The sequence below is a fragment of the Crassostrea angulata genome, chromosome 6, assembly GCF_025612915.1.
Source record: "Crassostrea angulata isolate pt1a10 chromosome 6, ASM2561291v2, whole genome shotgun sequence".
NCBI lineage: Eukaryota > Metazoa > Mollusca > Bivalvia > Ostreida > Ostreidae > Magallana > Magallana angulata.
This window is the reverse complement of record NC_069116.1, coordinates 60,427,385-60,499,473: the sequence shown is the minus strand read 5'-3', so window position 1 is coordinate 60,499,473 and position 72,089 is coordinate 60,427,385. Positions and strand designations below refer to the sequence as shown.

Below are 72,089 nucleotides of genomic sequence, written 5' to 3'. Positions count from 1 at the left end.
ATTGTTCGATATATTTCTAAATACAATTTGATGAATAATGGGCTGACCTTATTAAACGTAATATTCATTACTTCTCGTTAATGAAATTTACCTAAAGTATGAAGAATAATGAAAGATGGGTATACCCGATAACTGATATAAACACACTAATTAAAAAGTTGTTATAATTCTAAATTAAACATGTATTCCCCAACAAGATAGATGTATATAAGTACGAATAGATTATTGGTTTTTAAATCAATACTCAGTAAGCATAGACTAGAATTTAATGTTTCTAATCACTAATCAAATTTGAATCTATGAAACAAAAATGATTTCAAAATATTGAGAATACTCCTTTGAATAGGATAAACTAAAAACGTTTACAGTTGTAGCTTGTCCTTGTGTATGGTTCTTTGTGTTTGTTCTTTACGCATATTACTTACATCTTAACAACAGGTATACATTCTCATTTTCATTATTTTACTCATAGTATCTTTACAAAACCGTATGGAAGCTGCATGTATTTTGAATGTTTATGATCTCGCATTTACATATAATCAGTTTTTGTTTTGTTAAAATATTACTTAAAAATATGTTTTAGAAGCGTGCAGATTGTGCATCAATTTTAGATCTAGCGACAAGCGTTTGTCAAGATTCTTGAAGATTCTAAAATTTCACATGCACATCTCCTTGAATTTTTGGAAAACAAATTCATGAATCTTATAAATTCAAGGATGAAGTGATCAATTGCGTTCATATTTAACACCGATCGTAATTCTTTTAAAATAGGTATGGTTTACATATACTATCAATGATCTTCGTGCATATGCATATGTATTGTTTATTTGTACTCATTTAACTTAATTGATCTTTAATTACTTGAATTCATGATAGTTTTGTTTCATCATATTTAAGATGTATGTATATCAAGGGATGTTTTTTTTATTTCGAAGTTGTCGACTTGCAATACAAAAGCGTTGTTTTAGCAGATTTACAACAGTGTGCATTATTTACCAATTTGACTAGCTTGCATTTGTCATACTTAATAGATAACCAATTATTGTATACACCCCACCCCAATAACCTAAAGCAGAAAGGGAAAAAAGTATAACTCAAATGCACTTGTTCAAACCGCAAAGATGCAAAATGCCTTATGGGGGGGGGGATGCATTTTCCATTAAACTTTTAAAAACCTTTTATTTATAAAAATTTCTTTTATATTCTTATTTTAATCAAGATACTGTATACAGGGTTATTTTCGTCCCGTGTAATTTCCGCCCCTCTACACTTGCAAATAGTTTCGCTATGTCGCGAATTCGCTCAGTCACAGTTGTTATTTAAGTTATTTAAAATTATAGAGATTGAAAATCAACAAGTCTTAAATTCGCCCGCTGAAAACGAGGGTGAAATGATTGAAAATTAAACGGGGGCGAATTATTCCCTGTATATAGTATATATAACTTTAACACCCCCCCCCCCCCCCCGAAAAAAACCCAAAACAAAACAATCAATCTCAATCGATTAAACCAAAAACAGAAATGGGAGTTGGGGAGATCCCGGCCTCAAATGTTGATAATTCCTGTCTTGTTAATTGTTGAAAATATCTTTCAATACTATTATTATTTGAATTGCAGAAAATCAAGACGTGTTTCTATGTCATTGTCTACATTCTTTCAATATCGGAACAGAGAATGGAACTTTTCTTCCTTCTGTAGACGTGGACAAGGTTCATGTCATGTTATTTATACAGTAGATATTTTCGATTTTAGTTGGTTGCTGTTAAACTCATGGTCATTTTATTTTCTATAAATAATATAGTGAATTGATAAAAAAGAATCAAGCTTTATCCCAGTATTTGAAAGTGTTTAAATATCTATATGAAGCATACTTATCATTCTGCAGACGTATGCGGGCATATCTACTGTACTCTGTCCCTGTATTCTATAAATATTTGAAGTTTACACGAACATTGAAGTTAAATGCTACGTATTGTTTCGTTCAATTAATATTTACGATTGTGCCTCAATATCATCTACAATGCATTTAATTGTCACATATTTGGTTTTTCTTAAACCTCTTATATAATATGCCGCTTTCATATCAACTGTTTTTTTCTCTAAAAGGACTAAGTGCGGTTTTATGCAATTTTTGCCCCCCCAAAATCAAAGTTTCAGAGAGAGCTTTAAAATAAGATGAAAGATAGTTAAAATCATATTGGAAATAAAGGTGTGAAAGGTTATCACCACAGTGACGTCATAATGTAGAAATGACGTAATGAATATTGCATTATTTTGATAAATTGATGTTTTGTAGCAAAATATGGGTGTTTTCCGATGGTTTTTCGACTGGGAAACATCAAGCGCAGGCTTGCTCAAGTACCATTTTTTAGTATGATATGTATAACTATCTGAAGAAAAACATATGTTAAAATCGCACTTGAGCAGACCTGCGCTCTATATTTCCGAATGCAAAATATAGAGCAAAAATGAGAATATCTTCATTTGTTTGCAAATGTGCGGGAATTAGGTCATTAAAGTGACGTCATAGATAAACAGCGAGTGAGCAATGATGACTAAAATCAAGATTAAAGTTATAGGCATCCTCTTTACAATGATTTGTGAAGATTTCATTTTCATACGATACTATTTAAAAATTGGTTGAAATCGGGGGCAGATATTTGACCATACCGCACAGAGTCCTTTCATTATGTTAAGAAGTGTATAAGCATTTGTTCTACTTTCATTAATATAAAATGTTATGAACAACTTGAACTATGCACATTCAGTGGTAAAGTATAACATGCGTACTTTCAAGTACATGCACTATGAGTTGGAAAATTGATCCACCACATATAATCAAAGCCTCAAAGCAAAACAAAAGACGATTTGCGCATGCTTAGTACTCAGCGGAGATGTCTTAGTTCTTCGACATTTAAACCCTAACTTACACCTCTTTCAGAAACGCAACTTATACCCGACTAAATATTGGCGTAACTTTGTTAGTCGGACTAACTTAGGCCCAAATTTACGCCTTTTTGAGAAATGGGCCCCTGTGGCTTATTCCAAATGTGGCCTAACGAAAGATGTGTACATAAGCGATCAAGATGAAGGATTTAATTTATATTTTAGTCTTTTTATTAGAATTATTTTTTTGTGTGCCTTTGCTATTGTATTATCAATATATGCTGTCCATCTGAGATTTTCGGAAAAAGTTAATCCTAAGTGTTTATGGCTTAACACGTACTCAATGTTACAATTTTGAAAATTTAGAGATGGATATTTAAAAACATTTCTGTGTTAAAATACATAGCTTTTGTTTTTGTACAAAGCTATGTTATATTCATAAATGAATATCGGAATAAGGATGCTTCTAGTATCATCTGATATAAGAATTATAATTAGGACATGAAAAACGTGATTCTAATTTGTAAACAAACTGTTTTTCCATCGTGTTTTCATTGCTAGGTTTTCACTCACTCATGCGCAGTGGCGTTATAATTGAATGGCGGACCACATTAATATTCATCAGACGTGTTGCAAAGTTTAGAGACAATTTACTAAAGACAGAACATGTTTTATGGGCCAAGATTTTGTGAAACGTATAATTAATAGACGCATGATGTTTATTTTTACTCAAACTCATGAAAATTTTTTACTCAAAACACGCCACAAATACCTTTAAGATATTTAGTTTACAGAAATTTTGAATTATCTAGAAAGAAAGAAATGTGCGAGTATTACAGTTATTCCATACTGTTATGAATGGACCAGTGTGGAATGTAGATTTTTCTGTCACAAATCTTCTTATAGTGTCTGTTTCTTTATTGTCAATATCCATCCACTAATATAAAGAAAGGGCGCCATTCATTTATAACGCCACTGCAAATGAGTGCGGGAAAACCTAGCAATGAAAACACGATGGAAAAACAGTTTGTTTACAAATTAGAATCACGTTTTTCATGTCTTAATCATAATTCTTATATCAGATGATACTCTAAGCATCGTTATTCCGATATTCATTTATGACTATAACATAACTTTGTACATAAACAAAAGCTATGTATTTTAACACGTTTTGTTTAGAAAATGTTTGCGTTATTTGATTAAAATAAAAATAAAAAAGTAAAATAAAAATATAACATCATTAAACAAACTATCAAACAAATGAAAACGACCCCTCCCCCCCCCCCCCCAAAAAAAAACAAAAAACAAAAACAAAACAAAAACCCACCCTACCCCTTAAGAATCCATTAAAAAACTTTTTTAAAAAATCAATCACCAAAAATCAACTTTTCTCAACAAATTTGAAGCAACCGACCATCAACTTTTCCGTTATGAAAAAGTTTGTTCAAAAGCAACTTCTTAGACATTTCTGACAATAATTGCGTTATTTGATTAAAATAAAAAAAAAGTAAAATAAAAATATAACACCATTAAACAAACTATCAAACAAAAGAAAACGACCACCCCCCCCAAAAAAAAAAAAAAAAAAAACCAAAAAAAAAACCACCAAAAACCCACCCTCCCCTTAAGAATCCATTAAAAAACTTTAAAAAAAAAATCAATCACCAAAAATCAACTTCTCTCAACAAATTTGAAGCAACCGACCATCAATTTTTCCGTTATGAAAAACTTTGTTCAATAGCGATTTCTCAGACATTTCTCACAAGCAAAAAATGAGACATATTTATTGAAAGACCCGAGAGATTGCGATTGATAAACTTATACTTTGGTTTCGTAGGCTTAAACATTTTTCTAAACACCAGTTCCAAAACCTAAACTACTGATTGTAAGCAAATTAAATGTATTAACTTGGGAATATTATCGAATTAAATGAAAAATTTGAAAGATGGATCGAATACAACTTTTTTTATATATTCTTGGAGACCCTGTAATGTATTGTCCTTTACAAATATTTAGATTATTAAGAAAGTAATAATGAAGTTCGAATATTGAAATCAAAAGTACATGACAGTTTTCTCATTTCAAACTTTGGACCGTATGCTTTAATATGAATATCTTATTTATTGCAGTTCGGCCACGTGTTTTAATATCTGAAAGAGATAAGATAAAAATATGTTATAAAATATAAATTCTACTAGTATTACTATCTTTATATAATGAATTTCGTTGTTTATGTTATACTAGAAATGCCTGCGAAATTTCACACTTTGTCAAATCCATTGTAGCATATGACACAAGCGTAAGCAGTGAACACATAAACACCAGATTGAGTACGTTATGATATAGGGTTAAAGATTTTGTATCCTGACGCTGTCATTCTTGATATACATCCACTTTTTATCATAACTAGTATATGACTTCAGTGACGGATTTGAGAACTCATTTTAGTCACGCTACTCGTAGTTAATTGTGACTATTAAACTGCCTTTGAGTACATTCTTAATAAAATAGCTAGTGTTTAAACGACTCTTCAATGTCTATTATAATACAAGCTGGCCCGGTTATCTTTGTACAATTAAATTTTCCCATACAAAATCTCAAGAAACCAGGAGCTACAGGGGATTTGCCCCTGGCTCCCACCAAGGCAAAATGAATGACCCACTTGGGCCGCTTTGACGCCCCAGAACTTGTGCCTTTAACGTCAAATCCTTGATCTGACTCTGGAATTAACTTATACCTAATGTATAATGATAATAATGGATAAATGTGATACTGTACAGTAAATGTTTTGGCACATGGTCACGTGGGTGTCAATAATCATTTACAATGAACAAATTGGACAAAAACAAATTTAAAAAGCGCTCAAAGATAGTCAGGAAACGCCGCATGTCAAGATGAGGCTACTGTGCATCACAGAAAACGTAGTACAAATGCAGAAAAAAATCAATTCCGTGTCAATAACAAGACGTGCACACACACGTCAGTCTTGTAAGAGGTCACGTAATGTGTCTCCAGATTCAAAGAGAACTACAGAATCCTCTACACATACAGGCAATAGACAAAGTTAAAGTAGGTTTAAAAAAGAAGAAGATTAAACAGGTTTTATAAATATTTCAGACAAAGTAGGCTCATAGTAGTTATGAAAACGCGTCGTTGGTTCGATGAATAAAGCATTTACAACATTTCACTTCTAGGACTGGTCGATCAGATTCCTGATAAGTGTTACTATTTCGATACTTCTCTTGATAAACATTTCGTTGAAACAGGAAGAAAGCTTTCAAAATGTATCAGTCAAACACATCTTTTGAACCCGGACGAAAACTACCCTAAAAACAACCCAGAGGAAAACCCAATTATTCACACTTTATTTGGTTGCTTGTTTTCACTGAAGAGCTTTAGCACGTGCTTCAAAAACTCTGCAGGTGCAATTTAAAGTAGTCCGAGTATTGCACTACGTCATAATACGGATTTTACAATATTGGTTCGACTTTTACAAAGCGTTTTTGATACCCGGTATTGATTTTGCTCTACATCGCTGTTGTAAACAATGGCAATAATAAGCAATTAGACCTGTATCTATGTATTCTATGAGAGATAAAAATAATTAATGTTGAGAAACTCGATTCCGTTTAAGTAAAATGAAAAACAAAGTTTCTGATTAACCAGGATCTCAGGTATGCTTATATCTTCTTTGTTTTGCCCCTCCCCCCCCCCCCCCGAATTTTTATTTTTCTTTTACTAAAACCGGTTTAAATTTAGAGACAGAAGCTATTTCGAATTCATTCAATCGTCAATTAATTAATGTTTAAATGATATCTAACATTGTTGACAGATCTAGGCAGAAAACTGTAGCAAAATGTGATTTTTACGGATTTTTTCGTCATGGTCTACTTGGTTTAGAGCTTATAGCGTGAAAAGTAATCCGTCAACATAAAATTTATTTTACCAAATCTTTTTTCTAAGATGTCAATCTATAGAATAAACACCATGAATTTAAGTTTGAGTCCATAAAATAGTAAAAAAAATTACCAAACGCGATACTAGCATTGCATTTTTTGTATTCTATTTTGATACATCAGGTCCATAAAGCGTACTTACTTACAAAAATTTGCGCAATTTTATTGATGAGATATGGCTCAAATATATATTTATACTCTATTTTGTATGTTCAGTTCTAATTTTCCCAAAATTGGTAATTATTTTTAGGAAAAACGGACGTCTGGCAAATTTAATAATTGTCAATAATTTTTGCAAGGGGGTACACCCGTCTGAGAGGTGATAACAAACAAACTAGCATGTAAACATACATATTTTCTTTTGTATATGTATTGCTAGAATGTATATTTATCATATAAAAATTCTGCAGACGAAATTTAATTCGAAGAAACCTAATTTCAAATGTCAATTTAAAATTTGTCAAAACACATCGTGTAAGGTTATATTCATAGCAAGCGTAAAATATTTTCTTAAAAAGGCTCGATGGTCACCAAGTTCTCCCGCAGACCGTCCTTAGAAATTAACGAGGCCGAGTACAGATCGAGTACGCACGCTTTCTTGCAGCATTTCTTTTGTATTGTGACGTTATCTTTTTGCTTGGTTGACGCCATGGCGTGATAGTTCCAACTGCATATATTCAGCAAAATTTGTTGAAAATAGCTCATTTGATGGGTAAAATTGATATTATACCGAGCGCAGCGAGAGGCGGGCGAAGCCTGCCTCGCGAAGCGAGGATTAATAACACGTATATATAAGAAAATCAGTGAAAAATGAAAGTTGAATCAGGGGTACTAAGGCCAAAAAAAATTTCTTCCAGCCCTGGGCGCCGCCATATTGGCAGCCATTTTGTTTTTAAAAAGTTAGTTCGATCATTTATTGACTGGTACTTATCGATGTTTATTGCCCCTGAACTCGATTAAATAAGTTCCAGTGTTTCAATAGAAGGTAATTTGAATTAAAAGAAATTAAAAAGGAAACCACATAAGTTTCAGAAGTGCTTCAATCAAGAAACACGACTTGTTCTATGTATGTATTATCAAATTATCAGATGGAAAATAAAAACATACACGCCAAGGAACTGATCTTTTAGATTCTAAATAAAGTATTCAATTTTATTACATTGACATTCATATGAATTAAATTGATGAACAATGAAAGAAAAAATTTAAAAAAATTCGGAATCACGTAACTCTCTTTGGCTATTTCCGAAGACAAAACTTGAACGTTTTACGTCTGAAATATGACGTCATAATGTAGACTGAGCACGCGACGTTTCGTTTAACTTTGACGAATGATTTGAGTAGGCAACCATACCGGCGGATCCTACTCTGTGCGTTTTAAATAGATTTTATTATACAAAAATCAAACTACACTGTGTTAAATCTGCGCTCGGTCCAACGGTCACACCGTCTACATATTATTGTGGAATAAACATAAATGTCTCGAAGTATAAGCTATATTTGTGCTCGGTCGAAAATTTGAAGAGGGTTCAGCAAGCCTGCCCTCTGTCACGTTTTCGTAACCCGCTTAAATATAGATTAATTCCATTATTTCAAGACAGTAACCATGTATTTTATATTAATAGTTTTAAAAAATGTAAAAAATGTGCAAAATTGATACATTTTAAGCAAAATCCCATAGTTAAAAATAAACAAACTTTGAGATGACCCCTTAAACCAAAGGTGTGGTAAATGTCTTATTTTTTATATTAAAAAACTAATTATGTATCAGTAGAAATTCATGTGAAAAATTTCATTAAAAAATCTAGGGAAGAACAAATTAGACCCGGCCTCGTTAAGATGTTAAGATGTTATTTTAGACATAAAAAGACATTTATTAATTTCTTATATCTTTATATAGAGCTCTTCTTTCCAAATATTAAGTCTACTAACAACGACCTGTCACCACGTAACACAATCCTCTTAGTGAGAAAATAAGTATGGTGGCATAGATCTGCCACCACTTGTCAGATAATTATTTCGACTTGTTAAATCTTGATGTCGACTTGTCAGATAATTATGTTCACCTGTCAGTTCTTTAAGTCGACTTGTTACTTATTCACGTGTTTAAGAATTCAAGATTTTAACCTTTCCACGCCCAATTTGTGCCATCCATTTGAAATAATTTTTTCTGACAAGTCGACATAAGTATCTGACAAGTCGACATAATCATCTTTTAAGTCGATATAATTATTTGACAAGTCGACATAATTATTTGACAAGAGAACATAACATCTGACAAGTCAACATCATTATGACAAGTCGACTTACAATATGAATGATAATTTTCTTTAAACTAGTGGCCAAATTATTTTTTCTGTCAGATACTTATGTTAACTTGTCAGATCCTTATGTCGACTTGACAGATAATTATGTTAACTTGTCAGATCTTTATGTCGACCTGTCAAACAATTATGTTAACTTATAAGATCTTTATGTCGACTTGTCAGATATTATGATGACAAGTTGATGGCAGTTAGTGGCACTAACACGCTTTAACAACAAAAATTGAGTTTCTAGTAAATGTGGTTATTTTCTGACAAGTCAACATAAAGATCTGACAAGTTGACATAAATATCTGACAAGTCGACATAATCATCTGACAAGTCGACATAACTATCTGACAAGTGGTGGCAGATCTATGCCACCATAAATAAGATTACACGGTTTTCATTTACCCCCCCCCCTCCCACCAAAAAAAGAACCACCCCAAAAACTAATGCTCATTCTGCGTGAGGACTACTTTTGAGTTTTATATATCAATTTATTGCTAACCTGTATTCTTACAAGCATAAAATATTTTCTTAAAATGCTCGATGGTTACCAAATTCTCCCGCAAACCGTCCTTAAAATTTACGATATGTTTTTTTCAATTTAAAAAAAACAAAACCCAAAACTCATGTTCATTCGTCTGCGTGCGGACTACTTTTGTATTTTGAATATCAATATATAGCTAACCTGCATTCCATTCTTACAAAAAGAAACCTAATTACAATGACTTTTAATATAAAGCAATGTAGCCCCCCCCCCCCCCAAAAAAAAAAAAATAAAAAAAACAAACAAAACAAAAACAAAACAAAACAAAAAAACCTTCCACTAAAATAAAAACAAGAAACAAACATTTTTTTCCCATACTAGTCTTGCCCAGAAGAAATGTAAATTTTGTTTAATATTCAATTGAAAGTGAGAATCAAATATCAGAGATATATCATCTTACAAGCTAGTCTTAGCATACTTTAAAATAGGTATCAATAAAGTCAATGTTACAAAATTAAAAAAAATATAAAATACGATTACTGGACAAATGTTTTAAAAATTTGACCCTAATTGGTCCGTAAAAGCAGGTTATAGGGTCTTATATATTAAAATGAAAAATAGATTTTAAAAATATGGAAAAAAGGTGCATGGGGCAAGCAGACATAAGTTTCCAAAAAGTTGCAAATGCAGAAGTGAAGGAGTGATCCACTCCCGCAACACTTTTTGCACAATTCATAGATGAGTGACAATAATCATTTGCATTTCCTACCTGAACTCACATGAGGCAGTAGCTGTGTAGGACATAAATTATTCTAGCTGCAAATGCTGGTACGAACTTATGAATATAAATGATCTTTATTGATATTTTTAGTAAACTACTGTAGATTCCTAATTAAACGCGAGAAATAATTATCCGCGCATACAGGTTAGCAATAAATTGATATATAAAACTCAAAAGTAGTCCTCACGCAGAATGAGCATGAGTTTTTGGGGTGGTTCTTTTTTTGGTGGGAGGGGGGGGGGGTAAATGAAAACCGTGTAATCTTATTTATGGTGGCATAGATCTGCCACCACTTGTCAGATAGTTATGTCGACTTGTCAGATGATTATGTCGACTTGTCAGATATTTATGTCAACTTGTCAGATCTTTATGTTGACTTGTCAGAAAATAACCACATTTACTAGAAACTCAATTTTTGTTGTTAAAGCGTGTTAGTGCCACTAACTGCCATCAACTTGTCATCATAATATCTGACAAGTCGACATAAAGATCTTATAAGTTAACATAATTGTTTGACAGGTCGACATAAAGATCTGACAAGTTAACATAATTATCTGTCAAGTCGACATAAGGATCTGACAAGTTAACATAAGTATCTGACAGAAAAAATAATTTGGCCACTAGTTTAAAGAAAATTATCATTCATATTGTAAGTCGACTTGTCATAATGATGTTGACTTGTCAGATGTTATGTTGTCTTGTCAAATAATTATGTCGACTTGTCAAATAATTATATCGACTTAAAAGATGATTATGTCGACTTGTCAGATCCTTATGTCGACTTGTCAGAAAAAATTATTTCAAATGGATGGCACAAATTGGGCGTGGAAAGGTTAAAATCTTGAATTCTTAAACACGTGAATAAGTAACAAGTCGACTTAAAGAACTGACAGGTGAACATTATTATCTGACAAGTCGACATCAAGATCTAACAAGTCGACATAATTATCTGACAAGTGGTGGCAGATCTATGCCACCATACTTATTTTCTCACTAAGAGGATTGTGTTACGTGGTGACAGGTCGTTGTTAGTAGACTTAATATTTGGAAAGAAGAGCTCTATATAAAGATATAAGAAATAAATAAATGTCTTTTTATGTCTAAAATAACATCTTAACATCTTAACGAGGCCGGGTCTAATTTGTTCTTCCCTAGATTTTTTAATGAAATTTTTCACATGAATTTCTACTGATACATAATTAGTTTTTTAATATAAAAAATAAGACATTTACCACACCTTTGGTTTAAGGGGTCATCTCAAAGTTTGTTTATTTTTAACTATGGGATTTTGCTTAAAATGTATCAATTTTGCACATTTTTTACATTTTTTAAAACTATTAATATAAAATACATGGTTACTGTCTTGAAATAATGGAATTAATCTATATTTAAGCGGGTTACGAAAACGTGACAGAGGGCAGGCTTGCTGAACCCTCTTCAAATTTTCGACCGAGCACAAATATAGCTTATACTTCGAGACATTTATGTTTATTCCACAATAATATGTAGACGGTGTGACCGTTGGACCGAGCGCAGATTTAACACAGTGTAGTTTGATTTTTGTATAATAAAATCTATTTAAAACGCACAGAGTAGGATCCGCCGGTATGGTTGCCTACTCAAATCATTCGTCAAAGTTAAACGAAACGTCGCGTGCTCAGTCTACATTATGACGTCATATTTCAGACGTAAAACGTTCAAGTTTTGTCTTCGGAAATAGCCAAAGAGAGTTACGTGATTCCGAATTTTTTTAAATTTTTTCTTTCATTGTTCATCAATTTAATTCATATGAATGTCAATGTAATAAAATTGAATACTTTATTTAGAATCTAAAAGATCAGTTCCTTGGCGTGTATGTTTTTATTTTCCATCTGATAATTTGATAATACATACATAGAACAAGTCGTGTTTCTTGATTGAAGCACTTCTGAAACTTATGTGGTTTCCTTTTTAATTTCTTTTAATTCAAATTACCTTCTATTGAAACACTGGAACTTATTTAATCGAGTTCAGGGGCAATAAACATCGATAAGTACCAGTCAATAAATGATCGAACTAACTTTTTAAAAACAAAATGGCTGCCAATATGGCGGCGCCCAGGGCTGGAAGAAATTTTTTTTGGCCTTAGTACCCCTGATTCAACTTTCATTTTTCACTGATTTTCTTATATATACGTGTTATTAATCCTCGCTTCGCGAGGCAGGCTTCGCCCGCCTCTCGCTGCGCTCGGTATAATATCAATTTTACCCATCAAATGAGCTATTTTCAACAAATTTTGCTGAATATATGCAGTTGGAACTATCACGCCATGGCGTCAACCAAGCAAAAAGATAACGTCACAATACAAAAGAAATGCTGCAAGAAAGCGTGCGTACTCGATCTGTACTCGGCCTCGTTAATTTCTAAGGACGGTCTGCGGGAGAACTTGGTGACCATCGAGCCTTTTTAAGAAAATATTTTACGCTTGCTATGAATATAACCTTACACGATGTGTTTTGACAAATTTTAAATTGACATTTGAAATTAGGTTTCTTCGAATTAAATTTCGTCTGCAGAATTTTTATATGATAAATATACATTCTAGCAATACATATACAAAAGAAAATATGTATGTTTACATGCTAGTTTGTTTGTTATCACCTCTCAGACGGGTGTACCCCCTTGCAAAAATTATTGACAATTATTAAATTTGCCAGACGTCCGTTTTTCCTAAAAATAATTACCAATTTTGGGAAAATTAGAACTGAACATACAAAATAGAGTATAAATATATATTTGAGCCATATCTCATCAATAAAATTGCGCAAATTTTTGTAAGTAAGTACGCTTTATGGACCTGATGTATCAAAATAGAATACAAAAAATGCAATGCTAGTATCGCGTTTGGTAATTTTTTTTACTATTTTATGGACTCAAACTTAAATTCATGGTGTTTATTCTATAGATTGACATCTTAGAAAAAAGATTTGGTAAAATAAATTTTATGTTGACGGATTACTTTTCACGCTATAAGCTCTAAACCAAGTAGACCATGACGAAAAAATCCGTAAAAATCACATTTTGCTACAGTTTTCTGCCTAGATCTGTCAACAATGTTAGATATCATTTAAACATTAATTAATTGACGATTGAATGAATTCGAAATAGCTTCTGTCTCTAAATTTAAACCGGTTTTAGTAAAAGAAAAATAAAAATTCGGGGGGGGGGGGAGGGGCAAAACAAAGAAGATATAAGCATACCTGAGATCCTGGTTAATCAGAAACTTTGTTTTTCATTTTACTTAAACGGAATCGAGTTTCTCAACATTAATTATTTTTATCTCTCATAGAATACATAGATACAGGTCTAATTGCTTATTATTGCCATTGTTTACAACAGCGATGTAGAGCAAAATCAATACCGGGTATCAAAAACGCTTTGTAAAAGTCGAACCAATATTGTAAAATCCGTATTATGACGTAGTGCAATACTCGGACTACTTTAAATTGCACCTGCAGAGTTTTTGAAGCACGTGCTAAAGCTCTTCAGTGAAAACAAGCAACCAAATAAAGTGTGAATAATTGGGTTTTCCTCTGGGTTGTTTTTAGGGTAGTTTTCGTCCGGGTTCAAAAGATGTGTTTGACTGATACATTTTGAAAGCTTTCTTCCTGTTTCAACGAAATGTTTATCAAGAGAAGTATCGAAATAGTAACACTTATCAGGAATCTGATCGACCAGTCCTAGAAGTGAAATGTTGTAAATGCTTTATTCATCGAACCAACGACGCGTTTTCATAACTACTATGAGCCTACTTTGTCTGAAATATTTATAAAACCTGTTTAATCTTCTTCTTTTTTAAACCTACTTTAACTTTGTCTATTGCCTGTATGTGTAGAGGATTCTGTAGTTCTCTTTGAATCTGGAGACACATTACGTGACCTCTTACAAGACTGACGTGTGTGTGCACGTCTTGTTATTGACACGGAATTGATTTTTTTCTGCATTTGTACTACGTTTTCTGTGATGCACAGTAGCCTCATCTTGACATGCGGCGTTTCCTGACTATCTTTGAGCGCTTTTTAAATTTGTTTTTGTCCAATTTGTTCATTGTAATTGATTATTGACACCCACGTGACCATGTGCCAAAACATTTACTGTACAGTATCACATTTATCCATTATTATCATTATACATTAGGTATAAGTTAATTCCAGAGTCAGATCAAGGATTTGACGTTAAAGGCACAAGTTGTAATCATGGGATCTGGGGCGTCAAAGCGGCCCAAGTGGGTCATTCATTTTGCCTTGGTGGGAGCCAGGGGCAAACCCCCTGTAGCTCCTGGTTTCTTGAGATTTTGTATGGGAAAATTTAATTGTACAAAGATAACCGGGCCAGCTTGTATTATAATAGACATTGAAGAGTCGTTTAAACACTAGCTATTTTATTAAGAATGTACTCAAAGGCAGTTTAATAGTCACAATTAACTACGAGTAGCGTGACTAAAATGAGTTCTCAAATCCGTCACTGAAGTCATATACTAGTTATGATAAAAAGTGGATGTATATCAAGAATGACAGCGTCAGGATACAAAATCTTTAACCCTATATCATAACGTACTCAATCTGGTGTTTATGTGTTCACTGCTTACGCTTGTGTCATATGCTACAATGGATTTGACAAAGTGTGAAATTTCGCAGACATTTCTAGTATAACATAAACAACGAAATTCATTATATAAAGATAGTAATACTAGTAGAATTTATATTTTATAACATATTTTTATCTTATCTCTTTCAGATATTAAAACACGTGGCCGAACTGCAATAAATAAGATATTCATATTAAAGCATACGGTCCAAAGTTTGAAATGAGAAAACTGTCATGTACTTTTGATTTCAATATTCGAACTTCATTATTACTTTCTTAATAATCTAAATATTTGTAAAGGACAATACATTACAGGGTCTCCAAGAATATATAAAAAAAGTTGTATTCGATCCATCTTTCAAATTTTTCATTTAATTCGATAATATTCCCAAGTTAATACATTTAATTTGCTTACAATCAGTAGTTTAGGTTTTGGAACTGGTGTTTAGAAAAATGTTTAAACCTACGAAACCAAAGTATAAGTTTATCAATCGCAATCTCTCGGGTCTTTCAATAAATATGTCTCATTTTTTGCTTGTGAGAAATGTCTGAGAAATCGCTATTGAACAAAGTTTTTCATAACGGAAAAATTGATGGTCGGTTGCTTCAAATTTGTTGAGAGAAGTTGATTTTTGGTGATTGATTTTTTTTAAAGTTTTTTAATGGATTCTTAAGGGGAGGGTGGGTTTTTGGTGGTTTTTTTTTTGGTTTTTTTTTTTTTTTTTGGGGGGGGGTGGTCGTTTTCTTTTGTTTGATAGTTTGTTTAATGGTGTTATATTTTTATTTTACTTTTTTTTTTATTTTAATCAAATAACGCAATTATTGTCAGAAATGTCTAAGAAGTTGCTTTTGAACAAACTTTTTCATAACGGAAAAGTTGATGGTCGGTTGCTTCAAATTTGTTGAGAAAAGTTGATTTTTGGTGATTGATTTTTTAAAAAAGTTTTTTAATGGATTCTTAAGGGGTAGGGTGGGTTTTTGTTTTGTTTTTGTTTTTTGTTTTTTTTTGGGGGGGAGGGGTCGTTTTCATTTGTTTGATAGTTTGTTTAATGATGTTATATTTTTATTTTACTTTTTTATTTTTATTTTAATCAAATAACGCAAACATTTTCTAAACAAAACGTGTTAAAATACATAGCTTTTGTTTATGTACAAAGTTATGTTATAGTCATAAATGAATATCGGAATAATGATGCTTAGAGTATCATCTGATATAAGAATTATGATTAAGACATGAAAAACGTGATTCTAATTTGTAAACAAACTGTTTTTCCATCGTGTTTTCATTGCTAGGTTTTCCCGCACTCATTTGCAGTGGCGTTATAAATGAATGGCGCCCTTTCTTTATATTAGTGGATGGATATTGACAATAAAGAAACAGACACTATAAGAAGATTTGTGACAGAAAAATCTACATTCCACACTGGTCCATTCATAACAGTATGGAATAACTGTAATACTCGCACATTTCTTTCTTTCTAGATAATTCAAAATTTCTGTAAACTAAATATCTTACAGGTATTTGTGGCGTGTTTTGAGTAAAAAATTTTCATGAGTTTGAGTAAAAATAAACATCATGCGTCTATTAATTATACGTTTCACAAAATCTTGGCCCATAAAACATGTTCTGTCTTTAGTAAATTGTCTCTAAACTTTGCAACACGTCTGATGAATATTAATGTGGTCCGCCATTCAATTATAACGCCACTGCGCATGAGTGAGTGAAAACCTAGCAATGAAAACACGATGGAAAAACAGTTTGTTTACAAATTAGAATCACGTTTTTCATGTCCTAATTATAATTCTTATATCAGATGATACTAGAAGCATCCTTATTCCGATATTCATTTATGAATATAACATAGCTTTGTACAAAAACAAAAGCTATGTATTTTAACACAGAAATGTTTTTAAATATCCATCTCTAAATTTTCAAAATTGTAACATTGAGTACGTGTTAAGCCATAAACACTTAGGATTAACTTTTCCGAAAATCTCAGATGGACAGCATATATTGATAATACAATAACAAAGGCACACAAAAAAATAATTCTAATAAAAAGACTAAAATATAAATTAAATCCTTCATCTTGATCGCTTATGTACACATCTTTCGTTAGGCCACATTTGGAATAAGCCACAGGGGCCCGTTTCTCAAAAAGGCGTAAATTTGGGCCTAAGTTAGTCCGACTAACAAAGTTACGCCAGTATTTAGTCGGGTATAAGTTGCGTTTCTGAAAGAGGTGTAAGTTAGGGTTTAAATGTCGAAGAACTAAGACATCTCCGCTGAGTACTAAGCATGCGCAAATCGTCTTTTGTTTTGCTTTGAGGCTTTGATTATATGTGGTGGATCAATTTTCCAACTCATAGTGCATGTACTTGAAAGTACGCATGTTATACTTTACCACTGAATGTGCATAGTTCAAGTTGTTCATAACATTTTATATTAATGAAAGTAGAACAAATGCTTATACACTTCTTAACATAATGAAAGGACTCTGTGCGGTATGGTCAAATATCTGCCCCCGATTTCAACCAATTTTTAAATAGTATCGTATGAAAATGAAATCTTCACAAATCATTGTAAAGAGGATGCCTATAACTTTAATCTTGATTTTAGTCATCATTGCTCACTCGCTGTTTATCTATGACGTCACTTTAATGACCTAATTCCCGCACATTTGCAAACAAATGAAGATATTCTCATTTTTGCTCTATATTTTGCATTCGGAAATATAGAGCGCAGGTCTGCTCAAGTGCGATTTTAACATATGTTTTTCTTCAGATAGTTATACATATCATGCTAAAAAATGGTACTTGAGCAAGCCTGCGCTTGATGTTTCCCAGTCGAAAAACCATCGGAAAACACCCATATTTTGCTACAAAACATCAATTTATCAAAATAATGCAATATTCATTACGTCATTTCTACATTATGACGTCACTGTGGTGATAACCTTTCACACCTTTATTTCCAATATGATTTTAACTATCTTTCATCTTATTTTAAAGCTCTCTCTGAAACTTTGATTTTGGGGGGCAAAAATTGCATAAAACCGCACTTAGTCCTTTTAGAGAAAAAAACAGTTGATATGAAAGCGGCATATTATATAAGAGGTTTTAGAAAAACCAAATATGTGACAATTAAATGCATTGTAGATGATATTGAGGCACAATCGTATATATTAATTGAACGAAACAATACGTAGCATTTAACTTCAATGTTCGTGTAAACTTCAAATATTTATAGAATACAGGGACAGAGTACAGTAGATATGCCCGCATACGTCTGCAGAATGATAAGTATGCTTCATATAGATATTTAAACACTTTCAAATACTGGGATAAAGCTTGATTCTTTTTTATCAATTCACTATATTATTTATAGAAAATAAAATGACCATGAGTTTAACAGCAACCAACTAAAATCGAAAATATCTACTGTATAAATAACATGACATGAACCTTGTCCACGTCTACAGAAGGAAGAAAAGTTCCATTCTCTGTTCCGATATTGAAAGAATGTAGACAATGACATAGAAACACGTCTTGATTTTCTGCAATTCAAATGATAATAGTATTGAAAGATATTTTCAACAATTAACAAGACAGGAATTATCAACATTTGAGGCCGGGATCTCCCCAACTCCCATTTCTGTTTTTGGTTTAATCGATTGAGATTGATTGTTTTGTTTTGGGTTTTTTTCGGGGGGGGGGGGGTGTTAAAGTTATATATACTATATACAGGGAATAATTCGCCCCCGTTTAATTTTCAATCATTTCACCCTCGTTTTCAGCGGGCGAATTTAAGACTTGTTGATTTTCAATCTCTATAATTTTAAATAACTTAAATAACAACTGTGACTGAGCGAATTCGCGACATAGCGAAACTATTTGCAAGTGTAGAGGGGCGGAAATTACACGGGACGAAAATAACCCTGTATACAGTATCTTGATTAAAATAAGAATATAAAAGAAATTTTTATAAATAAAAGGTTTTTAAAAGTTTAATGGAAAATGCATCCCCCCCATTAGGCATTTTGCATCTTTGCGGTTTGAACAAGTGCATTTGAGTTTTACTTTTTTCCCTTTCTGCTTTAGGTTATTGGGGTGGGGTGTATACAATAATTGGTTATCTATTAAGTATGACAAATGCAAGCTAGTCAAATTGGTAAATAATGCACACTGTTGTAAATCTGCTAAAACAACGCTTTTGTATTGCAAGTCGACAACTTCGAAATAAAAAAAACATCCCTTGATATACATACATCTTAAATATGATGAAACAAAACTATCATGAATTCAAGTAATTAAAGATCAATTAAGTTAAATGAGTACAAATAAACAATACATATGCATATGCACGAAGATCATTGATAGTATATGTAAACCATACCTATTTTAAAAGAATTACGATCGGTGTTAAATATGAACGCAATTGATCACTTCATCCTTAAATTTATGAGATTCATGAATTTGTTTTCCAAAAATTCAAGGAGATGTGCATGTGAAATTTTAGAATCTTCAAGAATCTTGACAAACGCTTGTCAATAGATCTAAAATTGATGCACAATCTGCACGCTTCTAAAACATATTTTTAAGTAATATTTTAACAAAACAAAAACTGATTATATGTAAATGCGAGTTCATAAACATTCAAAATACATGCAGCTTCCATACGGTTTTGTAAAGATACTATGAGTAAAATAATGAAAATGAGAATGTATACCTGTTGTTAAGATGTAAGTAATATGCGTAAAGAACAAACACAAAGAACCATACACAAGGACAAGCTACAACTGTAAACGTTTTTAGTTTATCCTATTCAAAGGAGTATTCTCAATATTTTGAAATCATTTTTGTTTCATAGATTCAAATTTGATTAGTGATTAGAAACATTAAATTCTAGTCTATGCTTACTGAGTATTGATTTAAAAACCAATAATCTATTCGTACTTATATACATCTATCTTGTTGGGGAATACATGTTTAATTTAGAATTATAACAACTTTTTAATTAGTGTGTTTATATCAGTTATCGGGTATACCCATCTTTCATTATTCTTCATACTTTAGGTAAATTTCATTAACGAGAAGTAATGAATATTACGTTTAATAAGGTCAGCCCATTATTCATCAAATTGTATTTAGAAATATATCGAACAATATATGTATTTTTTAAGTTATACGTATACGTATATATATGTACAAATATTCAATAAATGTGAATGTTTTCCTTAATAATACGAAAAATAACCAAAAAATAAAATTGATAATCTATGTTTATTTTGCCTTAGAAACAAAACACTCGCCATTTTTGTGCACAGACTAAGGACTTACGCCTACCCATTAGCAGACGTAGATTTAAACCCAAATTTAGTCCCGACTAAGTTTCCGCCTTTTTGTGAAACGCAACTTAGTCTGGTTTTGAGGTTTAGTCCCTGATTTAGTCCGGACTAAGTTTACGCCTGGACGTAGGCCCTTTTGAGAAACGGGCCCCAGAAGTTTGGGGAGGACGTTCTCTTGCAGACACAGAAAAGCTTGAACAAATACAACTAACTGCTGCTATAATAATTGTTACTGGTTTATCAATTTTTGCTTCCAGAGACTCGCTCTACTTAGAAACAGGTTGGGGTTAAATTGAAAATCGTGTAATCTTATTATCTTACTAAGAGGATTGTGTCACCGTGGTCGTTGTTAATAGACTATATCAGTTTTCTTGGAAAGAAGACCTCTATATAAAGACATAAGATGACAATTTAAAATATTTAAAACTTTTTGTAATAAATGTCATTCTATGTTTATAATAACATATCGTTAATTTTAAGGACGGTATGCGGGAGAACTTGGTGACCCTCGAGCCTTTTTAAGTAAATATTTTACGCTTGCTATGAATATAACCTTACACGATGTGTTTTGACAAATTTGAAATTGACATTTGAAATTAGGTTTCTTCGAATTAAATTTCGTCTGCAGAGTTTTTGAAGCACGTGCTAAAGCTCTTCAGTGAAAACAAGTATCCAAATAAAGTGTGAATAATTGGGTTTTCCTCTGGGTTGTTTTAAGGGTAGTTTTCGTCCGGGTTAATATAAGTGTTCAAAAGATGCGTTTGACTGATACATTTTGAAAGCTTTCTTCCTGTTTCAACGAAATGTTTATCAAGAGAAGTATCAAAATAGTAACACTTATATGGAATCTGATCAACCGATCCTAGAAGTGAAATGTTGTACATGCTTTATTCATCGAACCAACGACGCGTTTTCATAACTACTATGAGCCTACTTTGTCTGAAATATTTATAAAAACCTGTTTAATCTTTTTTTTAACCTACTTTAACTTTGTCTATTGCCTATATGTGTAGAGGATTCTGTAGTTCTCTGAAAATCTGGAGACACACATCACGTGACATCTTACAAGACTGACGTGTGTAAACTCGTCTTGCTATTGACATGGAAGTGATTTTCTACGTTTCTGTGATGCACGGAAGCCTCTACTTGACATGCGGCGTTTCCTGACTATCTTTGAGCGCTTTTTAAAATTGTTTGTCTAATTTGTTCATTGTAATCGATTATTGACACCCACGTGATCATGTGCCAAAACATTTACTGTACAGTAACACATTTATCCATTATTATAAACATTAGGTATAAGTTAATTCTAGAGTCAGATCCAGGATTTGACGTTAAAGGCACAAGTTGCACGCAGGAGATCTGGGGCGTCAAAGCGGCCAAAGTGGGTCAATAGCCTTGGTGGGGGCCAGGGGCAAACCCCCTGAAGCTCCCGGTTTCTTGAGATTCTGTATGGGAAAACTAAATCAAATTGTACAAAGATAACCAGGCCAGCTTGTATTATAATAGACATGGAAGGGTCGTTTAAACACTAGCTAGTTTATTTAGCATGCACTCAAAGGCAGTTTAATAGTCACAAAGTAGCGTGACTAAAATAAGTTCGCAAATCTGTCACTGAAGTCATATACTAGTTATGATAAAATGTGGATGTATATTAAGAATGACAGCGTCAGGATACAAAATCTTTAACCCTATATTATTACGTACTCAGTCTCGTGTTTATGTGTCCACTGCTTACACTTGTGTCATATGCTACAATGGATTTATACGATGGATTGTGGCCCCATCCTACCCCGGGGGTCATGATTTTCACAACTTTGAATCTACACTACCTGAGGATGCTTCCACACAAGTGTCAGCTTTCCTGACCGATTAGTTTCTGAGAAGAAGATTTTTAAAGATTTACTTTATATATTCATATGTTAAACTTCGACCCCCCAATTGTGGCCCCACCCTACCTCCGTGGGGTCATGATTTTCACAACTTTGAATCTACACTACCTGATGATGCTTTCACACAAGTTTCAGCTTTCCTGGCTGATTAGTTTCTGAGAAGAAGATATTTAAAGATTTACTCTATATATCCATTTGTTAAACTTCGAACCCCATTGTGGCCCCAACCTCAGGTTAAGTTTACAATACAATAAGTTGTTAAAGTTGATTTCAGGAAGAACAGACTTTGAAAATTTTCTTAATAAATATTGACAAATTTTTACTTTTTTAATCTTTAGTTTTTACGATATGTGTACAAACATAGAATTGTGAGCAAATCTCTGTATCTTGCTTATAATTCGAAGCTTAACACTCAAATATGGTTAGTAAATAGAAATTGTAAACAATTAAACACAAGAAACATGCACTACATGTAAAACAAATATTCAGTACCCCTACATCAGATTTTGCATAATTTGCGCAGGTTAACAGTTCACTGTCAACGCATTTAAATATTTAGCCTCAATTTACTTCACAAATCGGCACCAAAATATTTTGCATGTTTCAAAATTCCCTTCATACGCGAACTGTTGCACAACAAGCAAATCCATCATAGTCAGATCGACCCTTTTTCGTATAATGTCATGGCTGCTTTAAACAAAGAACCTCGTTTTAGAAGTATGGAATACGAGTCTTGGTAAAATGGGTATGCAAACCCAATCTCTACCCAGAGTTATCGTTCCTGCTTCGCTCCACTTATGCCTCTGTTAACGTCTAAAAAGTAGTGCCACGAAAACATTGGTAATGGAGTATTACTCCGAGAAATAGTTCTTTGTTTGTTACCGTGATTTACCAATAAAAATCTTTTTATTTCAATATTTTTAGCGAGGCTTTAACATCGAAATGTAGACTGAATACATATAAAACTATAATTTATAATATCATGATTGAGAATGGGTTTTGCCAAGATTCTTGGCATTTAGACGTCAACAGAGGTGTTGTAGCGCAGCGTAATACGCCCTCTGGTGAGAGATTGATGCAAACCCGGGCCGTGGCAAAATAAAAGCCGGGGCAGATCGGCAATCGTCAATTCCAAATACGCATTATTTTGCAGCAATATTTACAGCAAATACAAATATACTAGTCCATCAAATATCCTGAAATTTTAATGAGATTTGCAGATTAATAACTGCCAATCTTTTGTTTTGCCCAGGCCAAGTCTTGCCTACCCATACTGGATGCCGAACCCGAAGCTATTAAACTGATTGAAACACGCCTTTCCTTTATTATTATTTTCGTAATAACTCAGATTTGAAACAGAATTACCCCTTAAGGTAGTCCATCCATAACTATCATATTTCATATCTAATAGATTGCAAGTTTGATCACTAAAATCCTAGTGTGGTTTTAAGGAGTTTATTAAATAATAAAGTTTCACCTTTGAAATCTTTAAAAAAATTAATTTTGATAAATTTATCATATGTTGAAGTTAACATTGAAGTCTATGGGAAAAATGCATTTTTAAATATATTTCTTTAGTACACGTTTCTCTTGGTAATAAGTTGCAAAAGCTTTCTCTGTCTTCGAATATGCTAAAATAATTAATAGTTTACCATACATATTTTCAGAAAATGATTTTTTTAATTTTCCTAAAGGGCAGACACTCTTTAAAAAGTTTTAAGTGCAAAAAGTTCATTAATTGGACTATATACATACACCCAAGTTTGGTTTATGTCAGCCTCATAATAGCTTCAAAATATGTATTTGATGTAGTATAGATCAATCAAAATTGTTAAATTCACCTTAGTTATGGATGGACTACCTTAATTTTTGCAATTTATATTTTCCTTCCCATAAGGATTATTTATGCTAAACTACGTTGAATTTGCCTCGGTAGTTCTTGAGAAGAAGAATTTTAAAAATGCACCCCCCTTTTTCTACAGTTTCAAGGTTTTCTCCGCTTTTAATACATACTGTGGAATCATCAATTTTCGTGGGGGCCAATTTTCGTGGATTCCTGAAATTTTATAGGTTCGTGGGGACGTAATTTCGTGTATTTTCTTTTACCTACAAAACGAAATATGACTTTATAACCCTAATATACTGTTCGAGGAGGATGTTTATTCGTGGATGAAAGGTACCCACGAAATCTAATGATTCCACAGTATCGGATTTTCTGCAATTTATATTCGCCCTCCCATAAGGATGCTTTGTGCCAAATTTGGTTGAAATTGGATAAGCGGTTTTAGAGAAGAAGTTCAAAATGTAAAAAGTTTACAGACGGACGGACAGACGGACAACGGACAAAATGTGATCAAAATAGCTCACTTGAGCTTTCAGCTCAGGTGAGCTAAAAACGTAAAATGTTAAAAACCAACAAAACCAAAGTGTATGTTTATTAATCGCAATCTCTCAAGTCTTTTAAAAGAATATGTGTCATTTTTGCTTGTCAGAAACGCCTGAGAATTTTTTTTTCAAAACGAAAAGGCTGATGGTCGGTTGTTTTGGTGATTATTTTTTTTCCTGCTGGAGATGTCTATCTTAGAGCGGTGGCTATATGTGTCTTGTCAAACTGTCAGGACTTCATATGACATTAGCACTTGCAGTGTTTAACTACTCAAGTTTTTTTCTGAGTTTAAATGGGTTCTTAGGGGGTAGGGTGGGTTTTTGTTTTTTGTTTGTTTTTTTATGGGGGGGGGGGGTGGTCGTTTGGTTTTGTTTAATAGTTGTTTAAAGGTTTTATATTTTATTTTACTTTTTTTTTATCAAACAACGCTAACATTTTTATAATCAAAACGTGTTCCCATGCCAGAAAAACAAATATCAGGTTTTTGAAAATACGCCTTTTCTTATACTAGTGGATGGATATTGACAATAAAGAAACAGACACTTTAAGAAAATTTGTGACAGAAAAATCTACATTCCACACTGGTCCATTCATAACATTATGGAATAACTGTAATACTCGCAATTTTTTTCTTTCTAGATAATTCAAAATTTCTGTAAACTTAATATCTTATAGGTATTTGTGGCGTGTTTTTTTTTTTTACATGAGTTTGAGTAAAAATAAACATCATGCTTCTTATAATTAGACGTTTCACAAATTTTTGGCCCATAAAACATGTTCTGTCTTTAGTTATTTGTCTCTAAACTTTGCTACACGTCTGGTGAATATTACTGTAGTCCGCCATTCATTTATTACTGTGCGTGAGTGCGGGAAAACCTAGCATTGAAAACATGATGGAAGAACAGTTCGTTTACAAATTAAAATGATCACGTTTTTCATGTCTTAAATATAATTCTTAATTCAGGTGATACTCGAAGCATTATTATTGCGATATCCATTAATGTAGAACTATATTAATTATTAATTATGTGTAATAAAAATGAAACACGATTTTAGCATCATCGACACGGTAAACGGAGTAAATATCCCTCTCCCTGAGGGATGCCTGTACTGAGAGTGTTTATTTATTCTCTATTCAAAATTTCTTCAAAACAAAAATCCACCTGTGGTTTATACCTTATAAATTAAGACACGGAACACATGGAGCACGAACCTGACTAGCAAAACCCCTATAACTTCATAATGGAAACTTCAGGGAAGTTTAATTTGGCTTTAATTCCTATTCCATCAATGTTCATGGTCTTCGATGACAATTTTCCCTTGTCCCTATCTTTGTCAGTCAGTCTCCTTTTTCTTTCATTGCCTAATCTGTCAAACTTAACGGTATACCAATATTTCTCGTTGTCGCCATTGTTGTTAATAGACCGAGATGGGTGTCATGTGACCTACATTATTTAAGGCGGGGTTATTCAAATCTTTTGTATTTTTTACCGTCCCGGTAAAAAACAAGAAATATTTGGTTAATGTTTTGTATCTTTGTTATGCAATTGACTTATAAAGCGTAATTTGTGTGAAAGTCATAACTTAAGTAAAGAAATATAGCAAATAATCAGATCTTATTATTGTTATTCACTACAAAACGCCACGCCACATATACCTTTAAGTTACGTCCTAATTGACTAAAAGAACGGGTGTATCTGAATAAAAATAAACATCTGATACTTAAGTTTTTCTTGCTCATGCAGTTTGATTGAAAACAGATTTTCGAAATTTAAAGCAAAAAATGATTAGAACTATAGGACATAGTATACCATACTTCATTATCATCATTCTGTAGATAACGATCGTGGAACAGTAAATAATTATGATTGTGTTATGAGCTGGGGGGGGGGGATAAAGTATATCGCCCTGAGCATCATGCAATAAATGTATACAGCATTGAATAATATAAGTATTGGTATATAGTTGATATAACATTTATACGATAGGCTTAAAACAGATTCTTTCTCGACCCTCAACCCACCCATTACGCATTGCTGGATTTGAAATGGATGCATAGTAAAATAAAACACAGTCAAAGCCAAGTACGTAGAATTATCAAGAAAACAAAATTTATTACCCCACCCCCCCCCCCCCCGTCCCCCAAATAAAAAGACACAGACAAGATGCGGTTTAAACAACTATTCTATTGATTAAAAAACAAAAGGCATAACGATTTTTCTGTATTTGTGCTGACTTTTTATGATGAGTGATCCACTAGTCTCATCCTGCTGTCATATGCTTTCCATGTTGTTATGAATAATGTTTGACCTCCTTTTACCAATATGTCAAAAATCTTATTAATAATTATTACATCATCAATCCGCTTCACATAACTCTCAGTTGACGCCGTCTTTGCTCGAACATTTATCCCTCAAGGTTTAAAAACGGCTCTTGGAGATGAATCTATAAAATGCTGACCATGATACAGAAATAAAACTTCTCCGCTAAAACAGAGAGATTTATTGGTAATTAAGGGTATCTTACGGAGGTTAGCGTGTATCGTAATTAAGTATTTATGTAGTTAAGGTCCACACCCAGACAATCAGCTTACCGGTTGGTGGCAACTGTTGGTCATAAAACGGACGTTACAGATACTGGGGATGTGCCGAGGAAAGGTGTGGTAGTCCAGAGGTGTGAAATAGTAACGAACCAGGAAAAAGACGCTGATATTCTGAATCTCAGGTATTTAAACTTTAGAAAATATGTAATTTTACATTTTATTCAAAAATCGAGTATATAAATCAAAGTAACATAAGGAATGTACGCTTTGCATTTATAAAGTTATCTGGTATGCTTTTTCCGAAATGTGAAATTTCAATAACTAAAATAAACTTTAAATTTAGTTTAAAAATTTACCAGGCGAATTCAGGATAATGATATTGAAGAAGATAGATAATTTTCTGCCTTTAAATTATATATTTGCTGCCATAATGGAGTTAAGGTGTGTCATTGTGCGCTATTTTTAAGATGTTTTAATATTTGTTTAAATATCAAAAAAAGGTTTGATATTTAGCACGTATATGAAAGTTTTAAAAAAACTGGAAAAGGAGGTACAAAAAAAATTATTCGTTTTGACTCTTCTATTAAACAGTCTTTAATCGACTCCTGTTAAGTCGCCAATTTGTCTTTTGGAATCGGTGACCGTGTAGTAACAGATTATCGTGATTTTTCAAACTGTTTTATTTATTCAGTCACAGTTGTGTTTTAAAAAATCATCTCATTTACCTAGCTTGTTCAATAAACGCTATGTCCTAAACCGATATGTCCTTTTAATGTAAGCGATTGGTGAACATTGCCATTCTATTAATATATAAGGAATCAAGATGACTGCCATTCTGTATTGTCAAATGCAAAAAATTGCCAGAACAATAAGTCAGTCATCCCTTGTATTGTGATTCAATCCCCGGCTTCACACTATGGAGCAATGCTTTATATCCCGATAGCAAACACAGGACAGGAAGTGACGATCTATACAACAACGGCTGTAATCTTACACATTAAACATAAACAGTATATACAAAATAAAAACCTCTGTCAGTCTGGGAATACTTTTGTATATTCCATCCAAGATGACCCCGGGCAGGTTTTGAGCACAAAAGAGAGGATTTTTATAATTGAATATAATTATGAGCCCATTTTGATAGATTTTTCTTTCATGTCACAAAGTTTAGAAAGGGGACGTAATTTTATACCTATAGCTACTATATTATATTTTAAATGAAATCGAATAATGATATTTCATAACATAAGTTCCCGTATTCAGTTGTTTATACATGCATACGCTTACATTTATTTACGTTTGTGCAATGTAATTATATTCAATGAAATGCATTTCATGGACAACACAACTAATTTTAAGTTTTTTAGAATTTTTTTAACTGTACAATGTGAACTGATTTATCTTTTTTAAAACACACAGATAACGGATGTAAGAAAAGAGAAATAAATGAAAATGTTACTTTGAATCATATTTCTATACATATTCTACAAATTATATCTATCTCCAACAGAAGTGGTTATCTGACAGAGGAAGTGACGTCATATCCACCAATATGGCGAGTTATACATTTCTAATGGACGTCGGCAATGCTACGGTTTGTTCCCGTAAAAAAATCAACATAAATAAGGCTATCTTAATAATGTTCATGTATGTGAAGACAAGGTATGAATTTGCATGAGTTGTACATGCATATATCATTAAGCATATATCATTTAAAATGAATAAATTTACAGCATTGACAGTCTGTACAGGTATATGATGATTTGCTTCATAAATATAATATATATATATATATATATATATATATATATATATATATATATATATATATATATATATATATATATATATATATATATATATATATATATATATATATTGAAGAATAATCAATCATGTCAATGACTTGTATTTCAAAAGAATATCATTTACAAAATATAAATATTCATGGGTTATAACAATAGTGTATATAAAAAGAATGACATATACAGTATATGAATCATTCGAGAGTTATAAAACGTAACAATTTGTTGTATATTATAAATAACATTTAAAGTATTTGAATTTAGTCGCTACTACTCCATTTCAGCTCACGGAGTCAGAGGTTGCCTCCATGGTCAAACTTTCTGTAACCGGAAGTGGATTTTCATTGGTCGGAACCATGCTGTCCCTCTGTCTTATATGTTTTTTGCCGTAAGTGGGGTCCATTTTACTGTGATTTTAAAAACTGAATTTGATAGCCTTCAATTATGCACTATACCTTCTTTTTCTGAAATTTCAGAGTCACATCCGATGGGATGTTCATTCTGATCAATTTGAATATTTCGCTTATTGGAGCACAGCTAGCACTGATCGGAGCGGAAAATTCATTTGAGAGCAGAGTAAGCATTATATCTTTTACTTCATAAAACACACGTGTCCTTTTATTATTCAAATGCATAATGTATACCGATTTTTTCTACCGTATACTATGGATTTTGGTTTCTTCTAAGAAAATTGTTAGACTTAAAGTGTTTGGAAATACTGAACTTGAGAGGCGATCGGCCAAGATCGTTGAGCATCTCTTTGAATGGGTTTTGCTCTGGTCTTTTACACCATGCTTATTTGAAAATTCAATGGAGTTTTCGGAAGAGGGAACCTGCCAGAGAACTGTTTATTTATAGTTGTGTGATGACAGTGGTCAATAAAAGATACTGTGATTTTATCATTTTTTTCATCTAATTAATCATTTGTAATTTTTAGATTAAAATCAAAGTACTGAAGAACTGAAAGCAGGGCTATTTTGGTGTGTCTTTCTGCATATTGTGTAGTAAAGACTGAAAATATATTATTAATAAGAAAACTAAAAAAGAGAGACAATTCATTCGAAATTTAAAAAAAGAAACAAAATGCCAACACTTTTGACAAAACGTGGCTCTTTGGGTAACTATTTGGTATAGCGGAAGCTTTACCTTGACGCTGTTTGGTTTTTTGTTTATTTGTGCTATTTATAGTAACATTGGCGATTGGCCTGCCTATAGCCAGGACTCTGCTTTCAGCAGAGCCCGGCTAAAAACATCATCGTTTCTTAGATATTTAAGATAGTCTGACCATTGACAAATATGTTATAGAGTTACAAGTAGATATGTTTTTCTTTTGTTTTGTTTTTTTAATTTCTAATTTTGATTTAGCTGCTTTAGATACATAGGTATTGTTCTTCCCCCCAAAAATGTTTTAAAGATTTCTCATTTAAGAGAAGTGGTTATATTTAAAAGCGAAATAGATCTACGCAAATAATTTTATTTCCTTTAGGTATAATTCCTCTATGACTGTATATTTCATCTCTGTATATTTCCTCTATGAATATTTCCTCTCTGTTTATTTCCTCTATGTACATTTCCTCTATTATTGTATATTTCCTCTATGTATATTTCCTCTATGTACATTTCCTCTATGTAAGTTTCCTCTCTGTATAATTTCTCTATGTATATTTCATTTTTGTATATTTCCTCTCTGTATATTTCCTCTTTGTACATGTTCTCTATTATTGTATAATTTCTGTATGTATATTTCCTTTATGTTTATTTCATCTATGTATAATTCCTCTTTGTATATTTCCTCTTTGAATAATTCCTCTTTGAATATTTCCTCTATGTACATTTCCTCTATGTATATTTCCTCTATGTACATTTCCTCTCTGTATATTACCTCAGTCTATGTATATTTCCTCTATGTATATTTCCTCTCTGTATATTTCCTCTTTGTACATGTTCTCTATTATTGTATAATTTCTGTATGTATATTTCCTTTATGTTTATTTCATCTATGTATAATTCCTCTTTGTATATTTCCTCTTTGTATAATTCCTCTTTGAATATTTCCTCTATGTACATTTCCTCTATGTATATTTTCTCTCTGTATATTTCCTCTCTGTATGTTACCTCTATGTATATTTCCTCTATGTACATTACCTCTATGTACATTACCTCTATGTATATTTCCTCTCTGTATATTTCCTCTATGTATATTTCCTCTATGTATATTTCCTCTCTGTACATTTCCTCTATGTATATTTCCTCTCTGTATATTTCCTCTATGTACATTACCTCTATGTACATTACCTCTATGTATATTTCCTCTCTGTATATTACCTCTATGTACATTTCCTCTATGTATATTACCTCTCTGTATATTACCTCTATGTATATTACCTCTAAGTATATTTCCTCTATGTATATTACCTCTATGTACATTTCCTCTATGTATATTTCCTCTCTGTATATTACCTCTCTGTATATTACCTCTCTGTATATTACCTCTCTGTATATTACCTCTCTGTATATTACCTCTATGTACATTACCTCTATGTATATTACCTCTATGTACATTTCCTCTATGTATATTACCTCTATGTACATTACCTCTATGTATATTACCTCTCTGTATATTACCTCTCTGTATATTACCTCTCTGTATATTACCTCTCTGTATATTACCCCTATGTACATTACCTCTATGTATATTACCTCTATGTACATTTCCTCTATGTATATTACCTCTATGTACATTTCCTCTATGTATATTACCTCTATGTACATTACCTCTATGTATATTTCCTCTCTGTATATTACCTCTCTGTATATTACCTCTCTGTATATTACCTCTCTGTATATTACCTCTATGTACATTACCTCTCTGTATATTACCTCTATGTACATTACCTCTCTGTATATTACCTCTATGTACATTACCTCTATGTATATTACCTCTATGTACATTACCTCTATGTATATTACCTCTATGTATATTACCTCTATGTACATTACCTCTATGTATATTTCCTCTATGTACATTACCTCTATGTATATTTCCTCTATGTATATTACCTCTCTGTATATTTCCTCTCTGTATATTACCTCTCTGTATATTACCTCTATGTATATTACCTCTATGTATATTTCCTCTATGTACATTACCTCTCTGTATATTACCTCTCTGTATATTACCTCTATGTATATTACCTCTATGTACATTTCCTCTATGTATATTACCTCTCTGTATATTACCTCTATGTATATTTCCTCTATGTATATTTCCTCTATGTATATTTCCTCTATGTACTTTTCCTCTATGTATATTACCTCTTTGTACATGTTCTCTATTATTGTATAATTTCTGTATGTATATTTCCTTTATGTTTATTTCATCTATGTATAATTCCTCTTTGTATATTTCCTCTTTGTATAAATCCTCTTTGAATATTTCCTCTATGTACATTTCCTCTATGTATATTTTCTCTCTGTATATTTCCTCTCTGTATATTTCCTCTATGTACATTTCCTTTATGTATATTACCTCTTTGTACATGTTCTCTATTATTGTAAAATTTCTGTATGTATATTTCCTTTATGTTTATTTCATCTATGTATAATTCCTCTTTGTATATTTCCTCTTTGTATAATTCCTCTCTGTATATTTCCTCTATGTACATTTCCTCTCTGTACATTTCCTCTATGTATATTTCCTCTCTGTATATTTCCTCTATGTACATTTCCTTTATGTATATTACCTCTCTGTATAATTCCTCTATGACAGTATAATTTTTCTATGTATATTTCCTCTCTGTATATTTCCTCTATGTTTTTTTTCCTTTATGACTACTATTTCACCAACAGCTTGTGTGTAGAACAGCCACGGCCGTAATCCATTACTTCTTTCTGACGCTCCAGTTCTGCTCGCTCTCCTTTGGACTTCATCTCCTGTCAAAGGTACAGTATATATCGTACTCACACGGCCTTTGATTTTACGGTGATGCTTCTTCTCAGATATGAAAATGTTATAAATCTTTTATATAGTCAGTATTCCGAATTATTAAAACAATGTCATAAAGAGGCCCTGATGTCCAATATTATAAATTCAAATACTCAAAGTTAAAATAAAAAAAAAGTTTTTTACCAAATAATAGAGTATTGCTTAAGAAACTTCAGGTAGATATGGAATTTTTAAAAACTAGATAATAGTTTAAAGCTTGGCAAATCATATAATTATATAAAACCGTGAGATAGATCTGGTGGATGATTTGTTAACCTGTGAGCCTCCTTAAGACCTAGCTACTTCATTATACATTAGTTATGCTTATTTTTAGACATGAACTGTTATAAGTCTTCTACATATCATTGTCTCTGATGTTCTGTTTTCATAGTAATTATCCCCTCATTAAGACCTTACTTCATTATACATCGGATTATCATATTCACGGCTTAGGTTGCGTTGTATTGCACGCTTTGATCGGATGATAAAACCAAATGTAACGCATTTGGAGTCACGACACGGAGTTACCGAACTTACAAAGTAATCGGATTGTGCTGTTTATTTACAGCTGAGATCGGTGACCATTCTGGAGCGGTTCCACAGGCGGGTGGTGGTGCTGGCGGTGTGTTGGGTGCCCGCTATGGTGGTGGTCGGTCTGACGGCAACCCTGAGGGGCGACAGCTACGGATCGGGGTCTCTGTAGGTCTCCATTTACCTTGTAACCTCCACAAATATTTTATCATTTATTTTGGTCGTAACGCGCTTTCTGATTGGCTGAAAAATTATTTTATATCGTATAAAGAATGTTGCCTACGCCATAGTAAGTCTAACGTCAAAAACGTATCAATACACCTAACGTTACGTGTGAATTTTGTACAATTTTACGTCATTGTAAAGGTCAAATGACCGTTTTTATCTACAATGAAGAGTAAACAAATAAAATTATAAGCAATGAATTCAATATTTATTAGTTTTATACGATATAAAATGGTTTGAAACAGTTTACGTTTTTTATAAACAGCTTCGCGGTTTATAGGGCGTTTACTGTCCCAAACCATGTAATATCGTATAAAACAAATAAATATTGAATTCATTCCTTAAGTACACTCCACAAATATCCTGTAAACCTCATCCACCATAGTAAACTCTATTCATCCTGTAAACTCTATTCACGTATATGCCTGAAGACTTCATCCACCAATCACGTGTTGTTAGCTGTGTAAACTTCAACCATCATTTAAATCATTTAAATTTCTTTGTAACTCCACCAAATCTGTTCACTAATTGTATTTATGTTAAATCAACCCCACCATGTACATTGTGTCACCCTCTATGTAAACCCCACCCTTGCACATAAAGCACGTATCTATACTTCAGTCACCCTGTAGACCAATGTACGATAATTATAAATGAAATTAAAGAAAAAACAAGAATGCTCATGAACCGGGGAGGGCGGGGGGCTATTTTTCCAAAAAAAATTGTTTGTCAAGATCTTTGATAAGTCAAGCCCCCCCCCCACACTTTAATTAGCTTCCAACACCTTTGCTACTATGATTTTATCATAGTTTTAGTTATTTTTCTATGAGTATGTAGATGCTTGATTATTTATTTATTTGTCACACCTGGTTAGGTATAATCAATTGTATATCTGTTCGCGTCTTTATTCGTTGATCTCTCTGTCTCTGTCTGTAGCTGCTGGTTGACCCCTGAGCAGGGAACCCGATGGGCCTTTGTTGGCCCCACTCTGGCAATACAATTAGTGAGTACTATTCATCTGTGCTTGATGCGTGTTTCCAACTAGAATACTTTGTCTGCATGCGTTTTATGCGAACTCTGCGTTTAAATTTCAGGTGAATCTCAGCATATTTGGGTTAATCATGGCCACGAGATTTGCAATGGACGTCAAACGAGATTACAAACTTCGGCGTGTTTTAAAGTAACTATGTCAATCAACACACTGTAATGTAGTTTCTGCTATTGAAAATCCCTCCTTTATACACGAAATTCTAACAAAATGCATATACAAAGAGAATGGAGAGAATAAAAAGAATTAACACATCTAAGTTTTAGCAGTATATTGAGAGTGTTGACATGTCTGACATCTTTAATTTCAGGAATCAGTTGTTGACCGCTGTGTCTCTGGTTCCGGTCCTTGGGCTAATGTGGACTCTGGGTTTGGCCACCACCCTTGGCGTCGCCAAGTCTGTCCAGTACATGTTTGTGGCCTTCTGTTCCACACAGGTAAATAAGTCCATACTGTCGCTTAGTCTGCTCAGTACGTGTTTATGGCATTCTCTTCCACTCAGTTAAATAAGTCTATACTGTAGCTAAGTCTGTCCATGCTTGTGGGCTTCTGTTCCACTCAGGTTAAGTAGGTTTATACTGTCGAGAGGTAATAGTTGTGAAGTCTGCACTAGGGTCCAAAGGGTTATTATCCTACGCTGGTTTTTAATATATCTGTTTTATCTAGTCTTCGGTCATGATTGATTGGGAGAAGATTATAGATTCTTTCCAAATATATGTAACAGTAAAATCGTGTAATACAAAGTTTTGATAATAGCTAAGATATTCTTTTACACTGTGCAAAGGGAAGCGGATCCTAAAATTGTGTTCATATATATACTACCAAAGATTATAATTTTACGGAATACTAATTGTCCAGGTGTTTTATTTCTGAACTCAAAGGCAATCATAAGAACAGTTAGATGCAGGTCTTTAGCTCCCGGTCTGAAAAAAATTTGGATGGACGACCTGGGAGCTACAGTGCCTCCCATAGTACAAATCTGCAATTTACGGCGCACAAAAATGTGCGCTAGTTTTGGACTAATTAACCTTATTTTTACACAAATTTTATGGAAAACATAAGTACCATTAAATTCTTCAGGCAATTTACTACTGATATCGATACTTTACTTGCCTCAAACTTTCTCTTAAACACGCTAACCGACCTCAGAAATTGCAGAATGTTAAATTCACGTCGAGATCGAGAGTCGCCATTTTTACATGTAAACAAACTGCACCACTTCACATTACGGGGCTGGTGATGGTGTTTAAAAGACTATCAGAGGCAAGTAAAGTGACGATATCTGTAGTAAAGTGTCCAAGGAATTTTTTTGAATCAAATATTTGTATAGAATGTGTTCGGAAATAAGATTAATCAGTCCAAAACTAGCGCAAATTTTTGTGCGCCGTCAATTGCAGATTGTTAGTATGGGAGGCACTGTAGCTCCCAGGTCGTCCATCCAAGTGTTTTTTTCAGACCGGGAGCTACAGACCTGCATCTAAAGAACAGTAAGAACTCGTAAGAAATCGCAGTCATTTCCCATACATCTATCACTGCTGATTTAGCAACGCATACGTTATAGGTACATGTACAGTGTTTTTTTCTTTTAGTTGGAATATGAATTTTCTCTTTATAAAATAGGGTATGTGTATATTTCTTGGTCACGTAATTACCAATGGTCACGTGAGAAAGTTGCTATGCGTCAAGATGAAGCCTGAGAATGATAATGAAGAGGAAGCTTCCATAACTAACGGCATCAGCAATGACGTCACAAACGTGTCCCAGATTTCTGAAATGGTGGAATTGCCAAGAGGTGGGTAGGTATTTGGCATCAGAGATGTAGTATTAGAAATGATACATGTCAAAAATATATATTGCTTCTTGTAATGAAAAAAGTCTTAGTCATGTCCATTTTGTACTGTTTTCTTATTTCATTAATTTAATTTTTTAAGGAAAATATTAATTTTATCTTCGGAAGACATTTTTGTTATAATTATGATGCAAAGGATTTTCAAAAAAAAAAATTATTGAAAATGCACGACCACAAGAGATAGATGACGGAATGACGAAGCATCTGTCTGTCTTGTAGAGTAAGTTCTGGTGAGAAAGACAAGGAGAAACAGAGAAGCCAGTCTATAGCGGATACACAGGTTACCTCCCGGAACCTGCTGAATGTCCCCGAGGGAAAATGTCGGCTCCGCACCCCACGGCATAGTCTAAAGTAAATACCTCTCAGCATATAGTCTAAAGTAACATACCCTCGGAAAAGTCTAAAGTAATATACCCTTGGTATTGTCTTAAACGGGCATGGTCACGATTTTGGTCAAAATTTATTTTGACCAAAGTAAAAGAGTTTTACTGGTATATTGAACGTATGTATAAACAAGCACTTGGCACGAGCGTTGTTTACATGACAAATAATTGTGAGCCCTGTATCTTACTTATAACTCTGCGACTGACTCTTAAATTTCAATTTATTATTAGAAATGCACCCCTTAAGCATTGTAAATAATAAAAACAGAAAAAAATTGACTAAAATCGTGACCATGCCCCTTTAAGTGAATATATACCTCTCAGCATAATCTAAAGTAAATACCGACCGCCGTATTCTAATGTTATTACATCCCGACATACTGGTAAGTAAAATACCAACAGCATGGTCTAAAGTAACACTCCTATGGCATAGTCAATAGTAATGTTCCCCGGCATAGTCTAAAGTTACATTCCCGACATAGTCCAAAGTACCGTTCCCCGGCATAGTCTTAAGAAACATACCCTAGCATAGTCTAAAGTAACAAACCCTGGCATAGTATGAAGTAACACACTTCGGCATAGTATAAAGTAAAATACCTCTCTGCATAGTCTTAAGTAACATACCCCAGCATAGTCTAAAGTGATATACCCCGGCATATTCTGAATAAGTAACATAACCCCGGCATAGTCTTAAGTAACATACCCCAGGCATAGTCCAACGTCACATTCCCGACATTGTGTAAAGTAGCATACTCCTAGCATAGTCTAAAGTAACATACTCCCAGCATAGTCTTAAGAAACATACATCTGATGTTCTCTAAAGACAGTTACCTCTACAAAGTCTAAAGTAACAAAACTTCTAGCAAATTTAAAGTCTTTAAAAGTACATGTAACATTCCCTCTGCATAAATAGTCAATTAAAGTCAAGGAACATATCTCTGCTAATACGGGGCTAAATTCAACTCATCGATATCCTTTTTTTTTTGATATGGGGAGAAATTGGGGAGGTAAAGACAGCTGCATTTTCTGTACAGCATTTCTTGGGAGAGCTGTTCCTCTGATTGAGCGTAGATTGTACAATCAATGAAGATGCAAATTATATTTTTGTCTCAAACTGAAACTCCCACGCCACATTTTATTCAATAAACAACGTTTACATGTACGTGAATATCAAATATTTTGAGTTGTTTTATGTATACTCATTGCGTCTTTTCTATCTAACAATCATTATTATGGAACTCTTCATGCGCGGATCTAAAGAGGGGTGGGGGAAATTTCAAATTAAATAAATTTACATTGAGAATAATTAGCGAAATAGGCCCCTGACTGCCCCCCCCCCCTTCCCCCGGCCAACCAACACAATTATCCCTTGACCCCCGCCGGAAAAAAAATGTCTAGATCCGCGCATGATCTACATTAATTTTTGACTATGAAAAACTGTTTTGATTAGAAATGTACTGATATAATAATGACATTTCTGCCATGATGATATTGTAAAACATGTTGTGAAGTGTAATCGAGAGAATATTGTTAACCGTTTATACATTGATCTTTTAATATGTGCTTTTTGGATATTTGTAAATACTGTTATATTTAATGGTGCTCCGTTAAAGAAATTTAATATTTTGAAGATAGAGTGTGTGTATATATGTGTGTTATAAATGTCACTTCTTTGTCATTTCGTTTTATTTTGTGTAGATACTTTTTTTTTACCCAATATCGTAATGAGACAATACAAGCGAGAAACTGCAATCGTACATGCAATTATGAAACGATGCCAAGTAAAACTAGGCTCGGGCAATGCATAAAAATCAATTGCAAGCCATATCTTCATCTCTTTTTACAATTCCGTTGAATTTACTGATTACCGGGGTTATGTTCGGGTTCCTAGGATTATGGGTAGTAACGAGTTGTGATATTTTTGTTTCCATGTTGTTCCGTAAAATTGGATTAATAAGATCATGTCTTTCTGTTTTATTCGCCTTTCTGGTGCCGTCATTATTTAAATTGATAAATAGTTTTGGTCAGTCAAGAATATCATCATCATTTTGAAACGATGATTTTTTTTGGTTTCCTCATTGCTGACTATGGTACATATTTTCCTGACTAGGTTGTAAGGAATGCGCTTTTTTATTTGTCGTAGATGGGATGAACCAAAACGTCAATACTGGCGAGTATCTGTAGTCTTGTAGAATATAACTATAGAATTTTTATCGTTTTCCTTCTTGACTAGAACATCTAAAAACGGAATTTCAGTGGAACATTTCCCTAATGTTAATTTGATATCTGGCTCCATATCATTAAGAATATTATTCAACATTTGTAAATGAGTCTCTTTTATTCCATATAATAAAACAATCATCTAAATATATTTCCATTTATTCGTACGATTCTGGCTATTTTCTTCACCAAATTCTTTATTTGACTTTATATTCAGCGTTTCGTGTTAAAAATTTAAGCTTTAGGCAGCGTTGGGCTGTACTTTTAATTGGATGAAAGTATTTCCTATTAAACGTAAATACAATATTTTTTTTTTTAATCCGTAAATCTGTTATCCATTTCCGTTTTGCAATTTTCACTTTTAAAAAATTCGAAGTTTTCAGGCCTGGTGACTTGCTAGTTCATCATAAGTGTTTACTTGATTCGATAGATGTTGAGAGATATATCTAAGTCATCCCTGATGAAACTTTGTAAATTTTGACATAGTGGTTACACGATAATATGCAGTAAATTGCTAAGACGTTAGGGATGCTGCAGATCCTCCAACACTAGAACAGAATGCTAAATCAATGTATTTAGAATTCTGTTTTTGTATAGCTTCTTTGATTGTTTTTGATTCCTTTTCGTATGATTGCTTTCTCCTGGTTTTCAGATATTTCAGTATAGAACTCTTCATTGATTTTGCTGAGAATATTGTGTACCATAACTACGACTGCTCCGCCTTTATCCGCTTATGGTTTTATGGCATTTGTTTCGTCTTTAGACAGGATTTGTATATACATTTTGTACTATCCAGTGTGTAGCTCTCGAGCGTTTTTTGAACAGTTTCTGGAGTGTTTTCCCGTTCTTTTGTTTAGGTTGATCGCAAGATTTGGTTTTTTTTTTTTACTTAATCTATTTGGGTATTTTAAATTTCTTCATCGTATTATTGATGTACTAGTATTCGGTCAGGTGTTTGTGAGTGTATTCTTTGATGTATGTTTCACATTTTTTTTATCACAGTGGGGTTTGTGTGTATTTCAATCCTTTGGATAGAAATTTTATTTCGATTTTGTTTAATTGCTTGGTAAACAAATTGATACCATTAGCATCCACGTATTTTTTCGTTGTCGCTGTCTTTGTTACTGAAAACTTTGTCCGTGTCCTCGTTGGCCTCCACCTTAAAGGGGCATGGTCACGATTTTGGTCAAATTCTCTTTTTCTGTTTTAATATTTACAATGCTTTAGGAATGCATTTCTAATGATCAAATGAAAATTGAGAGTCATACGTAGAGTTATCAGCAAGATACAATGCTGACAATTTTTTGTCATGCAAACAAGGCTCGTGTTCATAGATAATATCATAAACAGAACAAAGCAACATTTGATTGAGACTTAAACCAATAAATAACATATGTAAACCATAACAAAGCTCCAGCTTTGTATTCAAAACAAAGATTTTCAAACTCTGTATTTTGCTTATAAAACAATATTTGACTTTCAAATTTTGTTAAAGCATTAAAAGTACCCCTATCAACCATTCTAAACATAATCAAAGTACTGAAAGTACTGAAAGACGGTGGCGTGAAAAGTTGGGTTGGTTTATCAAGATGCTACTGTTGTCCGATTTCTTTAGGTATGGTAAAACAACAAAATGAAATCAAGAGGCAAATGTTTATTGAACACATAGCTAGGTTTGATAAAAGATGAAGAACTTTTAAATAACAATACAGAATCTTGTATATTTGAGAGTATATCAGTTTGGAAAATAGAGATAAACAAAATAATGGAAGTTTATGTATTATGAGATATATATAAAGAATAATTAACAATATAATGATTTACACAAAGGTTTTTTATTTTGGTTATGTTATTAGAGTGGATTGGGAGAATTAGTTTTTCTAAGATGAACTGAATGTCAACTGGTATATTGACAATGGCAATGAAAATTTGGCACAAATTATTTGGCAGTATGTTCTTTTCATATTTAGAACATGTACACATTTCAAAGAAAGAAATGGATGAATTGTAAAATGGCATGCAGAGATTATAGTCTGTAGCGTATTTCGTGATCAAGTTGCAATACATTTCACTTATCTTTCAGCAAGATAATTATTGCTTAGATTTTGTGCTGTGTATGTAAACTATAACTAAACTACTAGAATATGCATCAAGTAAGGGTAGTATCAGAAACAAAAAAAGTAAAGTATAAACAAACATGTTCTATATATAAACACACTATATATCTATGTCAAAGAAATAACCATATGTGAATGTCTCTTATAGACTGAACAATTGAGTTATATGGTTATGAAGATGAAAACAACAAAAATACAACTAAAACTAACAATATGCATCAAGTAAGAGTATTACTAAAATGGGAAAAGTAAAGTAAAAACCAACATAATTAACAGAAATCAATCTGTATATCCCAAATGAAGATTGGATGAAAGGGTCATATGGTTTTTTGAAACAAAAACAATAAAAGTAGACTAACTATCAAAGTTAACAAAATTAATTAACTTGTATAACCACTGTGTGCATGCAAAGTTAGAAAAGCATGTACCGGTATTTCTGTAAACAGTTGCTGTTTGCATTTGCTCATTAAATATTTACAACCAGAAATTAAACTAGATCTATATACAGTTATGGCATTTCAGAAAAGGTAAAAATAAGGTAAGTGAAATATTACAAATTTAATAAACCTGTTTGCAAATGTCAATTTGAAGAGATGTCATGATAGCTAATCAATAATCATACTGACTTTTTTTTATAGTAATTTAACAGTTCTTACAAAAAGTATTTATTTTGATATGGTTCGAATGTAGGAATGTTGGCAAGTGTTTATAACAATTCAAAGGAAATGACTGTTGTGCCGTTGATGACAAGCTTCACAGGGAAGAGAAGTTTGTCAACAATCATATTTTCTAGCTGTTGTAAGTTGAATGTTCCGGCTTCTTCCACATATCTTTGAACTTGGGCACGAACCATGTCCAGATCCACAATAAAGTCTTTATATATGTCATCTTCCTTGACACACATTTCACAGTGGGTGTCCGTCATTGACAGAGCTTCGACATTTCCGGTTACAACCATATCTTTAGGTTGTACAGCCTGAAACAATGAAGTATTCATTCGTTATTATACATTATATGCATAGCTGATATTTTTTGGCATGATTAAAGTACATTATTTTTTTTCCAATCTTGTGTAAATTTACAATAAACTAGTACTATGCTTGGATTTTGAATACATGTAAATGCAGTTGAATGTATCAAGCTATTGTTACCTTGATGGTGGTGTTTCTTGTGGAGTTGAGACTCTTCTTTCTGAGCCATTCAGATACAAGACAATGAGTAACTTCAATGTATTGCCCTATCTTCAAGTCTTGTTCACTCAGCTCTCTCCAAAGAGTTAGTTCCATTGTCTGTCCATTCTCTTCTAAGGTCAATGCTCTAATCTTAGTGTCCTTCTGGGCAACTTTCACTGTTTTGATTGCTTCATCCTGCAAAGAAAATCAATTGAAAAGTAAACTATAGGGGTATAATTCAATACAAGTACAATTGTGTTTAATTTCATTTGATTATGAATTATAATTTTAGATGATTTTTAACTTTAATATCAAGTTGAGTTACGTACACGAATAATTTGCCCTTGAACACTCAGGTTTTCTCTAACAGGCGATGACATTGCATCCTTCAAGGTTTTTGTAGGTGATGGTGGCATGATTATGGTAACTGCTTTAAAGATTCTGGCACTTGTACAGCTGGTCCTGCCATAATTTTTGATTGTTTGGACAGTACAAGTCGACTTCCTTACACAATGAAATTTCTTATTTGTAGGGTCCTTCCGTCTTTGATAGTTGGCATTTTTGCTTCATCACTAAGAGTGACAAGCATGGCCTCAGTTCCATCAGCAACACTAAAGTTCAAGATAGAACCCTTTTCTCCATTTGCATTGGTAAAGGTGGCCAGGTTTGATGGCTGTTGCTTTAACCAAAGCATTGGGATATGGACGGGAATCTCCTGACTTCATTTTTTGCAACTCTGCCAAAGTTTTGTGCAGCATCTGAAATACAGAAATAAATTAAGAGTCTTGAAGAATGTCTATAGATACTTAATATAATGGTCTTGTACGATGGTAATAGATTTACAATGTTGAGTATTTTAATATTGCAGACAATTGATTATTATTGTTTTATATTTTGAACTCATTATGCATATTTGTAAGAGGTGAGATTGGTTTAATTATTATGTGTTTGTTTTAGCTGAAATGCAGTAACGCGTAATATGATAAGTTTTTAAAATGGCAAATACACAACAATGGGTTTATGGTCTGAATAATATGATTCCAGAGTAGCACATGAAATTTCAGCAGAACTATTTAAGTTGGTATATACATGATCTAAACAACTTCCATAGTCAGTTGTAGAACTATGCATTGTTTGTCTGATATTTAAATGTTTCAAATTTGAAGAGAGATCTCTTTGGGTAAAATAATCTATGTTTGTATCACCCATAATAAGAAAAGGTTGACTAGTATCTAATAAGTTCAAGACTGAAACCAGAAAACAACAAATATTGGTGATGGTGGCAAACTTTGGGGGACAATATATGAAAATAATTTGAACAAGGTCACTGTTTTTTATAAGTGTTGCCTTTACTGTTTGAATGCCATTTAAAACTGCTTTTGACACATTGATCAGTGGATATTTGGAGTAAATAACTGAACCATAAAATGGCCGCATTGTATGAGAGGATTCTTCTTCATCAAAACGATAAATATGAAAACCTGGTAACAAATAATTTTCACTGTTGTCACTTGCTTTTAATCTGCTTTCTGTAACAGCTACAATATCGCCTGACAGAATGTTTTTTTTCCGACAATAAGTCACTTATGTGCAAATGCAACGACCTGCTGTTGTGATATATAATTTTCAAATCTGAGGTTATGTTTTCAAGAATAGGCAGGCAGGTCCACAATGCTGCATGATTTCTCATACGTTCCATTTCACAAACAACATTTCCTGAAACTCCTATTTTTTCTTCATTTAGAGACAAAATGTGCAAATCTTGCAGTTTTCGGACTCTACTTAGACCGACATAATGAATGTGATCTAATTTCCTTTTTCCTAAATCTAGCACAACATTATTTAATGTAGAACCCTGTGCTTTATGTATTGTTTTTGCACATGCTAGTCGCAGTGGAAACTGTCTTCTTGTGACATGACAGGATTTGTGTCTCCCGACTGTGAGCTTTTTAGTCACTTTAAGAATGGGTGTCCAATCTTTAGAGATATCTTCAGAATACAGATTACAGTATTTTTGTCGTGCAGAAAATCCTATTACTGGGTCATCAAATAATACCCATACAATACTGCACCTGTTTGAACCTATTACTCTGTAATCTAATTTCTTCACTATGCATGGACTTCCATTTGTTAACCCATCTTGGACATTGATATTGATGCAAACCTCAGCAGGTAAATCGGTCACAAATTGCAATTTTTTAAATAGTCCCATGGTTTTAGATGGATCATCAGATACTTGAAGGAGTATTGCATTTTTTATTTCAGAGGACACATCTCCAGTAACAGCATCAAGTGCCGTCACAATACATTTGTCATTTGAATCCGCTTTTTCATATGCTTGACTATTATGAAAATTTACCTTGACATTGGTTGTAAACAAGTGTGGAATTGAATTTAAATTTTGGATTTCTTCTGTGCAGATTCTCGTTCTCAGCACGTTTATATCATTGTCATTGTGCTTTCCTTCTCTTAGTCTATTTAGTAATTCAGCAAAGTTTTTATCTTCTTTTTGCCTCATAATTTCTGTTAATTCAAAGACTCGAAACAAATCAGTCCATAAATTTGTTGCTAATGGTCCATAACCTTCAGTGAGATTTTCAAATATCCAGCCATCAAATACAGGTTTAAGCTGGAATAAATCACCTATAGCTATGATGCTAATACCTCCAAATGGAACACCTTTTGCAAAAATCTCTTGCAGCCTTAAATTAATGTAATTGAAGATTTTATTTCCTACCATCGAAACTTCATCAGTAAAGACAATTTTCAAGCTGCGAAACTTAACTCTCATATTGTCAAGTTGCTGTACATCAAGAGGTTTGTACTTCAAATTTTGGTTTGCTGGAATGCAGAAAAGAGAATGTATAGTTTGCCCTCCTATGTTGTATGCAGCTTTACCTGTTGGTGCACATAACACCGCCTTAACCTCATCACATTTCTCTGCTACACGTTTGGCATAATAACGAACAATTGCCTGAAATAGGCAGGTTGTTAACAAACTTTTTCCCACACCAGCAACACCTGTTAAGAAGCAATGAATTGGTAGATCATTTGTTTTAATCTTATGAAGTATGTGGTAAAAAATATTTTCTGATTTTGATTTAAACTTCTTGCAAGGAGTTTATATTCCTTATCACTCAGCATGTTTACTGATATATCATCAGTCTCCACTTGTTTTCTGGCTATGCCTAAATCAAAACCTAAGTCATACTCCATCTGTGCAAATTTTGGGTTAAAACAACCATGATCTAAGCACAAGTTTTCATCTTCTTGAAAGTCAATTTCTTCATTATGTTGTACTTCTGCAGCAACAATATGTTCAACATCACTCAATAAATCATTCATATTGTTTTCAACAACGTCAACTATACCCCTGTCTGCTTCATAAGGCAATTTGTTTTTCTTTATTTTTTCCTGTTGCTGATTAAAATGTGATTCAAAAGAGGTATGATTTCCAATTAGATCATTTTCTTCATTTCTCCATGGATAAAACAACATGAGTTGTTCTCGGAAATAGTTTTCATTATAGCTTGTTGTATCGAACATATCTGATACCTTTTTGAGTTTTCCTTAGTTTCAAAATAGAACCATCTTTCATATGGTATTCTTTTTGACTATTTGAATTGTCTTCATCACTAATTGACACATCACTATTGTCTTCATTCATTTCCTCATATTCATCCTCTGGTAACAACTCTTCAATATTGTTCTGTTTTTGTCTTTAGGAGGTGGCACAACATCAAATTTCGACACAAAATCAGCTAAGCAATAGTTCTGCAGAACACCTGGCCTTCTTTTATAACGTTTTATCCAGTTGTCTGACTCAATATTTGTTGAATTTTCTGGCATATCTTGAAGAACTTCAAGAGACTTCAATAAAAATGTGCGATTTTCTGGATCACATGTATTTATAAATACAACATTTCTACTACTTGATCGTAATGGCATTTGCAAAAGCAAATATGCTGCCTCTTGAGCACATATTTCTACATGTGTGAGGAATTTGTTTCCAATTTGTCTTATTTGCTGCTTTAAAGATAAATTTCCCTTCCTTGCCTCTTCACAAGCATCATGAAGTAAATTAGACATTCCTCTCTGGGACTTCGAAATATACGACACAATATATGCTGCACAAGAATATGCATCAAGAATGAACTGCACATCTATGTTAGCTTCCCATGACCTCAACAATATCTGATTGTATGGGTTTATTCTTATTTCTGCAATGCTGCGACGCAAAAATACCTTCGGAGACTTTAAAGAAGACCGTATTGCCAAAATGTAATCTTCCTTTGTCAAATTTATCATTGTCAAAAATTCATCAAAACTAATTGCATTGCACAATTTAGAATCATTGAGCAGTTCACATACTTTCCTGTAATTTTGCTGTACATCTGCATTCTGATCAAATTTGTCCTCCTCCAATGGTTCTAAAATGATGGTTTCTGGCATTGGAGGCAAAGGAAAATTAAAACGACAAATATTCTTTCCTGCTTTCTTGCATGTTCTAGCATGCCTGTGTGTTTGATAATTGACAAGTTCCGCAATATTTTCATTTTTGAAACAAGTGGAATGCTCATCAATAAAGTGTTGAATCTCTTCATTATTTAGTTGACTTTCCATACACAGGTGCATTTTCTATCCAAAGAAGCAAATGGATGTGTGGAGATCCCCTTTGCTGAAACTCAACACGAAAGAAATGGTCAACAATTTTTCCTAAAGGACTGCAGTCACCTTTCAAAATTTTGGACATAAATATCTGAAACCTATGGCTAAAATATCTCGAACAAGTTACTGGATCTCTTTTAATGAGTTCACATTTCTCGATCCAAGTCAATTCATCAACATCTGACTCAGTTAGTTCTGCATTGTTCAAACTTTTGCTCAATATCTGAATCAAATTTTTCCATTTTGTTTCTGCAGCTGAGAAAGAACAAAACCATGTTGGAATACCAAGCTGTCTTATCATTGCAAAAACATCTCTTTTTGCACTTTCCCAATATGCTGGTGATCCTCTTAATGTTCTCAAGACTCTATACCCTTCATTTAATTTAACAATGTTATCAAACGAAGTAGGATTCAAAACATGACCAGCTGTTATTTTTTTGCCTTCGCTTTTGCACTTTCGCATTGCAAGTGTCACTTTGTCCTGAATTTGCTTTATCTGTAATTTTTTTAACTTGAAAAAAAGGTTTGGCATTGAACATGCTGCTCGGCGATCTTGGGATCTTAACTCCCATTTGCAAATTGAACTGTAAGTAACTGGCACCGTACGATTTTTGTTAGACATTCTTCTCTGACCACAGTATATAGTTGGAAATGCTAAATATTCTGCATCTGGATCTTGATACAACCCAAGAGGTGTTTGGTTTTCACCTGGTGCAAATGACATTGTCTTATTTAATGATCTTACATCTGCAGGATGCAGCAACGTGTCTGTATTTCCAGTAAGTCTACTTTCAAAATTTGGATCTTCTGTCCATTCATCAACATCATCTTCATCTTGCAAAGAACTGGTCTCATTTTCCAATTCATTTGTATAAGATGTGTTCTCACAACTCGTAGCATTTTCACCTGATTTTTGCTCAGTAGCATAAAACTCTCTCTGTTCTTGTAAAATGTCCCAGTTTTCTTATATTGATATCCCTTCATTTCGAAACAATTCACTGTTTTCTAAAAGCCACTTGAGTGCATTCATACATTTGTTTGGTCGTATAGCCTCATACAAAACATGGTGCTTATAACTCAACTTTCTTTTTAATTTCACTTGAATTGTTTCAGTTTCAGCTAACGTCCGTGGTAAAGATTTCACAGTAGTGTTGACATCTGAAGGAACATTAACAACATTCCCACGTAAACTCTTTTGTCCTCCTCTTGGTTTTTCCATCAACTGCATAAATGGAATTCTTGGACTAATGAGACGCTCTTCCATTTCAGTAATATTTAATTCGGGAGGTTTCGGGGGAAATTCTAATCCATTCACAACTGCTAAAGCTGGTATTTTACCAAGTTTTAAGTACTTCTTACAAGTATGACAAATCCATTCTGTATCTTTTGCACTTTTGATACCTTGCAAACATGTGTGTGCTATATCTAATGTATACAGAAACTGAGCCTTAGAAACACCATCCCTAAACCAAGTTTGTGTACAGCAAGAGCAAACAAATAATGGACCTTCCTTTACTAATTGTTTAAAATTCATTACTGCAATTTCCTCAGTTTGTTCAAGTCCTTCCCTTAAAGGGGTCACATTAGAACAACTTGAAACATCATTTTCAATCTGGCAATCTGAATTGCTACTTATTTCCCCAACTTCTGGTAAATTTAAACTATCAACATAGTTTTCAATAACAACATTTTGGGTTCCTCTCTTATTCCAAACATCATTATCCATTTTTTCAGTTTTCCCTTTTTTTCTTAATGAATGATCTTGACATTTAGGATTTCTATTCTCATTATGTTCTGACCAACATCGTTTCCTCGACTGTGTTCTATTTACTCCTAATGACAAGTCACTTTCACTGCAAATGCGTGTTACAGGTTTTCTTGGTTTGTTGGAAAGAGTCTTAAAACAGAAGGCATTGATTTCATACTGCACATTATCCAAACTAATGCAAGACAAAGACATACACAGATGTCGTAGAAAATTGCAAAGAGCTTGAAAACAGTTGTGTATTGTCATAGTACACTTTCCATCAGGGTCGCAAAGCCCATCATTTCCTCTATTATGAGCATCAAACACAAAAAATCTGTCACCTCTTTGTTTCAAAGCTATTGCTGCTGAATGAAAAATCAGAATACACGCATCATATTTTGCAAATGACATATTCAAACTGTTTTCTAATGAAAAACCAACCTCTTCTCCCACAGTTTGTGCCATGTTGCCAAAATAACTCTGTCTGACAAATGATGAAATATATTTATTTCTAAATTCAATGTGATTTGGTAGTTCAGAAGCTAATAAAAATGAGTTTGATTTAATGATTAAATGATACAAAACATCTCCAGTCTCCAAAACTGAATGTAGATCATGTTTTGTGAAAGATGCGTTTTCGTAAAAATGACAAAATAATAGAAACATAAAACTGTTTGTCACACATTGTTTTCCCCTTGAACTGATTGGGAAGATTTCCGCACATTGAGAATGATCTGCTTGTACAGTTAGTTGTTGTCTTTCCACACTTAAATTTTGTTGTTCGGCCATATTTTAAGAACTGAAATATCAAGTTATCTAAATACTCTGGCTTGAAACTATAATTAATTAAACATATTTTTTTGGACACTCATTGTAGCTCATAATATATGTATTTCTACTTTGAAATTCTAAATCAACTAAACTTTTGAAGTCTACGAGTATCAATTAAAACAGCTTCTTTCAGTTAGTATTTTACGTTCAATACAATGAAAGTGCATACATGTATTAATTAGTTTTGATTGTCAAATTGTCGCACTAGAGATGTGTTATGCATGAAATACATAAAGTAGTGTCTCTTCTACTAAGATTCTCAATCTAACTCTCACACAACTTTATCAAATCCAAATGCTATTGTATATGTACTGTCTGTACACAAAAATCTTGTTTTTGTTCAAATGATAACCTTCTGAAGTTCTAATTTCAATCAATATATGTATTCAGTTCTTTATATGCTCATAAATCTTCATTCATATTCGTTCCAATTCACATTTTGCTTGAAGTAAGTTGCTCATATTGTTCTCAAATTATGATAATGTCAGCAAGTTTCTCATTCTGTACTTATATTCTGAAGTTAGTGCCAGTTTGTGCTCAAAGGAAGTCTCAGAATGATCTCATTTTTCTCTATGAAGTTTCTCATTTTGTTCTCAAATTCTCATGTTTGTCTCAATCAAAGTTTCTCATTTTGTTTTCAAATTGATAAGTTGATGTCAATTTTCTCAATAAGTTCTCATATTGTTCTCAAAATCTCAAGTTTACCAACATATATATACATTGAACAATTGTTCAAAAAGTTCTGATTTTCTTCTCAAGAATCAAGATAGTCTTAATTTTAATAATCAATTACAAAACATTTTAGCACCAATAATTTTTTTCAATAAATTTTTATGATTTATTTATTTGAAATTAATGATATACACGTAATATCAAATGAAAAGTTAATGAAGTTTCCAAAACAAATTACAGAGTATACTATGGCGAACGAACCCGATACCAATATGGTCGACAGATAGCGTGAGTAAGCTTGTACGCCCTAGATGATGATCAACTCATGACTATCAACAACAACGAAAATATAAAATCATGAATAAACAAATCGAATCTTTTATAATAGCGAGCGCAGCTCGCCGGCGCGCAGCGCCGGCGCGAAGCGAGCTCTACCGGCAAGGCGTGTGTGAATAGAAAATTCGGACTAGTTGCACATTCATTCAACGGATTTTTTTGGCGTCAGTAAATCGGACCAGTAATGCCTTGTTTTAATCGTCCCAGTAATTCCCTGTAAATATGGTTTCCCATTTCACACTCTCACGAGAACAAGATAAAAGACTACGTACATCATGCATTGTAAATAAAATAATTCCATTACATAAGACTAACAGAGTTGTCGTTCCTTCGAGTGACGTCACAATAGATTTCTTGCACATTGATCCCACAGAATTTTTCGGAGTCAGTAAATTTCGACCCACAATGCAATTTATCAATGTCGGACGATCTCACTAGACTTGATTCCTTCTCGCGAGAATCAAAGTAAAACTTTTGAGAAACAGATAAATTGTGTAATTTAATGAATATCATGCTATTTAAGTAAACAAAACAGTATATTTCACTTAGGTTTTTTTTCAGGGTTTTTTCAAAGAGACAGACGGCACTTGACCGACGTCAACTTTGACGTCACAATAAGGGGAAATTACTCTAAGTAGTTATTGTAAATCTGCTGGAATATAAATACCAAAATCTTCTCAAAATCTTGCAAAGCTAAAGAATGGGGACATCTTTTTTTTTTTTTAAATAGGAAACAGTTGTAACTTGCTCTCATTTGGATGAATGCTCACATTTATTTTATTCACTATATATTTACAGTAATTAATTTCCAGGAACGTTTTTTAAAAGGGGGCGCGGCAGCATCATTCAAAAAATATTTACAAGTAAAATGAAAAATAAGTTCTCAAAATCAGGGAAATTCTAATCCGGGTGAGGAATGGTGAGTGCGTAGTATGCATTTAGCTCTTTAACTGCTCAATGGTATCTTTATTTTCACATTTATTACATCCTCCCGGGGGGGGGGGGGTCCAAAACCGATTTTCTTATATGATCAGCAATTTTTTTAATACGTAAATTATATTTTTTTTTAAACGGGGGGGGGGGGGGGGACTTTATGATAAGTCAATTTTATATATGTAAGTTTAAGAAAAATGTCTGCTGCAAGAAAAGAGGAAATAAACTGCAATAAACATTATGTTAAACTCGTTATTATTCAACACCATTGTAAAAACTGAGATAAATTCTATTTAAATAAATAAACAATCTTATAAATTATGAATTATGAAAATTTACAAGAAAAAATAGGCATGTTTATATTTTATTTTGCATTCAAATTCATTTACGTTACTTTGATACTTTTATTTTTATTGATTTATCATAATTCATTGTTTGATCAAATGCTGCGCTCGCCCCAACGGTCGCACCGTAAAACATATTAGCTGGTCTGTCCACACGTCGATCTCTTTACATATACTAGGCTTTATCAAAATAGACAAGAAATCTATTCAGAGAAAAAAATCCAATATGGCCGATTGATAGTAAAAAAACATCAGTAGTCTGAATCCTACTCTACATGACTATCAGACGAGGATAATAAACAATAGATACCTATATATATAGGCATTATCCTGTTATTAGCATCGCGATGCTGATAATTCTTGACGTTGTTGACGTTATTAACGTCAATTGTAGGCCCAATTGTAATACTTTTATAATACTTATCTTATAAGAGGGAAAGTATAAAGTTCACGTTATTATTTGTTGAATCTATTAAAATGTATACATTTGTGTGTTTCTCTGTATTGTACATAACGGTATTTAAAGTGTAACAACAGTAACATTTTGTTTTGTAATGATCTACTACGGAATAAATGTAAAATATATTGAGATATATGTTAATCCATGTCATATTACGATGAAGAATCAGGCACCAAAGTTGTATTTTAAAAGTATTTCATTACGGAATAAACTGTAAAGGTCGGATATCGAGTCCATTTCAATCTATAATGCTTATATCATGAAGGAAAATGGCATTTGGGTTTTATAATTAAAATCAACTTTGTTACGGAATAAAGTTCAAATGCGAAGTTGTTTCTTGTATGTAATGTATACCATTTATTCCGTTGAATAATATGTCAAGAAATTTCATAATTTATATTGATAATGATGGGTTTGTGAGTAAATAATTTACATTCTTGCTCTTTATTCCGTAGAAGAATGCGTGAATTTTGGACGAAGTTTAAATGCACGGACTTTAAATGCATTGTCATTACACAGGGATGTCGATAACGGGACAATTACTAGACAGACGATTATTATCGCTCTCTCTATATATACTCCTGTTATTGGCATCGCGATGCTAATAATTTCCAGCCATTTCGGATGAACTGAACACTCTGTAATAGTGACATCCCCCCAAAAAAACAAGCCCCAGGTTTTTTTCTGATGGACCCCCCAAAGAAACCCTCTTTCCCGGGAATACTTCCCTTCGCGGAGTTTTTATAATGATTTCTTAACATCGTCTCTCTATATATACTCCTGTTATTGGCATCGCGATGCTAATAATTTCCAGCCATTTCAGAGTGAATACCGGTATATAGACGGACGAATCATTCTCGCTCTCTCTATATATACTCCTGTTATTAGCATCGCGATGCTAATAATTTCCAGCTTTATTTCGGATGAACTGAACACTTTAATAGTGACATCCCCCCAAACAAACCAAGCCCCAGTTTTTTTTCTGATGGACCCCCCAAAGAAACCCTCTTTCCCGGGAATACTTCCCTTCGCGGAGTTTTTATAATGATTTCTTAACATCGTCTCTCTATATATACTCCTGTTATTCGCATCGCGATGCTAATAATTTCCAGCCATTTAAGATTGAATAGATATCATTCTCACTCTCTATATATACTCCTGTTATTAGCATCGCGATGCTAATAATTTCAAGCTTTATTTCGGATGAACTGAACACTTTAATAGTGACATCCCCCCAAACAAACCAAGCCCCAGTTTTTTTCTGATGGACCCCCCAAAGAAACCCTCTTTCCCGGGAATACTTCCCTTCACGGAGTTTTTATAATGATTTCTTAACATCGTCTCTCTATATATACTCCTGTTATTGGCATCGCGATGCTAATAATTTCCAGCCATTTAAGAGTGAATAGATAGAGGGACAAATTATTCTCGCTCTCTATATATACTCCTGTTATTAGCATCGCGATGTCAATAACAGGAGTATATATAGAGAGACGAAACATTCTCGCCAAAGTATGAATATTTAGTGTATTTGCGATGAAGTACTGGAATGCACATAAGTGATATTATGTTTTGTAATATTCTACACAGATGCATCATCCTGATGTTTAAAAAAGGTATAAAGAGTATTCATTGATAATTTTAACGCTTCTGACGTTACGTAAAATAACGTCAAAAATTATCAGCATCACGATGCTAATAACAGGATATTGCCTATATATATTCAAAAGAAAACAAATTATTCACCTCTGATTCGCTTCTCTTTCTCCACGTGGCTTTGTTTATGTTGTTGTTTTCTGACCTCTGGGCTGACTTCTTCTTTGTGAAAATGTCGAATGTCAGGATATATTCTTACGCATTATTTTCATTTATTAGGAAATGTAAGATGCAAAGATATTTTATACCTGCTTATCAATATTTATAACAATAACTGTTTGAGATATCTGAAAACAAATATAGACTTGTAAATTCAACAAAAACACTACGATATACTTTGAACTACTTTTCTACGCGCAATATTTATAAGGATGTAATACAGCTCTGGTTGAATACCTAACCCGACTCGCTTAGCATCGTTAACTTCATGAATATTCATAAGCATTTACTTTCAAGTCTTTTTGTGCAAACCTTTACCATTTATCAAATAACTTAGAAATTTTGTTTACTTTCAGGTTATGAAAGTTGTATAGTATTATATCTCTACCATTCTGATATATCAACTTCTGCGTAAACTTGATTATCACCTCCGCACATTTCTGCCGCTAGGGGTGCCATCATGCATACAAATGAGCTACTCGAGCGACGATATTATACGGTGGCATATATGCCACCGTCTAAAAATTGGGAAAATAACATTTTTAAATTTGGGCTCAAATCGTGACCAAATCCCTTTAATTGTATTTTATTTCTCTGCCAAGGTTGTAGCGTTTCCCCATTATGTATTCCCTGATAAATAGTTTGGCCTTACATGTCTGTTATTGTTGCTGCTGCTGTTGTTCAATAAGTACCCAGAAGTCTTCCTTTGTTTACTCTTTCATAACCCGTATATTGTGGTACGTTGTGTTGTTCTCTGTTATACTTGTTATATGTATTCCCTTGTGGTATCAATGTCAAAGCTGACACAAATTCATGAATACGTATTATTTCCCTTTTATCTCCGACTACTGCCATATTAGTTTCTATTGTTCTGCTCATCGCTACACACTCCCTATATAAGGCCGATAGCACTATTAATGCTTTACCGCATTCGTGTATTTTATTCACCCGAGCACTTTACATACAACGAAAAGACTTGTAGAACGCGTATAGAACAAAAATGATATCCACTGCACTGGTAAGGAATATCCAATAAAATATGAAACTAGACAGACTGAAATCCAAGCACACGTATTTCAAAATTCCTCGATAATTGTAGAACGTTTTCCCGTGTATGTAATAATATCGCACATACGCAAACCACAAACTGTGGCAGATCGAGCAATGTCAATGACCGCATGGATTTTGTGAAAATGGGAAATGGAGAGTTTTTGTAGAAACTGATGGAAACGATGTTACGTTGTTACTTTCTTGGAATTACCATCATTTGTATACTGTGTTGGATGTAGTGCCGCTGGGGTCTTCTGAGAGATGCAGACGTTATGCACTCTGTTTAAACGACACACGTGTTCGATGTGCATGCGAAGTAAGGCATCACTATCTGTGCAAAATAACAAGGAACCATTGGACATTCTTTTAAAGAATAAATATATTTTTTTGTTTTATTGATTGTAGTTTTCGTTATTATTTTTTACAAAAAAAATTATGACAATGTGCAATTCATGCTTTAAGGAGTCTGTGCAACCTGAATGCCTCGATCGGAAAGCAAGCGACCATAACTTTCTTGGCCTGCGGTATATAAACCCCAGAGGCAGTTGAGGAGCGATCGAAACTTATATGGCGACCAAATGATTTTATGCAGCTTTAAAATTTCATAATGTTCCTAACTGGTTTCTGTTGGCGTGGGTGGAATGTTGACAACTTCAGCAACACTAGGTCTATTTCGCGCTAGTCTCTTTGATAAGGTTTCTTAAAGTTTATTCTGATTTTTTTATCTTTCACTATACTGTTGCCGTATTTTATGACACTATCCAACTGCCAAATTTTCTTGTTTCTCCTTCGAATTCAATCCTGTGGTCGCTTTTCTCCCTTCCCACAATCCGTTTTCCACATGTTTAACATCATATCAAGTTTTCTACCGTTTCTTAAGTTCGTTGCTTATTTGCTCATCAATCTTAATTCCCTTATTTTGCCTATTTTAGGAACTTTTGCGCAAATGTTTTGTTTCTCCCTTCATTCGCTGTACGGTCATGTTTGCTCGGATGTTTTTTTTCTTCATCTGATTTTTGGATATTCTTCGTACTTAAAATCATTCGGGTTTTGTTAAGTCGTACCGGGAATAATTCGATTTTTTTCATCTTGTTATTTTAGTTACTCTTGTTGTTGGTTTAAGAGCTCTGCTTCTTACAAGAACTTCCAGCTTTACTTCCGACATTAACGGAAGACCTACTCGTTGCTTTGCAACGAGCTTTGCTCTAGTTATTATTTTTTTCCTTCCAAAATTTGTGCAGGCGATTTCTCGGAAATGGCGCAGCCGATTTTCGTGAAACTCTCAGATCTAATTGATATTGATCCAAACTAAATATACGTTATAATGAATGTTGGATAGTAAAATTCCACTGCGAGGACAAGGCTTTGCCGAGTCCTAGAACGTGAATATTGGCCCCGAGGTGGAATTTCACTGTCCAGTATGAGTGTGTATTGAATGATTATTTTTCTTGCATTATTTTACAAATAAATACAATCTTCCACTAAGTCGCATGCTGACTGACGTTTTTCATACTAATTGTTAGACCATAATCCGTTTTTCCCCCGATTACGACAAAGAGCACACGGCGGGTGTGACCGGAGGATGGTCACTCCTCCATGGCACCTGATCCTACCTCTATCTTTTTAGAGGTTCTTGTTGCTCTGCTTTGAATTTGTATTTCGTTTATTTAATTTTGAGATGTTTAACAGTTTGTTATTGTCATTTTTTCATACAAAACGATGTCTGGCGACTTTCTCTTTTGACATTCAAATATTTACATTCGGTTTATCCCTCTGCGCGCTATAAATAGTGCAAGTAAAGAGGAGAGCATACGACATGTTTTTCAATGAACAAATGATTAAGTGTAGTCAGTTTAGCAAAATAATGACTATTAGATTTGCACATTTCGTCATTTAATCATTTCCTTACAGCATACGACGCTTGTGTACATACCATAGCAGCGTAGTTATACACGGTGTAAGATAGAAAAGTCCCACTCTGCTGTATCACACTGGACAGACGATCTCACGTGATGATGACAGGATTGGCATGTCTTCGCCTAGCAATTTCTGATACTGTTCTGCATCGGAGGCAATGTCCATTTGATTCTAGTACAATTACTTCCTTTTGATCTTTGCTTTACTCCAATCTGTTTTTATTAATTGCTTGATTGCAATCGCCTCTTTTTTTACAATACAAGTTCATTAATTTCTTGTTGAATATTTTTTGCTTTCCAATTGATAGTAATGTACATATTGTTTCTATATGTACTAACAGATTTTACACATTTTTTCGAAACACAGTCATCACAAACGTTGACCAGATCCAGAAGTAGATCATTGGTCGTATTTATTTTTTTATTTCCTATGGTATCCATTTTGTCCCGAATACTCTCAAGTACACTGTCAATAATATGCCAATACTCTAAACGGAATTTTTAAAAGAAATGAAGATATGAAGATAGCTAACATTTTTTTTTAAATTCAAATTTATTAACAGTAAAAGGCAACAAAATAACCAAAAGAGGATACTCTGTCCATCAAAAAAAAAGTTCTGTTGTAGATCTTGATAATTTTTGTAAAGAATTGTGTCATATTTTATACACTGCTGCATCCTTTTTTATCCCTGTAGCAAAATTTAAACCTCACTAAAGACCCGAGTGGACACCTGAAGTCTAACACCTTCACGACTGAGAGCACCACATACGAAATATCTGGTTAGGCGAAGATCGTCCCGGAGGCATAGTACACGACTCCTACAAGAACTATACAAGTTGCTGTCCTTTAAAAAAGGACTACAATACGTGGACCATTTGCATGTGTTTCCAAGGAAAACGTGAAAGCCTTAAGATTATCAGAGATTCCACCGACTCTAGCCCTCTGCTTTTAATCACTCAATTTGTACGTTGTATTACGTATACATGTATGTATAGCCCAGACTTTTTCTCTTAGAATTTAAAGGATTCTTTCTTCTAAAATAATTATGATCTATCTATGAATGAAGTTTGCATGTATAGTATCAGGCATTTGGTGAATTCTACTATTTTCGCACACATTACGATTCGCACTACTTTGTTAACTATGCAGTGACAGCTTTGTGTAAATTACAAATTTCATATTCATATGATGCATTTTTCTTGATATTTAAACTTTTACACAGTGACATAATTATTTAACCATACTTAAATGCTTAAAAAATTTAATCGGGAAGTTCTCTAGCCTCGCCTACTATAAAAGTAAAGTTAAGTTACTTGTGTATTCGGAAAACAACAAAACATTGCAAATTATGTTATTTGATGCATGTTATAGTTTCGGCATAACATTAACTTATTTCAAATACTGATAGTTCATATCACATGCCAATCATTGTTTTAAAAGGAATACATTGTTTCTGTACTGTTTACCGACAACTTTACAATTACAGCGCCTTTGAACTTATGTGTGCATATGGCACGGAATCCCGATCCCGATTCAGATAAACGTGTGCTTGCCTGGTTCCCTGAGCTACCCATTACGCACAGGAACCAGGCTAGCTCATGCGCAGGCTGAATTTTCCCCATAGCATCCGGTTTAACCTCGCTTATATATTTTCTGCGTGGACCTCAGGGTCCACGCAAAAAAAGCTTATCGCGAATTCCATCAATGAACTTAATGCTGAACACGACAGATACATGGCATCGGTATTCCACGATATTGATCAAGCTTCTGAGTGTGATGTGCGGTTTTTTTGAAGCTTGTTAAACGTCAGCGACCCAGAAACACAAAATTCTATCCGGAAATCGAAATTGATGGAAGACTCGTGGATAACCCGGATGAAAATGCAAGCTGTTTTGCTGAGTATTTGAACAAATTTCTAACCCAACCTAAAGCTTAAACTTTGATTCCGAATTTTACAAATCCACAGAAAACACATACGTGTTTATTCAGGAAAACTCAAGACATAAAACCCTACGAAAATTACATGAGGTGAAGTTACCGGTAACGAAATAACCAAGGTTATCAAAGAACTTAAACGCAGGAAGGCACTTGGGCTCGACTGTATCCAGAATGAACATCTCATATATGGAGGACCCCCTACTCTTCACATGCATCTCACACCTCTTTAACGCAATTTTTTATTGCAATGATGAACGCATTAAAGATGATTTGTATACCCTGTAACAGTAAATGTCGTTTTTGGTTTGTGACCAAATGACCTTGAGTCAAAGGTCATGTCACATATTTTTGTCATAACAATATTTGTGTGAAGTATGAACTTCCAGTGATTCTTGATAAGAAATATATTGGCCAGACACGATTGCACAGACAAACAGGCGGACCAGTTGATTTACAAGTAACTCCCTAATCTTTTTTTTGGGGAGGGGGGGAGGGGGGAGGGGGGAGGTGTTCGAATTAAAGTATTACATATGTACCAGATTGAAGTTGTCTTAGTTAAAGTCAAAACTGACTCGTGTAAACAGGGTATAATTAAAATTTCCTACCTTATTAACATTTTGCAATTTGAATATATTATTTGGACACAAGTGAGAAAAATAGCCTTCGTTTCTATTTAAGCACGTCTTTAGTTGCTATGGCAACGGAGACATCATGTAACTTTGCATAATTTGATACCTTAACATTTTATCTTTCAGAATATATATATATATATATATATGTTATATTATGTAAAAGTAGCTAGAAAACATAAAAAAAATTGACCTGAAAATTAGTTGTCAGTTTTTAATAAAAATTCTTAAATCTCTGGTAGTTAAAGGGTTAAGGAATAAAAAGAAAAGAATGGATGGACAAATGTCAACAATGTATTAACAAGATAAAGAAGGCCGGAACAACAGCAAATTATCTATCAGATTTAAATATGATTTTAAATGCATTTACACGTACATCATTTGGTAAACAAAAACATCACATTTAATATTTAGATCTCAACCTAATTTGAACATTTTTCTTTATTTCTATACAGGGCTCTTCTTTGTCGCGAGGTGCAAAGAGTCTCAAAATGACCACTTCCATCCTGCCCTCTTAATGACACAAAATGCCACGTCGAATACGCTTACCAAAATCTATGTCATGTGACATGCATGGTACAGACAAGTTAGATATGAAGGTTAAGCGAGTTTACAACAATAAGCAATATCTGTCTCCACTCTGTGCTTCACTTATTGAAACTTCTCAGCAACATACATATCTACAATATACAATTGATGAGGCACTGTCGTAGGAGGCTAGGTCTTATTTCGTTGTCACAGAAAAGAGAGTAGAAGAACTTATTTACTCAAACACAACTCTGCTGTCCTCGTCACCCAGGAAAACCCATAGATAAAAAAACGCAATGGTGTGTGACTAAGAACTATGGAAACATGCAACGTTCGCAACAGTTGCAAAGAAAACAAAAATTCATCATTCTCACAAGCCTAACTGTTAATATGGAAATTTTAAAGAAAATTTACAATAACCTCGAGAAGAACGTAGTCTATAAATTGAATTACAAAATTCTAAGAAGACTCATCGAGCACGACATTTCCAAAACTCTAATTCCATTGGCTATCAATATGTATTCAAATACCGCTATAACTTACTACATAAAACGGAACTTCCGTTTTGGCGAACACAAATTGTTTACATGTCGTTCGGACAACTTTTTCTTGAAATGATATCAAAAAATAAATATGCACATGTATGATGGGGAAGGCCCAGTGGACTTTTAATTTTTTTTTAAAGTTTAAAATGAGCGTAAATTTTTTTCTTTCTATACAGATAGATTTTCAAAAAAAATATATTTAGCAGCTGAAGGAGACATTAATTGTGTACCAAAATACGCACGTGTATTTTAAAGGCTTTAAATTTGAGACGGCGCTATAAGTCTTTGATAATTTAATATAAATAGTGAACCCTACCTTAAATACTGTTGTAAATCTCCCATGTGATTGTTTTATCAGAATACATATATCAAAGATTAAGTATACCCAAAATAAAAACATAATTATATTCCCAAATATATTATTTTATCAATGAACAGCTCGGGCTGTATTTTACATTGTCCTTTTTTTTTTACCAATAAGAGGTTTAAGGTGTTCCATGACGCCTCAGGCGTTGGTTTGACATTTCCGGCTTTTAAAGTGACTTTCTGATAAACTGTTTTCTAACTCAAAAGCGTATTTCCCTAAAAATAGAGTTACATGATCATGGACGTATCGTGAAGATCGAGACAAAACCATCCGATAATGCAAGATGAGAATCTACAATCAGAGTCCTCTTGGTGTTAAGCATGAACTAAAATAAGGTAGGGAGTAACGGTTTTTCCCGTCCCTCTGTGAAACATCAATTGTTGCTGTCTGACTCACATAAAACAAATGCAGCTTTATTAAGTTTTAATATAAAAACTTGTGAAACGTATACAATCATGTACCATAAATGCTTTTGTAACTTATGCAATGTGAATTAAGACTTTTCAGATTTAGGAAACATAGTTTTAAAACAGCGTTAATTATCTGGGAGAAGCGAACAACTTGATCCCGTTCCTTGCTCTCATGACCGCCGCCAGCAGTTTCTCGACCATGTGTGTTTTGTCGACAGAAAAGGTAAATCTAAATGATATATAGATACATAGATATATATTTACATCTACCAAATGAATTATTAATTCCTCTATTTCTAACGGAAACTTTTAGTAAATTCATAGCACTATAGAAACAGCCAGACAAAAATCTACACGCCCCATTTATTGACTGGTCGAAATCTCCAGCGGCTAACTGACAAGATACTGACAGGACTGAAATTGACACGCCCTGTTAAATGATTTGTCGAAACCTACCGCGACCTAGGAAAAATCACGGACTGCACGTAACAATCATGATGGTCTTACAGCAGACGATTAGGCCGTTTCTCTCAATTAACGTACTTGTGTACATTAAAAGTAGTTGTGTACATTTGTAAATTTTACTAACTTTTCATAACCAATTTATTAATTTGTTAAAAGAAAGATGCTAATATGAACAATATAATGCTTTCTTTGATGATTCATGCGGGTCATAAAGGTAGCGATCATAGCAGAAAAAAGTTTAATAACCCGCTAACGCGGATTATGTATTTTTTCTGCAATGTCGCTACCTTCATATCCCGAAGGGATCACCAAAGACAGCATTTTATTGTTAAAATAAATAACTGCACTACTACAGTCATGCATATCAAATAATCTATCGGACATTTAAGGCGCGGGGGGGGGGGTGTCAACAAATACCTAATATCAGATTTACCTAAAGTTTTTTAATATGAATTGGCTGTATCAAACTCATTAAAAAAATTTTTAAAAGTTTTAAACTTTGAGTGATTTTCTGTATACAAAGTTGTCTTTAAAGATGATCAATAAAATCTACCCAAGACCACAAACACCCAGCTTTCATAACAGAGATTACCTTTGTAAAAGCGTCGCCAATACCATCTTCTCTTCAGCCATTGCAAAGTTCTGTCCTATACAATTCCTGGATAAGAAAAAAAAAGAAACAAACAGACTGCATTAGACACGCCTTCTCCCAGTAGATTGCTCATTTTGAATTGTTCTTTTACTCTTTCATTTTAAATTTTTTTTCTTAGGAGGTTTAAGACACATCCATAGTGTTACATACTTTCTTTCAAAAACAATAGTTAATATAGTCTCCTGCATATTTTTATGCCCCCCTTTGAAGAAGGGAGGGCATATTGCTTTGTTGCTGTCTGTCGGTCGGTCTGTCGGTCGGTCCACCGGCAGTTTCCGTTCATTTTCTTCGCAGAGGATGAACATATTGAAATGAAATTTGGTGTACAGGTTTATCATGATAATATCTAGGTCAAGTTCGATATTGGGTACGATCGAGCAATTTCCGACAGAGTTATGGCCCTTGGACGAAGAAAAATTCTAGGTTTTTTTTTTTACAGTTTCCGCTCATTTTCTTCGCAGAGGATGAACATATTGAAATGAAATATGGTGTTCAGGTTTATCATGATAATATCTAGGTCAAGTTCGATATTGGGTACTATCAAGCAATTTTCGACATAGTTATAGCCCTTGGACAAGAAAAATTCTAGATTTTTGCAGTTTCCGCTCATTTTCTTCGCAGAGGATGAACATATTGAAATAAAATTTGGTGTACAGGTTTATCATGATAATATCTAGGTCAAGTTCGATATTGGGTACGATCGAGCAATTTCCGACAGAATTATGGCCTTTGGACAAGAAAAATTCTAGATTTTTGCAGTTTCCGCTCATTTTCTTCACAGAGGATGAACATATTGAAATGAAATATGGTATACAGGTTTATCATGATAATATCTAGTTCAAGTTTGATTGTGGGTATGATAGAGCAATTTTCGACAGAGTTATAGCCCTTGGACGTAGAAAAATTCCAGTTATTTGAAGTTTACGTTCATTTTCTTTGTGGATGTTTCCAAGGGAGGGGGGCATAAGTGTTTCACAAACATCTCGTGTTTCTTTTATACTTTTGGATATCAAAAAGTTATACCAATATGTCAGCTACTGATCTGACAGCGAGTTGGAAACCTACTTGAGCCCTTACATACCGGTAATTTACTTTCTAAGAATTTTATATTGAATATTTTGATCAAATTACATTTTGAAAATGTTAAATTTACAATGTATTTTCCATTTAATCACACTGAGTTATTTAATTCTTTGAATCACACTTGGGGCAACATTTTTCTAACTTTATGTTCCGGAAAGAATTCAAGCTTATGAGAAACAATTTAACTTTGAATTAAACTGATAGCTACGTTTGTATGTAATTTCACATCATAAAGTAGCGAGTACATATTAAATAGGAAAATTCAATCATTATGTTGTGCGTCAAATGGAGCAAAACGCCGTAATAATTATACCTCGGTCCCGCAGAAAAAGGACAATATGCAAAGGGGTCCATCTTCCGTACATTTTCTTTGGAGAACCTTTCGGGTCTGAAATCCATATGGTCTTGTCCCCACACAGTGGGATTGTGATGCAGACAATAAATTGAAATTGTTAAACAACTTCCAGTTGGTATAACGTGGTTATCGACCTTAATTGGAGCTTGATTTTCTCTTAAGATCCCTGGTACAGGTGAGTGGAGACGCATTCCTTCTTTGATACATTGTGTGAGATACTCCAGTCTATCAAGGTCGTTCCTTGAATCAGAACAAGATGAATAATACACAATAACGTAAAAGGATACGTCTAATATTTCAGTAATAATCTGTAAGAATATTAAGTTCAATCATACCACTCAAGCTCTCCAGACTCTGTTTCACTGACCACTCTGTCGATTTCCTCCTGACATTTCATCTGATGTTCAGGATGTTCAGCCAATGAGTACAGAATCCACGAGATGGCGCTTGCTGTAGTATCATGACCTATATATGCAATGAGAAAATATAGACATTATCAAACAAAACCTTTCCATGACATTTTTTTTTATAAAAATCGTGTTCATCAACTTTTGACGTGTGTTTGCACTAAAAAAAAAGTATGTCCCAATTTATTACTTCCTTCACTTTTATGTGATTTTAATACAAATACACATACCTGTAAAAGAAGTACATGTACTGTTAAAATCGATGAAATGGAAAACATCCAAGATATCTTTATTAAAAAATCATCCCTTTTCACTCATTAAAGTTTACAGGAACGAAAACATTTTTTTACGGAGATTTATAATGGGAATTGTTTTCATCTTTTTTCCATTCAGAAGTACTCTGGACATCTCGCGCAATTTTGGGGAGTTGATTTAAAATCAACTCTCCTATGCAGTTACTCGGGCAAATTGAAAATGAAACAGTGTTTGGATCTAAGCACAAACTAACATCGCTGATAACATTTAGTCCTTGAAAATAATCGATAAATTCGATGTAATGTATTCTAGAACATTGTTTTTCAAGGAAACTTATTTATAGATGCCTTGTAAGTAGTCAAATTTTAAATGGTACGAACAATTTAGATATTTTTTGTAGTCGTATATTGTATGTATTCCTATGCCAGAGTTCAATATATCCGTAAATCTCCGACAAGCAGCGTAGATTAACGGAGACAGCCGAGCGTCTGGTTGAACGAGACTAGAGTTCAATACTAGTATTGCTTGGATTCATACTTTTTCATTACTGATACGTAGTTTGATGGAATTAATTCTTTGAATATTACACAACATGATTCATATGGGTTTTTTTGCGAAATTCTTGTCGGAGAATAATTCATATTTTTAAAAATGTGCATAATTTAAATACATATAGGAAACTACTTGCCATGCAAAATAATATATCGTTGATTCTAAAATAAATAACAATCGATAAATTCAACTCCCGTCAGTTCTTCAGTACTTTGATTAAACGTTATAATCTGGGCTGCAGTTTGAGCACAAAGATATTTATTATTATCATCAAAATATGAAGCTAATTAAAAGTGGTGGAAGCAAAAACTCGGGACAGAGTATAGTAATGTATTGTAAAATACTTCATGAAACTTAAGTTCACCTTCAAACAAAAAGGTATCCACCTCACTTCGAATATCCTCTATGGACATTCCTTGCCCATCCCCATCTTTGGCTGTTAACAAAATGTCCAGAAAGTCCAGGTATTTCCTTTCAGACAAATCTGCGTCTTCCTACAACAAATTTAATTTACTTCATAAGATATGAGAGTTGGTTTTCTTGAATCCACTAACGTTTATCATTTTATTTTTAACACATTTAGAAAAAAAGACCACCAAAAACCTGACCAGAGCTCTCCGTCTCTTTGCAATAATGTCATCTGCTACGGTGTGTACATAATCACAATGACTTTTGAATTGTTTCCCCATTTTCGTATTGAAATAGAATAAGTCCGAATAAAGCCACGGACAGCTGAAACAGAGCCACAATTTGGTTTATGCACAAATATTGTACGTTATTTTTTTTTCATACAAAATTTATCACTATCACGTTCATATACATGTATTACGTTAATTTTTTCATGCAAAATCTATCTATATCACTTTTAAATGATTTAAATATATCCCATTTCCTATCTCTATGTTGATATCGAAACCCTTACATGTTTCTAATGTATAGCGTCTAGATAGCAAATTTCTTACTCGTTATGAAACAGCTAGATTACATGCGAAACGCAGTTAACTGTCCCAAAAATCACCAATTTTCGATTTATGTCAATTGCGTGTCAAAAGTTGCAATAATGAATATATTTTCTATTCGTTACCTAAATTTTATATATTTTACAAGGATAGGTGAGAGGGATGTACTATTTTCATTTACTGATTATAGTGTAGGAAAAGAGTTTTACTCACGTGTTTCTACGTGTCCATTCTGTGGCTATTTCATACACAGTGGTAACGTATCGGTTGTCGTTCCTGCAGAAAACAAATTCACTTTATAGCCGTACATGTAACTCAAACAGTAACCGAAAGCTTTTAAATGACAATGCTAGTCTTCTAAAAAAATCTGTGGGACGAATTCCAGACCTAAGGAGGTTCTGGCAGTCTGTCTCGTAGGAGAACGCGCACTGCAGAATGATGTCCAGTGTACAGCCGCTGACCAATCCAAACACTTCAGCGCTCTCCTTCCGGTCAGCGAACGTTTGAATGTTTTTCTAAAAGGCATTCAAAGCAATCAAATAATAGAAGAATTTAGACGTTTCTAGGATGTCTAAAACTATTATATATCTAAGTGAACAATATTTTTCTGTGACTTTGAAATTATAGACATTCGTAAACGTTATACCACTAGTTGATCAGCACAGGTCTTGTAGACTTTCACGTAAGGTTTCAGGATGTCAAAATGGAAGGCTGGAGTAAGCAGACGTCTGGAGCGCTTCCATTTGGCACCCCCCGCAATCAGGAGTCCCTCTCCTAACCATGGAATTCCATGTCTGTACGCCTGGCCGTATCCAACTGGTTTTGGATCTGAAATTAAATATGACCATATACAGTCAAGGAATCCCCGAGGCTGTCAACTATGTAGGATATTTGCATCATAAAAAACATAAAAAACACCTCTGTTGTTTACAAATCGACAATGTGATTTATATTGGTCTTTATATCCGTCGTTCTAACTATCCGTACATGTTTAATGGTAATAACGCATGCACCCACCACCTACCACACACCCCCACCCCCTCCCCCCCCCCCCCCCCCACACACACTCCATTACCTGCCGTTCTCAGTATCTGTTTGAGACTATCAGGATGATTTAGTACCACCCTAGCAGTTGCAGGTCCTATCCACAACAGAAACATGGTCGGATATTTCTCTGTCCATTCTATAATTTTGTCCAAGAAATGTTGACCGAGGAAGCCTTGATGTCTTATCTAAAATTTAAAATATAACTAAACTTATGACAAGAGGCATCAACATCAACCCATTTCTCTCTTAAAACTCGAATTGAATATTACTAAACTCCAGGTGGAAATGTGTTTGTCGGTCCATTTGTTAAGATTAATTTTCTACTTGGCTCACATGATCGTGGTAAATGCTAGCTATAATGGTCCCTTGCCCTATCCGGGCCTCAGGATCACTGAGTAATTTCAGACTCAAGTCAATATTTCAGTCAGTCATAAAATGATTATTGCATGGACCCTGAGGTCCACGCAGAAAATATATAAGCGAGGTTAAACCGGATGCTATGGGGAAAATTCAGCCTGCGCATGAGTTAGCCTTGTTCCTGTGCGTAATGGGTAGCTCAGGGAACCAGGCAAGCACACGTTTATCTGAATCGGGATCGGGATTATATGCTATATGCACACATAAGTTCAAAGGCGCTGTAATTGTAAAGTTGTCGGTAAACAGTACAAAAACGAAGTATTCCTTTCAAAGAAATGATAGGCATGTGATATGAACTGTCAGTATTATGAAATAAGTTAATGTTATACTGAAACTACTACATGCATCAAATAGCATTTTTGCAATTTTTTGTTGTTTTCCGAATATTGGAGGAATTAAACGACCCCCCGTTCCATGCACGATTTAGGATTTTCATGATTTTGATAATTTCCTTTTTTTCTTGCATGATTAGATTTATAGTCACATACCTAACAAATTTGATATTTCCATTTAAAAAACGATCATTAATGTATATCTACTCCTTAATAAAAAAAAAAAAGGGTGTTTTCTCCAAAAAGTTTCAGGCACTATTTTTTTGTCATGGAAGCTAACTAAATAACACGTTTTAAATATGGCTGTTCCATTTATGTTTCATATCTCTGATTAATAGCGCTAATAATGCCTTTTTAGCGGCGATACATAATATTTCATTCGAATAGACATCAGTTCGAAAATATCAATATAAGCATTGAATGCTTAATTGTATACACTCGAGAGCCCCAAATTCAAGTTCAAATAGGTTTCTATGGAACGTCATAGCTGCCTTATGTAGCTATTTCATGTGAAGATTGTGCTTTATTATATGAAGATGGTACTTTATTATATGAAGATAGTGCTTTATTATATGAAAATAGTGCGTTTTTATGTGAAGATGGTGCATTATTTTATGATCTTTAAAAAAAGCACCATCTTCATATAATAAAGCACCATCTTCATACATGTATAATAAAGCACCCTCTTCACATGAAATAACCACATCATAATATAATAAAGCACCACCTTCATAAAATAAAGCACCATCTTCATATAGTAAAGCACCACCTTCAAATAATAAAGCACCATCTTCATATAATAAAACACCACCTTCATATAATAAAGCACCACCTTCATATGAAAGAACCACAGCATAATATGATATATAAAGCACCACCTTCATATGATAAAGCACAATCTTCATATAATAAAGCACCATCTTCATATGAAAGAACCACAGCATAATATGAAAAAAACACCGCACCTGTGTTAGCTAGGCTACTGAAGAATGTTTAGAACACTGTGCTGGATACATGTACGTAACAATGCCAGTGCCAAGCTATCATTTTTGCGCCCGCTTAATTAAAATGCAGTTTCGTAAAAATTCATAGATACATGTACCAATTTGCCAAGAGAGTATATCACCACGTCTGTTTTTAGTGTACGTGTCTTACCTGACAGGTGCGATATCTACCTTTAGAAATTAATGTCCCATAAAAAAATATAATTTCTCCAGGAGAAATAATTTTTCTACAGGAAATAATAAAATTCCTATAGGATTTTCTAAAAATCCTATAGGAATTATAATTCCTACAGGAAAAAAGTATTTCCTACAGGAATTGATTTAGACAGGTAGTTTTTCTATAAAAAAAAAAAAAAAAGGTTTTTTCTTGTCGGATTTTAAAATCATATAGGAGTTTTGTTCAAATCCTATCAGAATTAAAATTCCTATGGGAATTTCTTTTATTCCGGTAGGATATTACAAATATCCTATAGGAAAATTGTTTTTTCTATTGGAAAAATCATTTTCCTGTAGGAATTTATTTTCTAAATGTAAATATCTCACCTACCAGTTGAAAAAGTTATTTTATCAGAACTTGATCTGCACGCAATAACTACGAAGTTAAATGCTACAGGGAGGAAACAATGAGGGACCACAAATACATTAAGTGCTGACTTCCATGTACACGATTATAGCATACTTACATGTGGTAGGTGTCCCAGCAGCCAGTGTTTGTCGTAAATAGACTCCGGAAATCCCCAGAAAGTGTACTTAACTTTAATAATCTTTATAAACAGGTGCGTGATTACGAGAACAAGAATAGTGGAGGCGCCCAGAATAAAAATATCCGCCATTTTTGTTCTAGTGTGTGACCTTAAAAAATGTGTGTTATCAGGCGCGTAGGCAGAATAGAAGGATAAATGGTTGGGGTCTGGGGGCCTATTGGGTCCAGGGAAGCTCCTGGGTTTTACCAAATTTATGTCAATTTCCTGCAAAAGAAATCATGCTACATGTGTACATCCCTTTTCTTCAGCAAATACGAAGCACTGAAAAAAGTTTCCCAGGTGAATATGATACAACAAAGGAGTAATTTAAATACTAGTATCGTTATAATTCGTTATCATTGGATGATATTTTATAATATATTTATATATTTCTTAAGTGCATATGGCAAGGAATCCTGAGAAAGATGAGACTTTTTTAAATCTCTATATTGGTTATATCAGTAAAAGAAGACATATTTGTACAATCATCTATAATATTTATTTTGTTTTACCTTATTTTTAGTTTTACCTCAGCGGAAATTTAAAATCTTGTAAAGTCGTATCCTCTTAGTTACTTACTTTTTATAAGAATAGATAGTTTCCTTAATAAACAACATACCACGGATTAACTGTTGCAGTTTATTTCTACAAAACTTTCATTATCTTAAATTGTTGATGATTTTTTTGGCAATGATTTAATAAAAGACATTAAGTTTGATTGCACCTACTTGCTGAATATAGATTTGAATCGGAACAATATTAGAGACACAAAATAATGTGAAACAGGTAGAGCTGGATGGTTAATTCTTTATTCTTAAAATAATCTCTCTCTCTCTCTCTCTCTCTCTCATCTTTTTTTTGAGATTCCAAGTACTGCGAGAACTCATAGATAAGCGTGAACATACGGTATCGCCACATTGCCACTGATCTATAGCTTTCTTTCTTTTTTTAAATTTAATTATTGTCATATTTTTATGTAAATACAGTGTATACTATATAATTAAAATATTCTTAGCAATATAACTTGGAATATATCCTCGATCTTAAATTGATTTACATGTAATTGTCTTTAACTGATTAACAAGTTTTAATTGTCATTGAGTCCATGGACTCATTGACAATTAAAATTGTTGATTAGGTAAAGACATAATTTTAAGCATTTTAAAAAACTAAAACGACAACACGGAATTTTTCTCCTCAAAAGGGAGGCGGAAAAAGAGCTTTATATGTTTACTTGTTACAATTCTACATGTATCAGTACCCGCAACGTTATTTTTTACAAGATAAACGATAGGATAGGATTCACGCACGATAGGATAGCATTAACGCACGATAGGACAGTATACACGCACGAAAGGATAGGATTAACGCACGATAGAACAGTATACACGCACGATATGATAGGATTGATACACGATAGGAAAGGATAAACGATGTTCATGATAAACGTATGATCGCTTTATACGATATTTACGAACAAACTGATAATGGCAGAATTTGAGAGAGAACACGTACAAATAAAGAATTTCTTTTTAGTAACAATTGCCGAGTTGTTAATCATCGCTGCATCATTTATAGAATGTATAAAAATGACCAGTTAATTTTTTTCAAAAAGCCGATCGCCGCGAATATTTCAGCCCAAGATTAAATCTCTCGGAAAATAGCGGGTTTAATTATATAAATCCAACTCTTGTATAAAGTAAATATAAAAATCTTTCATAAGTACATTTCTTTCTGTATAAGAAAATAATGCATTAAAAACGAATTATTACAGATAAGTTAAATAAATATTTACGCAGATACACATTCTGCGTACGATTTGTTAACATTGTTTTCATTACCAATCACCCTAGCTGATTGTCGAGAACATTTCAGCCTGAAATCAAATATCACACGGAAAATAACGGGTTCAAAATACAACTCGGGTTTTAATTAAATATAAATTATATCATAAATAGTTTTGTTTCTGTAAAATATGATGCAACAAAATTATATTGCATAAAAGTTCATGTTTACGCAGGTATACAGTCTGCGTACGATTTAATATATTCGATATACAGGTTAATATGTTACCTGGTTCC

At 33.4% G+C, this 72,089-nt stretch overlaps 2 protein-coding genes and 1 pseudogene across 3 annotated transcripts; 1 reads left to right on the top strand and 2 right to left on the bottom strand.

Moving 5' to 3' along the window:
* The first annotated feature begins 27,307 nt into the window (after nt 1-27,307).
* On the top strand, nt 27,308-58,442 carry LOC128188683 (adhesion G-protein coupled receptor D1-like). The gene is made up of 12 exons (XM_052859889.1): nt 27,308-27,394; nt 28,723-28,806; nt 29,302-29,405; nt 29,494-29,593; nt 32,867-32,959; nt 33,571-33,701; nt 34,695-34,761; nt 34,853-34,938; nt 35,117-35,243; nt 36,427-36,602; nt 36,875-37,006; nt 58,015-58,442. Exons 2-12 carry the CDS (start codon nt 28,765-28,767, stop codon nt 58,022-58,024), a joined length of 1,068 nt encoding a protein of 355 aa, XP_052715849.1. The 5' UTR covers nt 27,308-27,394; nt 28,723-28,764; the 3' UTR covers nt 58,025-58,442.
* Nucleotides 40,888-43,252, bottom strand: LOC128188682 (uncharacterized; annotated as a pseudogene).
* A 3,299-nt stretch (nt 58,443-61,741) lies between the features above and the next one.
* On the bottom strand, nt 61,742-70,128 carry LOC128188674 (ultra-long-chain fatty acid omega-hydroxylase-like). Of its 2 annotated transcripts, none has more exons than XM_052859877.1 (11): nt 69,949-70,128; nt 67,541-67,697; nt 67,112-67,293; nt 66,853-66,980; nt 66,679-66,741; nt 66,115-66,238; nt 65,898-66,000; nt 64,628-64,757; nt 64,251-64,532; nt 62,795-62,860; nt 61,742-61,966 (listed from the first exon to the last, which is right to left on the bottom strand). In XM_052859877.1, the coding sequence occupies exons 1-11, from the start codon at nt 70,096-70,098 to the stop codon at nt 61,867-61,869; spliced, it is 1,485 nt and encodes a 494-aa protein (XP_052715837.1). In that variant the 5' UTR covers nt 70,099-70,128; the 3' UTR covers nt 61,742-61,866. The 2 variants fall into 2 exon arrangements, with proteins under 2 accessions (XP_052715837.1, XP_052715836.1); XM_052859876.1 differs by having other exon boundaries at nt 65,871-66,000; nt 69,949-70,127.
* Nucleotides 70,129-72,089: the final 1,961 nt, after the last annotated feature.

Excerpts from the sequence above, each read along its gene's own strand:
- LOC128188683 (XM_052859889.1), top strand. The coding sequence starts at position 28,765 with ATGGCGAGTTATACATTTCTAATGGACGTCGGCAATGCTACG. Across the intron at positions 29,594-32,866 it reads AAAATTCATTTGAGAGCAGA|CTTGTGTGTAGAACAGCCAC; the intron begins GTAAGCATTATA and ends TTTCACCAACAG. Across the intron at positions 35,244-36,426 it reads TGGCCTTCTGTTCCACACAG|GGTATGTGTATATTTCTTGG; the intron begins GTAAATAAGTCC and ends TTTATAAAATAG.
- LOC128188674 (XM_052859876.1), bottom strand. The coding sequence starts at position 70,098 with ATGGCGGATATTTTTATTCTGGGCGCCTCCACTATTCTTGTTCTCGTA. Across the intron at positions 67,698-69,948 it reads TGCTGGGACACCTACCACAT|ATAAGACATCAAGGCTTCCT; the intron begins GTAAGTATGCTA and ends TTTAAATTTTAG. Across the intron at positions 64,533-64,627 it reads GAGTCTGGAGAGCTTGAGTG|GAACGACCTTGATAGACTGG; the intron begins GTATGATTGAAC and ends TTCTGATTCAAG.